Below are 60,948 nucleotides of genomic sequence, written 5' to 3' on the forward strand. Positions count from 1 at the left end.
GTACAGTTTTTATATACAACTTTAATTGAGTCCTTGAAATTTAACTAGAGCATTGAATTATCAAAAGAAACTCCGTTTAGATAAAGATCATTTTTTCTTCGAAAGTTTTCTCAGTGGACAAAGCAAACACAGGATTGGACCGAGCAGAATGCCTCTTGATTTGGGTTCTGCCTTTCTCCCCAGGGGTCTGGGATCGTGTGCTTTCTCTGCCTCTGGCTCTTTCCTCCAAAATGGTTAAGTTAGCAAACCTCACCCTCAGCTGTCTGATAACCTCTCAAGATGGGGAGCGAGTGTGTCGTTTGACCCCGGGTATTGTTCCCCTTGCGTTAGACCTTCCCTCGCGATGCTGGGACCCACCGCTGTCCCGCTTCTGTTGGCTTGTGCTCCCCATCTCACTACCCCGGGAAAATAACCTCACTGGGCCAGCTACTGTGCTGACACCAGTGCGCCCATTTATCAGAGGGCAAAGTTTAGGCTCCTGTAAGGTTACCAAAGCTTCCAACTGGTGATCTGTAACTGGCGGATTTAGGAGTCCAGTGGCCCCGGTAGAAGATTTCTCTAGTGCCACAGATCTGGGGGACAGTGTGCTTGGTCTACTCCAGCTGCCTTCTGGGGGGTCTGGTGCAAGGCAGTCCGGCTGTGTCCGTATTTGTCATGAACATATCTCTTGATATTTGACCCCAGGATAGGAGTATTTACATCTCAGGATTTGGCCAGGAAATGGCTCTTTTAGCCACTTTTCTTTGCTGATAGGAAACAGTCAAGATAGGGTATTCTTCTAGAGGCCTCCAGCGGGGGCGTATGGAGGAGGTCTTTGTGTCCTTGACAAAGAAACCACCACCTTTTCCTCAGAGGAGGACTTTATTGACACTGGGCTGTTGGTGGGCTCCTGTCACCAGCTCAGGAGCAAGCCACACTTTTAGAGTTGTGCTCCTATCAGCCAGGGGCTCTCTTGGCCACTGTTACAAGGCACCAGGGACAGGAATTGATCGCCCAGGCTTATATGAATTTATAGCTTCACACAGGAGTCTGGTTCTTGTCACAGTTGTAGGATCTCGAGCTAGAAGAGGTCTTCTCTAGACTTGACTGGGGGTCAACAATCTTTGACAATTCAGAACTCCACGCTTCTACTTGCTGATTGGGGATCTATATACTACATACACTGAATTTGCCTTGCGCTGTTTTTTATTCTTCTCCCCAAAAGTGGGCTTTTAAAGAAAAATCGTTTTAAAACTCATCATAGAGGGGTGCCTAGGTGGTACAGTGGGCTAAGCCTCTGCTTTCGGCTCAGGTCATGATCTTAGGGTCCTGGGATTGAGCCCCGCATCGGGCTCTCTGCTCAGCAGGGGACCTGCCTCCCCCTCTCTCTTTGCCTGCCTCTCTGACTACTTGTGATCTCTCTCTCTGCCAAATAAATAAATAAAATCTTAAAAAAAAAAAAAACCTCATCAGAATTTGGAAACTCAAAAAAAAAAAAAGTAAATACCCACCAGATCCTTTGAGAGTACAGCAAGGTAAGCAACAAAAATCTTTGCAGAAAAGGTGGCATGAAATGTAGTAGGCACCAATATATACAGTCGGACTTTGTTGGTATTTCCGTCAAACCAGTCTTTCTGCCCAAATGCTTTTCCCATTTCTGCAGCACCCAAGAGTCCAAGACTGTGTAAACAGAGAGAACATTGTTGTGAACTGTTTGCTCTGGCATGCAGCCTCTCCTGGCCTCCCAACCCCTCTACAGGTCAAAGGTCAAAAGTCAACAGCAGGCCCGGGCTTAAGGGTCCTCTTCAATTACTCCACAGTAATGGAGGATAAAGCCAAAGGACTGGCTTTCACTTACTGAGAAATCTGGTTACATCTATAAATGGGATCTTCTACACAGAAAGTTAATTTTTGGTGGAAAACTCTATTAAGGGTTATTGCATTCCAAAAATCCAAGGGCAAAAGTAACCAAGACAAAAAAAAAAAAAAAAAAAAGATGGCTAGAGTGTGAACATGATTCCTGAGTCTATCACGGAAGTTCCCCATCAGAGTTCGCTCAGCTCTCTTGCACAAAAGAACCCTTGATGATTTACGCACCTGAAGAGGTCTCTTAGCAACGGCTGGGAAGGAAATGTACTGAGAAACTTGCTCTAGGCTTTGTTTAGAGGGAATGCCAAACCGGAGGTTAAATGCAATTTAACACGTTCTCTAAAATGCAGTGGACATGTTATTGTATTAATTTTAAGGAGCAGAAAAAGGCAATTTGGCTTCCTACTTGATTGTAGGTTTGTTTGCTCTTAAAATACTCATTCCCACACCGTGGTAGGAATTATGAATAACATTTCTGGGAGTGTTTTTGGATTTGGCAAGCCGTGTCAGGATTCTTTAAAAGAACTTGTTTGGGATTTTTAAAATGTAAGAAAAAACTTCTGCTGCTCATATTTCTGCTTGTTCAAAGTAGTGCTTTCTGAACAATCTATTTTCAGCTTTTATTTCGAATTGACTTTAGATATATGGGAGATTGCAAAGAAATGTACAGGGATATCCCACGCATCCCTCCCACCAGACCTATGAAAAATCTGTTTTGACTATTTTTCCTATGAAAGGAGGAAATAAGCTTAAGAGTTGAGCTAAAAACTGGGCTGCTTCAGGTCTAGCCCAAAGGCACAGTGGAGACCTGAGTACTGGACCCATCCTCGGTGAAGCCTTCCTGTTTCATTTGCCCAAAAATGGGCGGCTACCGGCAGGGGGCGCGGCAGGCAGGGATGTCAGACGCTGACACTCTAGCCACTTCTCCCTTCCTTTAAATTCTTCCTCCCTACCCCATCGCAAAGTTCAAAGTGACTGCGTTTAGGGTAGGGGTGTATTGAGGTTGTGTAGTTGAACCACCGAAAACCTTTTTAGGTTTTGCCCTATGCTTCGCCGGGACTCTAACCCTTATCCCTCTAGGAGAGAACTTTCTCCACCCTCTTTGAGTTAAGGACTTTTCGTCCACTTGAAGGTGGGGGACGGAGAGGAGGTAATTCAAGATCACACAGAAGAAAAAAGTCACTTCTTAGATTGTTTTGGGAGACGAGGAAGAAGGTTATAAAAGTTTAAAGTCACTTATTTCAAATTAAGCACATAGAGTTATGTTAAAGAAGCATGGAAGTATTTGAAATTGTACTTTTTCTGGTTGAGGAGGGAGATGAAAGAGAAGAAAGTAAATCCCAGATGTGGATGGAAAAAAGAAAGGCAAAGAGGGGCGGAAGAGAGGCAGAGGCTTATTACCCTTAGCTTAGAGGTAGACTTTCTAGAAGGATTTTGAGGTTTAGCTCAGCTAATGTCTCACTTGGACACTAAGTTTTATAATCCCATCTCTCATCACTGCCCTTTGAAATACTGATTAGCCATTCAGCCTAGCTTCTCAGAATGCTGCAGGTATCCTGGTGTCCATCCAGTGGAATAGCCACAAGCACACAAGAGGAGATCCTAACCTCTGTGGCAGACAGCAGCTCTGGCCTGTGTTGTAACCTTCCAGCTCAGAGATGCCCCCGCCTGCCAGATACAGAAGCTTAAGCACACAGGGAAACAGACCAGTGTTATGTATAGCAAACTGCTTCTCAGTTTCCTTATGGAAGTCCTCTATCTTCATCTGATACAATAAATACTATGGGCCACTCACCAGCTCTGGCTACAACACTTCACACCTTGCCAGTCCTCACCACCTTCCTTCCCCCTCAACTAGTAAAATGTATTGGCTTTGCTGTCACTGGGCAAGTCACCTGCACAGTATAACCAAGTTTTCTCAATTCTTTGACTACCCTTTGGCTACTCTTGACTCCCCATGCAGCCCCAGGGCCATGTTTGTTTGTTGAATGGTTAGCTACTTTAACACTGTGATTATCAACACCCTCACCCTCTTACCATTCCCAAGAAGACCTCACCGGGGAAGTTGTTAGAAACACAGAATCATGGACCCTCCTTCGGACATTCTGAATCAGAATCCGCACATTAGCACTCCCTCCCCAACCCCACCCCAGTGACTCCCTTATCACATTAAAGTTTCAGAAGCACCTGGCCTTCCTGGCTCTCACCCTTTTCATTCCAGATTGTCACCTGCCACCAACCACACTCCACACTTCAATCATCTTTAGACTCAGGGCTCCTTCATAATCCTTGTATTCATATATATTTTTTGAAATTTAGTACACTCCAGGAATGGCTCTTCAACCCCCCTTTCCACTCTTCAGCTCCTCACTTCTGTTTTTTTTCTCCTCCCATTCCTATCCTCTCTCTCCCTGCCTTAACTTTGCAGAGATCGAGGACCTTGCTGTGCTCATGTGTATTTCTTTCTATGCTTCAGTGGATTCCTGGTCTTCTACCCTCCTCTACTCTTTTCTCAGGTCCAGGTGAATTCATATCTTCCTTCCTTCCTCCTTTTTTTTTTTTTTTTTAGATTTTATTTATTTATTTGACGGAGAGAGAGATCACAAGTAGGCAAAGAGGCAGGCAGGGGGAGAGGGGGGAAGAAGTCTCCTTGCTGAGCAGAGAGCTTGATGTGGGGCTCTATCCCAGGACCCTATGACTACGACCTGAGCCGAAGGCAGAGGCTCAACCCACTGAGCCACCCAGGTGCCCCATCTTCCTTATTTCTAAGGCAGTTCTTCTACCTGTGCCTTTTGCACATTTTCCTATTCCTTGTCCTACGGGATCTTGTTGTCTTACTGGTCTTCTCTCTCTCCCGGAAACAGGTACATTATTTCCTCGAAGCCTTTTCTTTTGGATGCAAATGTGCAGAGTTCTTCTTTTAAGAAAATCACAATGTACACACACGTTCACATTCACTTGTTCCTGCTCCCTTCTGGTTTGTGTTCTGTTTCTCCTCTTTCAGAATCCGATTTTTCCAACAAATGGTATAGAACAGTGGTTTATAGTTGGAGCAGTTTTGCCTCCATTCCCCCATCCCTTCTGGGGACGTTTGGCGATGTCTGGAAACTTGTTTGGTTGCTGCAACTGGGAGAGATGCTACCGGCATCTAGAAGTGGCAGAGACCAAGAACCCTACTAAACACGCTGCAATGCCCTCGACGGCTCTGCACAACAAAGAATTATCTGGCTCGGCAGACCGTCTTGGTTTTCCTTTGATTTTCTTGGTTATCACACGGAAAATCCTATGTCCCAGGGAACCCCTCAGTCCTGAGCATACTGAGATGACTGGTCACTTTATATCTGGCCCCCAATGTCAAAAGTGCCAAAGTTAAGAAGCCTTGCTCTGGAAGGAGGATCCATTAACATTACCTTTTCCCTCTCTTAACTCCCTTCCCTTCAGCCTGACATTTAGTTTCTGTGTTCTTTTCTATGAAAACAGTTCTCTTGAAAGACACCAGTGGTCACCTTTCAGTCAAGAAAGACAATGACTGGGGCGCCTGGGTGGCTCAGTGGGTTAAAGCCTCTGCCTTTGGCTCAGGTCATGATCCCAGGGTCCTGGGGTCGAGTCCCTATCAGGCTCCCTGCTCAGTAGGGAGCCTGCTTCTCCCTCTGTCTGTCACTCTCCCTGCTTGTGCTCTCTCTCTCTCTCTCTCTGACAAATAAAATCTTAGGAAAAAAAATAATAAAATGGCCCTTTTCCTCCTCCCTCCACCTTTCTGATCCCTTTTAAGCATTTTGACACTGTTGTTTTACTATCATTTCAGAGCCTCTTTTTCTCACACTTTTGGTTCTCTACCTCCTACACCCATTATTGGGCCTTCTTGCTTTTGTGGGTCCCTATTTCTACTGTTTCTTAACTGTAGGTAGCCTCGCAGTTTAGTGTTTCTTGGCTGTCTTCCTATATCTCCTACTGAAGAACTTATGCCCTCCTCAGCTTCAGATCTTCTCTGTTTTAGTTGATTCTCAAATCTCTTTCCTGAGTCCTAGTCTTTCATTTCCAAGTAATTGAGTGATTCCCTTGGATGCTCAGCAGAATCTTAAACTCTAACATGAGTAACAGCAGGTTAAGAACATTTATTTAAGATGTTGGCAAGGAGGAGGCACCTGGGGGGCTTAGTCCTTAAGCATCTGCCTTCCGCTCAAGTACAGATCCCAGAGTCCTGGGATCTAGTCTCATGTCAGGCTCCCTGCTCAGTGGGAAGCCTGCTTCTCCCTCTCCCACTCCCCCAGCTTGTGTTCCCTCTCTAGCTGTCACTCTGTCAAATAACTAAATAAAAATCTTAAAAAAAAAAAAAAAGACATTGGCAAGGAGGAAAGACAATACCGTCTAGCTTACATTTCTTTTCTTTTTTTTTTTTTTTAAGATTTTATTTATTTATTTGACAGAGATCACAAGTAGGCAGAGAGGCAGGCAGAGAGAGAGGGGGAAACAGGCTCCCCGCTGAGCAGAGAGCCCCATGTGGGGCTCTATCCCAGGACCCTGAGACCATGACCTGAGCTGAAGGCAGAAGCTTTAACCCACTGAGCCACCCAGGCGCCCCCTAGCTTACATTTCTGATCCGTCTTCAACTTTGGTGTGATAATAACTCTTAAACTCTATCCAACCAGGATAACTCTATTCGTGCTTTTATATACCTTGTGCTTTCCTCTTTCCATGGTTTTGCTCTGTCTTCGTGCTTTTGGAAAAATTTTTTGACCTTTCCTTCTTCAAATCTTCCTAATCATTCCAACCAGGAAAATGTGGAATGGGGCACCTGGGTGACTCAGTGGGTTAAGCCTCTGCCTTCAGCTCAGGTCATGATCTCAGGGTCCTGGGATTGAGCCCCTCATTGGGCTCTCTGCTCATCAGGGAGCCTGCTTCTCCCTCTCTCTCTCTCTGCCTGCCTCTCTGCCTGCTTGTGATCTCTGTCAAATAAATAAATAAAATCTTTTTTAAAATATGGAATGATGAAAATGCTGGATTAGGAGTCAGAAGACCTGTTTTTGTCACTTCACTTGCTTTCTGACCTTGGGACAATTACTTGAGCTTTCTATGGATTGTGTGTGTGTGTATGTATGTATATATATGTATATATGTATACATATGTGTGTGTGTGTGTGTCTTAAGATTTTATTTATTTGACAGAGAGAGACAGCAAGAGGGGGAAAACAAGCAGGGGGAGTAGGAGAGGGAGAGAGGGAGATGCAGGCTTTTTGCTGAGCAAGGAGCCCGATAAAGGGCTCCATCCTAGGACCCCGGGACCATGACCTGAGCCAAAGGCACCCACTTAACCGACTGAGTCACCCAGGCACCCGTATGGCTTTCTTTATGTTAAGTAAAGAAATGGGAATTCCATCCCTGCCTGCCTCAGAAATCTAATATGAGGGCGCCTGGGTGGCTCAGTGGGTTAAGCCGCTGCCTTCGGCTCAGGTCATGATCTCGGGGTCCTGGGATTGAGTCCCGCATCGGGCTCTCTGCTCAGCAGGGAGCCTGCTTCCTCCTCTCTCTCTCTGCCTGCCTCTCTGCCTACTTGTAATCTCTCTGTCAAATAAATAAAAAATCTTTAAAAAAAAAAAAGAAATCTAATATGATTTTTAAAAAGTGCTTCGAAATGTATGAATTACCATGTAAGCATTGTCTGACCTAAACTCTGATAGCACTTTGTGACTTTCATCCGGAAATTTACTACCTCTTGCATGTAAAGTACTGACAAATTCTACAAACTTCTTAAAAACTAGGGGGCCCGAATGTAAGTCTTTTTCTTTTGTGCTTTCTACCATTGTTCCTGTTATCAGATTGGGAGGAAGAACCGATGAGAAAAATAGTAATGCCACGTGCCATTCAGTTTTTATTGGGGCGCTGTGTAGCTCAGTGGTTAAATCCTCTCCCTTCGGCTGGGGTCATGGTCTCAGGGTCCTGGGATGGAGCCCCACATCAGGCTCTCTGCTCAGCGGGGAACCTGCTTCCTCCCCTCTCTCTGCCTGCATCTCTGCCTACTTGTGATCTCTGCCTGTCAAATAAATAAATTTTAAAATCTTTAAAAAAAAAAACAACAAAAAACTAGGGGGCCCGAATGTAAGCCTTTTTCTTCTATGCTTTCTACCATTGTTCCTGTTATCAGATTGGGAGGAAGAACCGATGAGAAAAATAGTAATGCCACGTGCCATTCAGTTTTTATTGTTGGTTCACTAATCCCAAATGGTTTTTACTATAAATGTTATCACCTTTCCTTTTTTTTTTTTTAACCTCCAATTTAGGTGATGTCTTCCCCGTACAAATGAATCCAATAGCTCAATCTCAGTTTGTACCTTTGGCTGAAGTTCTTTGCTGTGCTGTGTCTGATCTGAATGCTGCCCAGACCGTGGTGACCCAGGAATCCCTGTTGGAGCATTTGAAGCAACACTACCCAGGTAGCGTGACCAGTTTTCTCTATTAGTTCCTGGCCTGCTTTCTGTTTATAAATCCTCTTAAATAAACTGGGAGATAGCCACTTTTTTTTTTTTCTCTAGTGTAGAACCTTGTATTAGAGCCCTGCTGGGAGAAGGCCTGCATCAATGAATTTGATAAGGGCATTTCTTTTACTTTCCAGATGAACTTTTGCAAAAACAATGCCTATGGCCATAAGCAAATCATACCATAGAAAGGAATACAAAGCAAAAAAAGAAAAAAAATTCCTCTTCTTCCCCACCATCCCTTTCTTCCACTGCCACTTCCCAGAGGTGACAGCTTCTACTGTTTAGCTTTTCCTGCGTATACTTTCCTAAAAGGTATTTGAGCATATGTATTTTTTTTTTAAATAACATACATTGGATCCTTCTTTACATTCTGTCTGTACCTTGCCTAAGTTAAAAAAATATTTTGGTGGGGGCGCCTGGGTGCCTAGTTACTTAAGCGCCCAACTCTTGATTTTGGCTCAGGTCATGATCTCAGGGTTGCATGATGGAGCCCTGAGTTGAGCCCTGCATCAGGCTCCAAGCTCAGTGGGAGGTCTCCTTGAGATTCTCTCTCTCCCTCTGCTCCTCCCACCCACCTCGTGCACACGCACTCTCTCTCAAATAAATAAATCTTTTTTTAAATTAACATATAACATGTTATTTGCCCCAGGGGTACAGGACTGTGAATCATCAGGCTTACACAATTCACAGCACTCAGCATAACACATACCTTCCCCAATGTCCATAAACCAGCCATCCTATCCTTCCCACCCATCCCCCAGCAACCCTCAGTTTGTTTCCTGAGATTAAGAGTCTCTTAAGGTTTGTCTCCTTCCCCAGTTCTATCTTTTTTCATTTTTTCCCTCCCTATTCCCAGACCCAATAAATAAATCTTTATTATTTTTTTAAGATTTTATTTACTTATTTGACAGAGAGATCACAAGGCAGCGAGGCAGGCAGAGAGACAGGGGGAAGCAGGCTCCCAACCGAGCAGAGAGCCCAATGCAGGGCTCCATCCCAGGACCCTGAGATCAGGACCTGGGCCGAAGGCAGAGGCTCAACCCACTGAGCCACCCAGGTGTCCCCCAATAAATAAATCTTTTAAAAAATTTCGGAGATCTTTCTGTATTACATACTGATTTATTTCCATCTTCTCACAGCTGTGTGATATCCAAAATGCATGGATGTAGAAGAGTATTTTTAATGTTCCCATTATAAAATTGATATGCTTATTGTAGAAAAATCAAGAAAATGTAGAATAGTAACCACTTATAGTATCACAATCCAAAGGAGATGTTGATATATTGAGGTATTTTCTTCCGGTGTTATACAAACATGTTTCACAATATAAATACAATTTTGAAACCTGCTATTTGGGACTGATGCACTGCCTACTGCACTAAGGAGACATCTTTGAACCCTGCTATTTAGAAAAGGAAATTTCTTTTAAAATTGCTACCTTCCTACTTTTAAAAACTATCATAATACAGGTATTAGGTAGTTCGCCCCCATCCTGGCATAGACTGGTTTTCATTTTCTCTTTAGATTCTTAAGATTTAAGCAATGAAGCTGCGATTTTCAAAAACTCGTGTTTGCTTCCAAGAATGCTGTCTTGAAGTCAAAATTTAAATTCATGATGGGGTTGTGTAACTTGCTGTGTGTATTCGAGGGAACTCAGATTTTTTTTTCTCTACTTAACCATTAAGTTAGCCCTGTCTTTGTGTAGACCAAATTATATTCCTGTTACTCAGTTAAATTGTTACTATTATGAATGCTTCTTCGGCAATGCAGTTACATTTATTAATTGTGTTATAGTTAGCTGTGGGTTCATCAAGCACATGTGTGGTCATTTCTGCATTACTGATTTCACTCATTAAAATATTTTTTAATGCCAAACCTATCAGTATAACGAAATGCTTGTTTGTTTTAGGCATTGCAATTCCATCTCAGGATATTCTCTATACCACCCTGGGAACCCTGATTAAAGAAAGGAAAATTTATCACACTGGAGAGGGATACTTCATCGTCACTCCTCAGACTTACTTCATCACAAATACAACCCCCCACAAAAATCACAGAGACCTATCGGATGAAAGTCAGCGGCCGGCTTGCGTTACCTATCTGGTGGGCGTGGCCAGCTGTGCAGAATCAGCCAAAGAAAACGCTGCCCCCATTTCCCATTGTCAGTCTTGCAGGTGTTTCCCTGATCCCTGCGCTCAGGATGTAGAGGCAACACCGGAGGCTGCGGAAACGGCTAGAAAAGGCCAGAAAGGTCTTCAGGAATCCAGACCTTTGGTACGGAATCGAGCAGTTTCAGTGTCTGGGGATCATATCATCAGTGAAAGCGCCAAACCGTTACCAGACACAAAAGACAGAGAAAAAGGCAAGAAGTTTGGCTTCAGCCTCTTCTGGCGTAGTATATCCAGGAAGGAGAAGTCCAGAACAGAACACAGCAGTTTCTCTGCCCAGTTCCCACCAGAAGAATGGCCTGTTCGAGATGAAGATGACTTGGACAATATCCCTCGAGACGTCGAACATGAGATTATCAGAAGAATTAATCCCATTCTGACCGTTGACAACTTAATCAAACATACAGTCTTAATGGAAAAATACGAAGAACAGAAACAATATAATAGCCAGGGCACTTCCACTGATAGGTTGACCACGAGGCCTAAATATCCTTCAAAAGAGGGAGTTAGGAAAAGGCGGGGCCGGTGTGGGAAGCCTCGAAGGCGGGGCCATTCTCAGAGGAAGAGGCACAGAGTGGGGAGCCAGGGAAGCGAGCCTCAGCCAGGAAGCATCGAACAGGAGAAACATCCCAAGATCCCTGCTGCACAGCCCAGCCCCAAAATTAACAGCCCAAATGAAGCAGGAGTTCAAACACCACCTGCTGAGAATTTATCAGTGCTGGGTTCCCATTTGATTTACAAGAAGAGAATCAGTAATCCTTTCCAGGGCTTCTCTCACCGAGGGAGTCCCATGACCAAAGTGCACAACACCCAGACCAGTGATCTGAGACCCCGTCAGGCTGGACCAAAGGGAAAACCTTTCCAAAGGTCAAGGTCTTTGGATTCCTCAAGAATCTTGAAGAGTAAAGCCAAGCAGCGTCTTGCTGAACAATGTGAAGATAAACTGATGGCAGAGTCCATCTGTATGAGTAACCCGACCATCAAACCTCTCTGCGATGACTTCAGAGGTCCCCTCTTAAATTACACTCAGTGTAGTGTTTTGCAAAATGGCGGTGAATGTTGTTCCTTCCGGGAAAGCATGTTGAGATATGATGTAGACGGTGGAAAAAACGAGGTAATCCCTGAAGTCTGGAGGAAAAGTTATTCTCACTTCGACGCATTAGGTGAGGCCGAAGAAATACAGCATGTCCTGCCATCACGAGGTTCCTCTTTAGGCCATGCCTCCCCTGCTTGTAGATTGGTTGATAAAACAATACACCAGTTCCAAAATCTTGGTCTTTTGGATTACCCAGTTCATACGAACTCTTTGAGACAACCTGAGAGTCAAGACAGAGACTTAGAAGAAATAGCAATGAGAAAGACATTTGTCCAGGAAGCAGAGACTGTGGGTCTAGAAGATGAAGGGCTTTCTGATGAAAACCAGGCCTTGGATCAAAATGAACTAGAAGATGATGATGGTGCCTGTAGTTCATTATATCTAGATGAGGAGGACTTTTCTGAGAACGACGACTTAGGTCAAATGCTGCCTGGCCACATTCAGTGTTCCTTTGCAGGGAGAAGCAAGTGGAATCATTTGGGAAGACAAAAAGCGACTGAGAGATCTCTGACTGAGTACAGCAGCAAAATGCACAGGTCTGAGCCTCAGGTGCTTAAAGGAAATGAATGTTACAAACCCACCGGGTTTTTCACTAACTCAGGTGAAAGCCAAACACCTAATCTCCCTGCTGAAAGCAGTGGTCTCAGTTCGGGGACTCAGCCCAGTTTTAGCCACGAAGAGGAAAACAGCGTTGCTACCTGTGTACAAGTGTCGGCCTCTGCTGATGGAAGGATATTTGGTTACTATAGCACGAGGAAAGCCGATTCTGAGACTGAAACCCTGCAAGACCCTGTTAGTGACACAGGAAAGAAACCAGCGAGCTGGAGTCAGAGTGCTCTGAATCAGGGAATGAGAAAGCAGTTCACACAAAAGGTAGAACTTTTCAACACTTCCCATATGCCAGTGTTGGCTCAGGATATCCAACATGAACACAGTCATGTGGAAGGAACAGAAAATCATAGTATGGCTGGAGATAGTGGAATAGATTCCCCACGGTAAGTGTATGTAAATGTGTTTGATTAGCCACTATTCCTCAGGAATGATTAAAATCAATGGTGTATTGAATTACCTAGTGGGAGACTCCTGAATAAACTTTTTATAGCCATGTAATTCTGCCAGTCTCCACTGAATGAATGACATCAAATTACAATGAAATCTCTTCTATAATAGGAGAGAGTTCATTTTTAATGTGAACCAAAATTTACTCTCCTACTACCAAATCTTGAATTATTTCTAAAAATAGGAAGGAGGTGTTATAAATGAAACACTTGCTCAACTGAGGGTTGGAAGTTTTCACTTGTATTTTGGGTTCTACACCCATTGAGAAAGAGCTGCCACTACTTTCCAACAACTTTTTCCATCTGAATCTGTTTAACATTGTTCAGATTATGAAAGTAATATGGTCATAATGGAATATTTGAGAAGTACTGAAAATTGTTTTAAAAGATTTATCTATTTATTTGAGAGGGAGAGCGAGAGAGCATGCATGTGCAAGCACGGGTGAGGGGCAGAGGAAGAGAAATCCTTAAACAGATTTCCCACTGAGCTTGGAGCCCAACGTGGGGCTCAAGCCCAGGACCCTGAGATCATGACCTCATCTGAACTCAAGAGTCAGATGCTTAACCGACTGAGCTACCCACACGCCCCAGAACTGAACACCTATATAATCACCTTACCATTTATTTTATATTATTTTAAAAATATTTTATTTATTTGAGAGAGCACAAGCAGGAAGGAGGGGGAGAAGCAGACTCCCCGCTTAGCAGGCAGGGAGCCCGATGTGGAACTCAATCCCAGGACCCAGGGATTATGACCTGAGCTAAAGGCAGACACTTAATTGACTGAACCACTCAGGTGCTCCCATCCTACCATTTATATATTTTTAATTTTAATTTTAATTTTTAAATTTTTATTTATTTTTATTTTTCAAAAGATTTTATTTGTTTATTTATTTGACAGAGAGAGAGAGATCACAAGTAGGCAGGGAGGCAGGCAGAGAGAGAAGGGGAAGCATGCTCTCCGCTGAGCAGAGACCCCAATGCGGGGCTGGATCCCAGGACCCCGAGACCATGACCCGAGCCGAAGGCAGAGGCTTAACCCACTGAGCCACCCAGGTGCCCCCATTTACATATTTTTAAAAAATTATTTTATATTTGATATGTTTATCTCACTTCAGTCTGAATATATTGATCTATATATTTTGTCTAAATATTTTACCTGTACTATATTTCCTCTTTTGCATGGTGCTTTTTTCAAATAATAGTACATTGTGAACATTCCCCTCATATTCTTAGGTTTCAAAAAGTTTGTCTTAAAATTAGGGTGTATAACTTTACTCTTTAAAAAATAAAAGATTTATTTATTTGAGACAGAGAGTGAGAGAGAACACAAGCAGGGGAGAAGGAGAGGGAGAAGCAGACTCCCCACTGAGCAGGGAGCCCCATGTAGCTCCCTCCCAAGACCCTGGGATCATGACCCAAGCCGAAGGCAGAAGCTTAACCAACTTAGCTACCCAGGTGCCCCTACTAGTTTTTTATTATATAAAATTATCGTGTACTTTGTTTTGAAAAATTAAGTAATGCAGAAATGTAAAAGGTAAGGGAGCCTGGGTGTCTCAGTTAAGTGTCTGCCTTCAGCTTAAGTCGTGGTCCCAGGGTCCCGGGATCAAGGCCTGTGGCAGGCTCCCTGCTCAGTGGAGAGTCTGCTTCTCCTCCCTCTACCCCTCCCTCAGCTGGCACACTCCCACTCTCTCTCTCTGTCTCTCTAAAATAAATTAATTAATTAATCTGTGAAATTAAAAGTAAAATTGGAAGTCTTCATCCCTCAACCTTTGCCATTGCCATTCTGTTGAGGTGACCTACACATTGTTTACAGTTTGGTTTGCTTATCTATCTATCTATTTATTTATTTATTTTAAGATATTTTATTTGGGGTGCCTGGGTGGCTCAGTGGTTTAAGCCTCTGCCTTCATCTCAGGTCATGGTCTCAAGGTCCTGGGGTCGAGTCCCATATCGGGCTCTCTGCTCAGCAGGGAGACTGCTTCCTCCACCCCCTACCTGCCTCTCTGCCTACTTGTGATCTCTTTCTCTCTGTCAAATAAATACATAAAACCTTTAAAATAAAATAAGATATTTTATTTTATTTATTTGAAGAGAGACTGCAAGAGAGAGACCATGAGCAGGGGGTAGTGGTAGAGGGAGAGGAAGAAGCAGAGTTCCCACTGAAGAGGGAGCCTGACATGGGACTTTGTCCCAGGACCCTGGGATCATTACCTGAGTCAAAGGCAGATGCTTAACTGACTGAGCCACCCAGGTGTCCCTGGAGGTCTGCATTTTTTTTTTTTTTTTTTTCAGGCAGAGAGAGAGTGAGTATAAGCAGGGGAATGGCAGGCAGAGGGAGAAGCAGGTTCCCTGAGCTAGGAGCCCAATGTGGAGCAGCAGATCCTAGGACTTTAGGATCATGACCTGAGCCAAAGGCAGCCACTTACCCAGCTGAGCCACCCAGGTTTCTCTTGGAGGTCTGCATTTTAAAAACATATCTTCAATTCTTTATTAGGGAACAGATCTTTCCTGCTTGAGACAATTGTTTAATTCATATCAAAGCTTTAAAGTACCAAATTAAGACATATTGTCTCCAAAGTAAACAATGGTTGTGTAAATGAACAAGCTGTGGGTTCCCTTTCTCTCTGTCAACAGCAGAAATAAAAACCAAAGTCAAACCCAAAACAGATAAGGGAAATTACTCATTGACATGCACCTGAGAATTTAGATTTGTGAAATCTTAAGAAAAACTTTTTTTTTTTTTTTTTTTTAGAAAAGATTTTATTTGACAGAAAGAGAGAGGGAACACAAGCAGAGGGAGTGGGAGAGGGAGAAGCAGGCTTCCCGCTGAGCAGGGAGCCCAATTCAGGGCTCGATCCCAAGACTGGGATCATAACCTGACCGGAAGGCAGACACCCAACAACTGAGCCACCCAGGTGCCCCTAATTTCTTTTCTTTTCTTTTTTTTTTTAACATTTTATTTATTTTTTATTTATTTGAGAGAGAGACAGAGAGCACAAGTGGAGTGAGGGGCAGAGGGAAAAGCAGACTCCCCACTGAGTGAGAGCCTGATGTGGGGCTTGATCCCAGAACTCCAGGATCATGACCTGAGCTGACGACAGATGTCCAATCGACTGAGCCACCAGGCACCCCAAGAAATTTGATTTTTTTAAAAGAGTTTCAGTTTATTTATTTGACAGATGGAGATCACAAGTAGGCAGAGAGGCAGGCAGAGAGAGAGAGAGAGAGGAGGAAGCAGGCTCCCTGCTGAGCAGAGAGCCCAATGTGGGGCTCGATTCCAGGACCCTGGGATCATGACCTGAGCTGAGGGCAGAGGCTTTAACCCACTGAGCCACCCAGGTGCCCCGAAATTTGATTTCTTGAAAATTGCTTTTAATATGGTTCTCTTGAAAGACTTGTAAACATAATCATTAAAGACATGTAGGAGAGAAGGGAGGGAAGATAGCATTTGCACATCATCTATGTGCCCTGTTACAAGAATTAGGGAGAAAGAGATGAAAAAATGCTGTTGCTACTTATAGGAAGCTTATACCTTAGTTGAGTAGACCAACAAACCACAAATTGAACTCAAAACAAACAGAGATGTGTCTGGCAGGCTCAGTCGGTAGAGCACATGACTGGATCTCAGGGACGTGAGCTGCATCCTCAATTGGGAGTAGAGTTTAAGGACAGAGGCGCCTGGGTCGTTCAGTCGGTTAACCGATTGCCTTCAGCTCAGGTCGTGATCCCAGAGTGCCAGATCAACCCCCTACATTGGGCTCCTTTCTTGGCAGGGAAACTGCTTTTCCCTTCTCCTGCTTGTGCTCTCTCTCATGTGCATTCTTTCTCTCTTAAATAAAATCTTAAAAAAAAAAAAAAAAAAGGACAAAGCAGAAGGTCTTCACAGCTGCCAAAGAGATGTGGAATTAAGAGTGATGAGCTGTTTAGGGGAACACTTACTGGAGGACACATTTTTTTTAAAGATTTATTTGAGAGAGAGAGAGCACTGAGGGAGAGGAGAAGCAAACTCCCCACTGAGCAGAGAGGCTGATGCGGGGCTTGATCCCAGGACTCTGAAATCATGACCTGAGTCAAAGGCAGATGCTTAACCGACTGAGCCACCCAGGCGCCCCAGGAGGCCATATTTTTGAGGCATATCAATGTAACAAGCACATGATAGAGAGGAGACAAGGTGGAAAAAGGGGAATGTCAAAAGCAAAATGCCCAAACAGTAATGTACCTTGGCTGAAGCAAGGCAGGTGTGTTGGATAAGGGACTAACTTAGCCCACAGCTCCTTGGAAAGGAACATTGTCAATGTGAAAAACTTTATGGTTGGCTTCTCTCTCTTTCATAGGACTTCTCAAGAAAGAAACAAATTACACTTCAGTTGTATAGGAGAGGTTTTCAGGGAACATACTGTTTCTTTTTTGTCTTTTTAAAAAAAGTCTATTTATTTATTTGTTTATTTAAGTAATCTCTATACCCAAGTGGGGGTTGAACTCACAACCCTGAGATCAAGAGTTGCAGGCTCTTCCGACTGAGCCAGCTAGGCGCCCTGGGAACTTATTGTTTCTGACTAGAATATAATTGATACTGGATCTAAGGAAAGATGTTCTGAAAACATGAAACTTCTTGATAAGCAGGTGTTAAATAATTGAGGTGCTATTGTGAAGTCTTTAAAATGTAAGGAGCACTTTAGATTTTTAAAGGTTAACTTACCTAAATGTAGCTTAGTGTTAGTAAATGTTATACTGCTTCAAAGTAACAAAAGAAGGTGTAATGCTTTGGTGAGAAATCCAGGCCCTTTTGGAAGATAATTGTGTTATGTTTAATACCTTAGGACACAGAGTCTGGCATCTAATAATTCAGTCGTTTTGGATGAACTCAAAAGAAGACAGAATTTTCTGCAGAACTTTGAAGGCACAAAGAACGGTCAAACACGCACATCCAGTTCCTTACTACAACTAACTCCAGTCATAAATGTTTAATTCTTATTTTTCTTTTGGATGCTTTTTTAATAAAAATGTACAGATTAATATAGAATATTTTAATCTGCTGAGTATAGAAGAATTCTGTAAAGCGAAGCATAGGTGCTGTTAATCTCATTACACATTTTGTTATAGTTGCTGCCCCCCCCTTTTTATGTTTTAAAGCTTTTTTTTAAAGCTTATTTTATTTTGAATTTATTGGGAATATATAGAATTTTCCTCAATTAAAAAAACCATAAAATCCTTGGTCCTTTTCCAATTAAATGTAATTAATTCAAATTTTCAGACATTCATTAGTTTCTCAAATACATAGGGTGATAATTTACTATACTTTGTAGTGAATTTTTCTACCCATACTAATAGTGAGTTCTTAGGTTAAGGTTCTCACAAGATTTCAGCACAGAAGTCCAGAAAATAGTGTGTTAGGGTTATATAGATTCTTTGTTTATAACTAATGTCTTTTATTATCAGAAAGTATTTATATAGATGTTTTGGGTACTCTGCAACAAGAATATTTTCTATCCAATCATTGCCACCAAGGTTGCACCAAGGTGCAACCACCTTGAACATGAGCAGCTGGCCCCAAATTCTATTTACTGGCAGCATCTGGGTCTATTTTTCTGGTTCCTCCTCACATTTGAGGCACTCTCTATAGCACGGCGATGAGAAGTCAGGGTGTTCTCTGATTGGTGGAGATAGAAAGGAAGGAGAATGGTTGCAAAATGGTTTGTGAGAGGAGGTTCTAAATCAAAGATTTATAGAAAAGATGGAAGAGGATGATAGTTTATTTACACTTGATCTATTTCCACTAAGACTTAGATTTGCTAGAATTTTTTCTGGCTGGCCTTTTTAGACCAAGTAGTGGAATGGTCAGTTCTCTTGGGTCTGAGGAACAGAGAGCAGTCAAGACTGGTTTCAGCATATTGGATAGATGCTAATGCTGACTTACGGATGAGGGGGTTTCTTCTAAGAGGTTTCTAAGGATTGTCAGGGCCTTAGATCTCAAGCATGATTGAATAATTGGAGTGTGCCTCTTTTAATTCTCACCATCCTGGTAACAGTGAAGGCAAGTTGAAGCTCAGCACCATGAAGAGCTGCCTCCAGGGGTTGGGTGTTGGTGGGGAAGGGGGTGCAGGGGAGCGTGTTGCAGAGGATCAGATACACTGCTGGGTTTTGCAGTGGTTTGGCCCACTCGCTCCTGACTGTTGACTTTTAGTGGCTCTGCACAACCTACCATGGCATCCAAGAAGATCAGCTGTAGTCATAAGGACATTTGAAACCCTGGACAAAGTACCAAGAAGGGTGATCTGTATAGCAAAGGCTCATAGGGGAGATTTTGGTTTAGGGGGTCTCAGAGATCACAAGCAGGCAGAGAGGCAGGCAGAGAGAGAGAGGAGGAAGCAGGCTCCCCACCGAGCAGAGGGCCAGACCGGACATGGGTCTCGATCCCAGGACCCTGGGACCATGACCTGAGCTGAAGGCGGAGGCTTTAACCCACTGAGCCACCCAGGTGCCTCGGTTCAGGGGGTCTTATAGCTCAGAATCATCATCACTGAATGAAAGTTAAAAGATTTCAGCTCATTTAAAGAACTTTCCATTAGCCAAAACTATCCATAAATGAAACACTTTAAAAAATTTTTTTTGAGAGAGAAAGAGAGAGCAAGCACGCAAGAGCAAGAGAAGGGAGAAAGTCAGAGGGAGTAGCAGACTCCCCATGTAGCTGGGATCCCGATGCGGTACTTGACCCTGGGACTCCAGGATCATGACCCGAGCTGAAGGCAGTCGCCCAACCAACTGAGCCACCCAGGTGTCCTGAAATAGACACTTTTATAAATGAATGTACTTCCCGTTATTGGGGGCATTCGGGCCGAGGCCTGGTGATCCTTTGATTGGTGTGCTGCAGAGGTATTTCCAGTACCTTGGCCTGGTGATCCTTTGATTGGTGTGCTGCAGAGGTATTTCCAGTACCTTAACAGGATAGCTGAACTAGATGATTTTGAAGATTCCTTCCAATTGTAAGGTTTTATACTTATAAAATTCAGTGAGGGTTATATATCAAATATATTTCAAGGAAAAAAAAGATTAAGTGAGGATCCTGCAAAGTACTAAATTCATGCAAGAATCCTAACTTCTTCCAGTTTTCCATTCCTGTACCTATCCTTGTCAGTTCTTGCAAAAAAGATTAACAACTCTGTCCGTTCTTTAATTTTGAACCTCGACTTTTGTGGCTCTAGTCACATGTAGGGACCAATGAAATCCACCTAATTTTGCCACTAGATGCACTATGACACTCCCTAAATGTATGAAGCCTATTATGAAACCAATAAAACTTGCCTTCTACAAAACACAACATATGATTACAGATATTAAAGATGGGTATATGTGTGAATTACTTGGGAGATTACTCCTAAAATAAGTGACTTGTATTTTTACCCTCAATATTAATTTGTATGTGATAACATGAGTTCTTGATTTCTTATCCCCATTTTTCTATTCTCTAAGCAAAAAACTGTTTTCTTCAGGCAGAATGATGATCTGAATTTAGGAATCAAACAAGTTTGAATTCCAATTAAAATCATTGGGAGCTGGGTGATGGAGGAAATTTCCAAACTTCTTTCAGCTTTCTCATCTGTAAAAGGGAGATAAGTGATGATGTATCTACCTTACAGAACTGTTGTAAGATCTGAGGCTAATCTACTCAAGGTGCCCAATGCAAGAGGCACCTGATATTGTTATATATGTGTATATTTTTAATGTATTTATTCACAAAACTTGTCTGGTAGGTGAATACATGGCCTACTATACAGGTCCTGTTTTTGTTTTTGTTTTCCTGTTTTTGATTGTCTGTAATTCCTCCACTTAGAGATTCAAGTCCTTTAGGTTAAGATTATAAGAAGTTTCATTGATTCAAATCCAGATTTGTCTGGGGAGGTATTGTCCCTTGGCCAACAAGTTTTCAGTTAACATCTGATGCTATAATAGGAAAAAAATGTGTAAAGCATGGGCTTATTTTAGACATTTCATACATTCTGAGATTATCCTCTTTCATCTGGAATCCCAGACCCCTAGGAATACTCAGAGAGTAGCTGGGTATTTTCAATATTTCCATTTTCAATATTTCAAAAATTCCAATAGAAATTGTATATTTCCTTTTCTTAACTCCTTGCTAATTACAACATCGTTTCTTTGGCAGTAGCTGAAATTATACCAGCTCAGTAATACAACACCATCACAGGCTGGTGACATTGCTAAGCTACATTTGTATCTTATTTATAGATAAGGAGAATGATCACAAGTCAATTACTAAATGCAATTTAGCAGACAAAGGTTTACAAAATGTCAGATCTGTGAGGGAAAAAAACAATGGCGAGAACAGTAGTAATGTTGAAAGTTGGGGACCACTACATTTTGAGAACCCATCCTACAGCTACCTGAGGCTTTTGGGGTATACGGAAGAAAGACTACTGCCAAAATGGAGTGGGGGAGACACACACTGAGTCATGAAACAAGAAAGAGGGAAACAAACTCATGACTACTTTGTTGGCCTCTACAAATCCTTCTCGCTTTTGAAACCTTAAAAACATAGTCATTCCCTCTTTACGAGTAATAGCGTCCATTTCTTGGGTCATAGTGCCCTCTTTTGGGTAGCTGATGTGACTACTTTTCTAGCACTTGAAAACATGTACAAAGTAATTGGCTAAAAAAAGAGTAAGACCTCTCTGCAGAGGGTAAAGTTGAAAAGCTTTTTTTCCAGGGGCTCCTGGCCCACTGAATTGGTAGATTGTGGGACTCTTAATCTTGGTGGTGTGAGTTCAAATTCCATGTTGGGTAGAGAGATTATTTAAAAATAAAATCTTAAGAAAAAGTTTTTATAATTTTGAATTAGGAGCTACACATATACATAAATATACATTTGCTAAATGTGTTCAAAGCTGTGTCTTCTCCAAGGCTTTCAAAACTTGTCAAATCCTTGAGCTAAAGATAGAAATGTAAACTGTTCTGTATATCATCTTTGCAGTACTATAATATTAGCTGCTCCTCCCAATTTCCCTGTACTATCAGAGCAAGGAAGGCATGTTTGTCCCCACATTATTGACAAAAAAGACCAGGTTTTAGAGTTGAGTTGGCCATGATCACGTGGCTAACAATGACAAAATATCCCTCCTGTTGCCTCTTTCATTTTCTCCTTACTTCTTAGTACTCTTATTTCTTTTTTAAGATTTTATTTGACAGACAGAATGAGAGAGGGAATGAGAGAGTGGGAGAGGGAGAAGCAGGCTGCGGGGCTCAATCCCAGGATTTGGGATTAGGACCTGAGCAGAAGGCAGACACTTAACGACTGAGCCACGAGGGGCCCCAACTTCTTAGTACTCTAAACACTCATTCTATCCTCCAGTACCTTTTAAGCAATTTATAATTGCTCCTTAAACTATTTCCATGCCATGACATTTTAAAACAATAGTTTGATTCTTTTTGTCACATAAGATTGACATGCAGATGCAAAATGACTTTTTAAAAAAAGTCTGCTTTTCTATAGAACAAAATATCTAGCCCTGTAGGTTTGAGAATGACCAGAGAGAGGCAAGTGTGTAGTCCTCTTATTTTTATATCTTAAGGTCATAGAGTTTAAGGAGATAAAGCCAAAGGCAAGAGAAATCTTTATAGAATCTTGGAACAGAGCAATAGATAAGGCACACCAATTCTTAAATTTTAAGAAATAAATTTTATCAGTGCCTCTGGTAAGATATTTTGGGGGAATTAAGATTCTAATAAGATTATATTTTGTATTTTTGGTACATTGAAATTATACTACTCCTTCATGTTCTTTCCATAGATATTATCAGATACAAATCTCTTTGAGTGTTATAGAGGGAACAAATAGGAAGAAAAGTTCTACATTCCTTCATTACCATTCCCAAGTTTTCTAGTTGATACCCATGGAGAACAGGGAGTTACCCAAATTTGGTAGTACTCAAAATTTTTTCCACTAAGCCATAGCTTGAAGTAACTTATGGCTTGATTTAAGACAGCAGACAGACATTTGATTCAATGAGTTTGGGGCTTAGAAAGGCAGGGATTGTAGAGTGTACTAAATCACAGATCATTCTGAAAAACATTTAATATACTCGTTAGTATTTGCATAGGGAGAATTAAACAGTCTAGTTCCTTCTATTTACACACCTGCTGTTTGACCTCCAAATGAATACCAATGTTTTAAAGGGGCTAAAAACTTTACTTCATCTGTATTTGATTTTCAACCACAACATACTAAAATCTGTTCCTATTATCCCAGTTTCACAAGTGTGACATTCTTTGCCACATCCACTCCTTTTTCCTATGTACATCATACTCTCTTGAAGGGCTACAAAGACTTTACAATGGTAGAACTGGGGTGGGTGTGAGGGAATGGAAGAAAGGGATTTAGAAAAGCACAGATTGAGAGATGCATAGTGATTCTCATACTCTAGAGTTAATTTTTCCCACTATCATTAGCTAACACCCCCTTTGTTCACAGTATTGAATCCAGAAGGTAACTTTTAGAAAATCTATAGCCCTTTTGACTTCGGGCCAATCCATAATAGTGCAGAAGTCTTGTAGCGATCATTTGTAGTTTCTGCTATTTAGGACAAATCCCCAAACCCCGTGACAATAGCAGTTCGTAATTTTGCTAAGACACAAGTTTGATGCTCAGGTTACAAGACTGGTGTCTTAGAAATTGTCAAGTGCCCCTACATCTGAATTAGGTTCTTGTTCTCCCCTCAGGAGTAGCTGGGTTGAAGATAGCATGAAGAGATTAAAGCAATGGCTCTGAAAAGAAAGCCAACCAGCCGGGACCAGTGATGTAACAAAAGTGTAGACTAAGGAATCGCCCTTTTGCATTGTCAAAAAGATTTCCAGTTTCGTATAAGGTTGTAATTTAGGAGCAGTTAATCCCCATCAATAAAATCCTTTAATTCACTGCAAACACATCATCTGTCTTAGACATTTTGGCTTTTCTCGCTACATTTCTCCAGGATTTAACTACTCATCCTAAATTTCATGGGATCATCTGCCCCAAAACGCTTTTGGGAAAACAAAGCTTTCAGCTTGGTGTGGTAGTGAGAGCACCCAGTTTGGATTCAGAGGAGGAGGTCTCTGGTCCCGACTGTGCCTCTAACTGAAATGTGTGTCTTCAGACAAGTAAATCCTTTCCTAGGGGCTTAGTTTCCCCTCCGTTGGGGAGGGGGTGTACAAAGGACCTAAAATGAACCAAGGACTAACTTCACGACTAAAAGCTAAGACCTGAAGTACGATTGTCCAGTCCCATCCTTCCCTTCAAGGCCACCTACCCATTGGAGACCCCGCGAAGCCCCTTCCCACCAGCGCCCGGCCGCCGCCCTCGCGCTAAACCGTTAGACGTTAACGCCCCACCCCGCGATGGGCGGGCCGAGGCCTGCAGCTTCCGGCGGCGAATGGCGAGGCGGTGCGTGGCGGTCCCACCCGCCTCGCCTGGTCCCATCCACGCGCCAGCCCGCCGCGCACGAGCCCCTCTCCGCCTCTATTGAGGGCCTTCCGAGCTCCAGCAGTGCATGTTGGGAAGCCCCAAAGTGTCTCCACGGCACCCAGTATAAGCGTTCGGCGTGGGGGAGGGGGGAAAAAGGGGGGAGGTGAATCACTTTATGCTAATCAGTTCGCGCGTCCTTTATGGAGACTGGCCAGGGTTTTTGTCCTATCAGCCAATCACTTTAAGAACAAGGGTGGGGCCAGTCGAGGTCGCTCATGCTCATTGGGTGGGAGGTTGCAACGCTAAGGAAGAGTTTAAATCGTGAATATCCGGGATTATTTTTCCCCGCCGGGCGGTGCGTGTCCCGGAAGTGACGTAGGCCTTGGCCGGGCGGCTGCCCAGCCCCCGCTTCCTTTCACGCTGCTGCCGCCCGTAGGTGGTTGTGGCCACCGAGCCCAGAAGGAGGTGGCGGCGGCAGCGAATGATGCCTGGGAAACTCCTCTGGGGGGACATTATGGAGCTGGAGGCACCCTTGGAGGAGACCGAAAGCCAGAGGAAGGAGAGGCAAAAGGTGCGCTGAGGATGGGCCGCGCCTCTTTTTGGGCTGCGCCGGCTTGGGCGGGGAGGGGACCTGTCTCCGATCGGATGGCCTGTCACAACCCGGTCGGAGCATCTCAGGGCCTCCCCTCGCGCAGTTCTTGTCCCTTTTAGGTCGCTCCGGGCTCGTTCCCATCTCCACCGTAACCTGGAGTAGGGCTGCACTAGGCTTTGGCCCGGCCTCCCGTGCTCCCTCCGCCCTTCCCGTAGGAGCCTACGAGATGAGCCGACTCAAGATCCCATCTCCGCGGAATTTGTGCTTTCTTTACTCTTTTCCTTAAGCAGCGAGGCCTGTTTGGTTCTTATTGGCGGTCTTAGAAGACGATTAAGAAAGATGGTTGCCTTGAATATGTGTTACTTCTCCGTCATCCTGACCTGTGAGGAAATAGATCTGAGGTTTACAAACCTCGATAGCTAGTGTTTAGAGGCTTGAGGAAAAAGGTGTCACAGCCAGCGTTCCTAGGATTTGGCTGTGATGGAGTTCGTGTGGGTTGTTTCACAAGTAGGCTTTACTGTTAGATTTTAATTCAGTCCGCAGGTATTTAATGAGCTTAATTTGAGCCACACTCTTTGCTGGCACCAAGGAGTTCAAATAAGTCCCTGTCCTCAAGGACCCGGTAGAGGGGTTGCAGGGAATTCCCATCCCCACCCTCAAAGAGACCTAGAGAGAAGAAAACAGAGCTTAGGTGGGTGAGGAAGCTGTATTTGAAGGCTGACATTTGACCAAAAAAATGAAAATATTCTGTATAGTTCTAGAGAGCAGAACCTACTTTCTCCTACCTTATCATCAAGGTAAACTTTGGCATTCCAGCCAACCAGTTATTATTATTATTATTAAATTTTTTGTGGTGAAATATACATAACATAAAATTTACTATTCTAACTCTCTTAAAGTGCAAGTTTTGTAGCATTAAGTACATTCACACTGTTCTGCAGCTATCACCACCATTCATCTCTGGAACTTTTTCACCCTCCAAACTGAAACTCTGTTCCCATTAAACACCAGCGTCCCATTGCTGCTTCTCCTCAGTCCCTGGAAATCACAGTTCTACTTTGTGACTATGAATTTGACCTCTCTAAATACCTTATGTAAGTGGAATCACCAAGCAGTCATAATTTTGGCTCCTGAAATACCTATATCTTCTTCTGCATTCAAATCCTATCTATGAAGGTTTAGTTTATGTGTCTATTCGAAACACTCGGGTATATACATCCAGTAATCTCATTCCCCTTTGAAGTCTTGTTCCATTGCTAGCTTTACCATTTGATTGGCATCGGTTACGTGCTTCTTTGTAAAGTTAGCTCACTTTTCCCTTGTGTGTCTTCCCTAAAATGTTTCCAAAGATTCTTGAGGGAAATGGCCATGTATTTGTCCATCCTTACATATTAATACATTCTTGTAAGTTGGTGGCTTTCACGTTGTAGATATTCCAGAAGTACTTGTTGGATTTCCTCCAACTATGAAAGATAACTAAAGATTGGGAAGCAGATTGGAGTACCAGCTCGTAGAAACAGCATTCGGATAATGATCTGGCATTGAGTTGAAGATAACTTTGGTTTTGGATATGTAGAGCTATGGAGCTGGGCCTTAGATTCTCAAAACCAGAGTGCACATGAGGAAAGAAACATGGAACTGTTTGTTGAAGCCATGAAAATGGTATGAAAGTATACACAAAGAACAGAGGCTTAGGAGCATCCACAGAAGGAGGAGGGAGGGGAACTATTGGAGAGGGTAGGTGTAAGAGGATAAGGAAGGTATATAGAGTGTCATGGAAGCTGAGGAAGTGGACAGTGTCGGCACCCACGATGGATCTGATGTGGAATGATGTATTTCATCACCTTGGGATATTGGTGGACTTGGACTTGAGATCTCACTTTACTGTGTTTCATCTTACTGAAGTATGGGTCCCCAAAGTGATTCTAACCCCAAGGCTGGCTCTGTAAATAACCTTGTTTTTCTATAGAACTTCCTGGTTTGGGGAGATGTGGGCTAGTTCAGTTAATGAAAGATCAAATGTTGAACATGTAACTGTATAATTTATGTTAATGTAAAACTCTGCTGTTTACAAAGCATTTTCATATATGTTACTCTGTTTTCACAGCATCTCCTCCATTTTATGGATGAGAAAATTGTATGTGAAAGTATTCTGTAAAATTTATGTAAATTATGGTGAAAATTTTGATGGTGGTGGTTTTGTTGCTACCACTAATAACTACTTTGTAATTTATTTTGAACTTTTGACCAAGTAATTTTGAAGTGTTAAATGGCCAAATAATTTCTTGCTGTTTGCAAATATTAAAACATTGGTCACCAGTTTGGCATTTAAAACTAAAGTTGCAGAGTTGTCTTTTTTTCTTTTTCTAAAGTTCTATTAATTAAAAAAACTTTTAAAAAGTTTCAAGGATTACTAATATATTTGCCTTTTCGTGGAAGTGTAACAGTTGGAGCTTTACGTGAATTACATAGTTTTGTTTGTTTATTCTTTAACCTGTTAATTATCAAAATTCGAAGAGGAAGCCTGATGTGAAAAGAGCATTGTCTTTCAAATCAGACAGAGCTTGATTACTAGCACTTTCACTGGAAGGAAATCCTGCATGTGAGTCTTTGGCAAGTTACTTAACTCTAAGAACTTCTATTTCCTCATCAGTAAAATGGCAAAGGTAATACAGGTTCTCTATCCCTTATCCAAAATCCTTGGGGCTAATTCAGAGTTCTGGGAATTTTTAGAAGAGTAACACCCGGGTAGGGTTTGGGGCCCCCGGCTTATAATCAAACACCTTAATATCAAATATGAATATGCTTACTAAGTGGAATAAATAAAGGTTATAAATAGCCTCACATCAGTTTAAGTCGAATTTTTCCACCAAACGAGTTCAGGTTAGGTGAGGTTTTGTCTCCAAATAAGTTACCAAAAAACTTTCGGTTTTCAGAGCTTTATGGATATCGGAATTTCGGATAAGGGATTATGGACCTGTACTTCCCTTATAGGGTTGTTATGAAGATTTAAACAAGATAAGCAGAAAGCACATTACACAATGCTGGGTAGGTACTCAATAATATTAACTTTTTTTTCTTGGAGATATTAGAAGTTTTTGTTTGCTTGCTTTTTAATTTATAATTATAAATCTCAGGTTCTCATCTTTTTCTGAAAGGAGCTATTTTGATTTCCCTTAAATCACATAATGGGATCTGAGAGGGGCTAGAGGCCAAGTCTTGAGAATGCAAGAAATGGGATGAGAATGAAAGCAAGAGGTGAGGCTTAGGCTGGGCGTTAGCAACCAGTCTGGATTTCCACCAGGTAACTTTTCAAGGTGATGGTAGATTGAACTTTGCTGGTTGGGGAATCATGCTCTCAGTTCTCTAGAGCCTTAAGAGGAGAGCTTGTGACCCTCTTGACACTGATTCTTTGTTTTTCCACAGAGTGATAGAAGGAAGTCAAGGCACCATTATGACTCAGATGAGAAATCGGAAACAAGAGAAAATGGTGTTGCAGATAACTTGGATGGTCCCAAGCCCAAAAAAGCTAAACTGAAAGAGAAGCTAAATGGAGACACTGAAGAAGGATGTAATAATAGACTTTCAGATGAATTTTCTAAATCTCATAAGTCAAGAAGGAAAGATCTGTCAAATGGAGATATTGATGAATATGAAAAAAAATCAAAGCGAGTGTCATCCTTAGATAGTTCTCCTAAATCAAGCGATAATAAAGTAGAGGAGGTATGAATACTTTTTGTTATGCATTTGGCATTATCCCTGAAATATAGGCTAATTGGATTTTTAGGCTAATTATAATTGATTCCATAATGATTTCATAATGATTCCATAGTGTCTGGTGCCCTCAATTGGACAGTAAAGTCTATACAGCTAAAACCTGATGAGCCCTTTTTCCTTTGTCCCTTGTTTTTGTCATTGTGTTGCCTTTTTCTTTGAGTGGAGGTTGGGGGGATGGTCAAATATGAACCTTTCCTATACAGTTGGGTTCCTAAATAGTTTTTCCAAATTGCTTATTGATGGTCACCTACTTGGATTTCTTACGGTTATTTCAGTCCCTACCAGTCCTCATGAATTGACATCTAACTTCCTGAAAAAAGATACATAAAGCCTCTTGACTTTGTGTATTTTGCCTTCTGTTTTTTCAGCTTCTGTAACAATACCAACTCTAAATGTTATTTAGATTGTAATTCAGTCTTAAAGCTGTTTACATTTTTAAACAGAAATGAAACCTAAAAATGATCTGAAGAAGTCTGTTCTGGATAATAATTTTTTGGGAGGTGTAGAAAATATACTTCGTATAGAATTTGCATTGCTGTACCCATGGCTTTTGCCCATACCTGTTAGAGTAGATATTTTCTTGCACAGAATTTATTCAATTTGTTCTTGCGATTTTCCTCTAGCAGAGTTCATAGATTTGTCTAGGTATCATAAATTGTTAGTAACTCAGGTCCTCTGAAAAACAACACTGATAGTCTTAATAATTCTTGGTAATTAATAGTTCTTTATATTTTAAAAATCTGATGGTTGCCAATACATCAGAGCCTAATTTAATGTGTAATCTTCGCAGAGCTTTGGGAAAGCATGTTGAATTTTTGCTTTAAAATATGGTATTTTTTTATTTGTGAATTTGATATTTGTCAGGAAGCACATATGTTAGAAAGTTGACTGACCTAAATAAGGCCCTACAAATTTGTCTTGCTAGTAGCAGAAGTACAGTTGCTTTTTCTTTATTGGGATTTTACCCGGTACAGTGCTCTGTATTATAAGAGGCTTGGTTGTTTATTATTTTTTTAGATCGCAGTTGGGTTCAGTAATTCTATTTCTAGGCATTTATCCTCCTAAGAAGATACTCATGAGTTGTGCAGGGATGTATGAAACTCTTATTACAGTATTGTTGATGCTAGCAAAAAATATATGCATCCTAAATGTCTGATAGTAGACAGTTGGTTTTAGGAAATATGCTATATCTATGCAATAGATGACATCAATCCTAAAGGTTGTAGAAGAATGTTGAAAAGGTATTCAGGGGGTGCCTGGCTGGCTCAGTCAGAGCATGCAATTCTTGGTCTCAGGCTCATGAATTCAACCCCCACATTGGGCATGGAACAAAAAAATAAAAAATAAAAAGTTATTAAAAGGTATTCAATGTATCCTATTAAATGAAAAAAAATTACAAAACAGTATATACAGTATTTTTTTTTTTACAGTATTTTTATTTAAAAACATTTAGGGGTGCCTGACTGGCTCAGTTGATAGAGCATGTGACTTAATCTCAGGATTGTGAGTTTGAGCCCCACATTGGATGTAGAGTCTACTTAAAAATAAATAAATAAATAGATAAATAGATAGATAAAATTTATTTGTGCATAGATTGAGGTTTGGAGGAGTGTTTGTTTCAAATGTGGCTTTAGCTGACTGGATTATAGTTTTATTTCTGTTTATATGTGGCTTCTATAATGAAAATGTATTACTTTTGTAATAAAATTATTTTCTTTTAATCTTAAAAAGATAATAGCCTTGAAATTTGCTTAAATGGCTTACAATTTCAGTTGGATATTATGTCTTTTATCTAGTTCTCTGTTCGAAACCGCTATTGTGTATGGTTTTGGAACTACTTTCTTTAAACATAGCAATAATAAAGTTAACAGGTAGTTATATTGTCTTTGTTCTATATACACATTGATTAGTACATAAAGTTTTCAATAGATGTTAAATGATTATGTCATGTTAACCTGTATATGTGTTAAAGAAATTTTCAAGCTTACAGGAACTTTTCTTTGTTTTCGTGACCTAAAACATGCTTTTTAGAGCCATAGAACAACTTTTTTTTAAACACTTATTTTTAGAAACAATTTACTTTCCTCATTGTGTAATTTTTTTGGGGGGGTGGTTTATAGTCTTCTCTTAGACCTTGTAATTAATAGTCTCTATCTGTGAGTATGACTTAGATGATCAAATAGCTCTTCTGTAATGTCTGAATCAAATGGAAATATATTTTGGCTTATGTAGTAGATGTATTTCCAAAGGGAGTTTTATTTGTGAGTTAATCATTTTAAAATGTCCTGTGGGAGGGGCATCTCGGTGGCTCAGTTTGTTAAGCGTCCAACTCTTGATTTCCACTCAGGTTGTGATCTCATGGGTTATGAGATTAAGCCCAGTGGGTGGGCTTCACGCTGGTCATGGAGCCTGCTTAAGATTCTTTCTTATCCTCTGCCCCGTCCCTCCCACTCCTCCTCTCTAAAAAAAATGAAAAAAGAAAAAAAAATTAAATGTATTGTGGGAAAATGTATTGTGTAAACTTGTTAGTTGAAGGGATACTTTTGAAATTAAAAGGGTTTTCCACTAATTTTATCATGTAATTTAATCTATACAATTTTTGCAAATACTAACTAAAGTTGTTTTGTTAGCTCATTCAGTAAACCCAAAAACGATAAGTGAATAAGATTCTAAATACCTAGTTGAATATGAACTATATCAGTTAGTACTTTGGTTTCATTTTGGCAGACCCTAACACGTGAACAGAAAGAAGGAGCCTTCTCCAATTTCCCTATTTCTGAAGAGACAATAAAGCTTCTAAAAGGTACTATGAATTTTAATGGATATGTAACTGAAAAATCTACAACTAGATTTTATAAAAAATCTGCCTCTTCTGACCAAAAGGAGAATTTAGAAAGCATAAGAGAAATAGCTGTTCTTTAATTGCAGTTATTTCTATGTCATCCTTTTTGATATTCTAACTGGTTTTTAACTTTAAATAATTTTATGTATTTGTCAAAAGTGTCAGATCGATTTTTTAAAAATTCCTCTTTGCAGTAGGAATAACTGTAAATGTCAGTAGGTGGTGTATTTTTAGGCTGACATTGAGGAATATAGATTTTCATTTTCAAATAAAAATATTTTTTTCTTAAGCTAGTCTTAAATATATTTCAACGGAATCTCATTTTACAGGTCGAGGGGTATCCTATCTTTTTCCTATTCAAGTTAAGACCTTTGGTCCTGTTTATGAAGGAAAAGATTTAATTGCTCAAGCACGGACAGGAACAGGAAAGACATTTTCTTTTGCCATCCCCTTGATTGAAAGACTCCAAAGAAATCAAGAGACAATTAAAAAAAGCCGCTCACCAAAGGTAACCAGTGAAAGGTTTAAACATTACGCTAATGGAAAGGGAAGGAAAGAATATACTGCTCTTAAGTTCAAGTCCCGCCAAAATAGAAAAGTTAGCTCTGTGGCATAAAGTAAAAATTTAGATCCTAAAACAATAATTAATTGACTTTTAACATAAATCTCAAGTAAAGTTGAGTGAAGTAGTTATTGCATATGAATGTAATGTGTATGGATTCATAGATGTCTTTGACAAGTGTATGTTATGAAGCCAGCATGTCTAATTTTAGGTATATTTATAGTGAGTATATGTAGTGACCTTCTCTTCTTTTTTTTCAGTCTTGATCTTTGCTTTTAAACAATGAATTTGCTAAAGAGGTATTCATTTATTTAATTATTCAGTTAATATCTATTTCACTGGTAGGCTTTTTAAGAAGAGATTATAGAAATGATTTTTCTAGTCCCTATGTTATTGGCATATTGGAAGTCTGCCTTAATTGTAGTAGAGAAAAGAGAAGACCGTGAAATTTTAGCCTAAAATTTGATGTTTTCAGAACCTGTATTCTCTTTAGGGTTAATAAAAGTGAAGAAGGAAAAAATGAGTATCATAATTTGAATAGATATATAACAAAAACCTATTTGTTCTTTGAGACTTCTAAATAGTATTGCAATATTTAAGTAAATTCACATATATTAATATAATTAAGTCATGGTGGTCTTGGATCAGGTTGGCCAACAGGAAAAACCTTTTTTTAGAGAGCTTTGTTTCTTAGGTGAAATTAGGAAAGATTGCAAGTAATAGAAGAAGTAGGACAAGATTCCAACACTGCCTTAAAAAGCTTTTATTCTAGAAGGACATAATTGGAGATTTGAGCTCCACCGTTTCTAGCTGTTTGAACTTGGGCAAAACTCTTAACTTAGCTCTAAGACCTGGGTTCTTCATCTGTAAAATTAGGATAATAATGCCACTTCATAGGGTTTTTGTGAGGATTGAATTATGTAATTCATGTAAAGCACTGGTTGTGTGCCAGGCACTGTTTGAAGCATAAGGAATACAGTAACTTAAATTGACATAAATCCCTGCTACCCTGGAGCTAAATATTTTAGTGGGTGAGACAGACAATAAACATTTAAATAAGTAAAACATAAATATTTTACATGACTTAAGTGACTGAGGAGAAACAGTTAAGGGAGGAGTGAAGCATTGGAAAAGAGGGTTAAGAACCTCATTGAGAAAGTGAGTTTTGAAGAGAGACCTGAAGAGTATTATAAGTTACTATTCTTGTTATCATTTGTGCTGTCTTTATTTTTTAAATTAATTTATGTGTGTGTGTGCTCTGTCTTTAAATACTATGACTTAATGTTGAGATTCCTAGTTTTTAAATGTACCTTAAGAAAAAATATCCTCCGTTTGAATTTAGATGTCTTTAGAGAAGTTTCTTTTTATTTTTTAACCCTCTTGCTTAGGTTCTTGTTTTGGCTCCTACAAGGGAACTGGCAAACCAAGTAGCCAAAGACTTCAAAGATATCACTAGGAAACTCAGTGTGGCATGTTTTTATGGTGGGACATCCTATCAAAGCCAAAGTGAGTAGATATGTGTGGTAGTAGTGCAAAGATCTATTTGGTACTTAAATCTGAAGAAATGTGAGAACACATATTTGATTCTTACATATTACTGCAATTTCTCTCCTCTCACAGTTAATCATATTCGAAATGGTATTGACATCTTGGTCGGGACTCCTGGTCGTATCAAAGACCATCTGCAGAGCGGCCGGTTAGATCTTTCTAAACTGCGTCATGTTGTGCTTGACGAAGTGGATCAAATGTTAGATTTAGGTTTTGCTGAACAAGTCGAAGATATTATCCATGAATCCTACAAAACTGGTATATCCTAATTGAAAATAAACACATTAGCCATGCTTCTTATATTTAAAAGTTACGGATTTTTAATTTCATAATTATTATTACGTCATCCCTAGTGTTCTAACAAAACTTAAGTTACTTGGTATCTGCTCTCTTTCCACACAACAAAGTACAATGGCGTCCTTTAACTCTGTGTTACCTTCCTATGCTTTCTTTTATGTATTTTTTTTGTAGGCAGTAGTTAGATTTATGAACTCATTGTACTGATTTCTTTGCTCATTGTCCCTTCTTAAATTCTCACCTTTCCTCAGGGCTCAGTTTTCTTGATATTTTCCTCCAGTTTTGAAAGTTGACTCTTCTAATAATAGTAATGAAGTTTGTATATTTAAAATGTACCCAAATTTTGAATTTTTTATGATTTCTTTGAGATTTGTGGAGGGGGATTTTCAAGAGCTGACTACATCATGGATATTAAGAAAGCATTTGATTTCTTTTTGTTTATTTAAGATTCTGAAGACAATCCTCAGACTTTACTTTTTTCTGCAACTTGCCCACAGTGGGTGTACAAAGTTGCAAAAAAATACATGAAATCCAGATATGAACAAGTTGACCTTGTTGGAAAAATGACTCAAAAGGCTGCAACTACTGTGGAAGTAAGTAGCTTTCTGGCATGATAGATTGTAGCTTTTATTGGTATTTGAAATTTGTTGAAGCTAAACTTAAGTTTTGGGTACCAGTTCAGACCAAATCTATCTATTTTTCTTCTTTTCCTTTTCCTTCTATTCTTCCAGATTGATTAATTGATTAATTAAGTTATTTCTTAGAGAGAGTGTGTGCACAAGCAGGGGGAGTGGCAGGCAGAGTGGCAGTTAGGGAGCCTGATGCGGGACTTGATACCAGGATTCTTGGGATCATGACCTGAGCTGAAGACAAGACGCTTAACTGACTGAGATACCCAGGAATCCCCAAGTCTTTTCTTTTTTTGCCTTTAGTCAATGAGATACACAGGTATCTCATCTGTGGTCTGAGATTGAGGAGTAGAATAGAATAAATTGGAGGAGAAAAGTATGTTAGCAGACAAGTCCGAGCAAGTAATATACAAGCAGCTGTAGAGAGAAGCTTTTTTTTTTTTAAAGATTTTATTTATTTATTTGACAGACAGAGATCACAAGTAGGCAGAGAGGCAGGCAGAGAGAGAGGAGGAAGCAGACTCCCTGCTGAGCAGAGAGCTCGATGTGGGGCTCGATCCCAGGACTCCGGGATCATGACCTGAGCCGAAGGCAGAGGCTTTAACCCACTGAGCCACCCAGGTGCCCCTGTAGAGAGAAGCTTAAAGTGTGTAGAAAATGACAAAGGGGGCAGTTTAGATCAATTTGAAGAGAAGAGCACTGGGAGGTTTAATGTGTTAAAACTTAGATGAAGGGGTTCTTGGGTGGCTCCGTGGGTTAAGCCTCTGCCTTTGGCTCAGGTCGTGTTCCCAGGGTCCTGGGATCAAGCCCCGCATTGGGCTCTCTGCTCCGCAGGGAACCTGCTTCCCCCTCGCTCTGCCTGCCTCTCTGCCTGCTTGTGATCTCTGTCAAATACATAAATAAAATATTTTTTAAAAGTTAAAAAAAAAACTTAGGTGAAAAGGTTAGATCTCCATCCCATACCCTATACCAAAAAAATTCTCAAAAGAATTTATTTTGGGGCCACCTGGGTGCCTCAGTTGGTTAAGCGACTGCCTTTGGCTCAGGTCATGATCCCAGAGTCCCAGGATCAAGTCCTATATCGAGCTCCCAGCTCCACTGGGGAGTCTGCTTCTTCCTGTGACCTTCTCCTGTTTCATGCTATCTCCCACTGTCTCTCTCTTTAAAATAAATAAATAAAATCTTTTAAAAAGTTTGAATCTTTAAAAAAGTTTATTTTTTTAATGTAAGAAAATAAACTTTTTTAAAGATTTAAGAGACCGGGAGAAAGAGGGCATGGGATGGGGGGAAGGAGCAGAGGAAGAAAGAGTCACAAACTGACTCTGTGCTGAGCACCAAGCCTGAGGTGGGGCTTGATCCCAGGACTCTAAGATCGTGACCTGAGCCAAAACTAAGTTGGACACTTAACCAACTGCACCACCCAGGTGCCCCCTCAAAAGAATTTTAAAAAGTGAGCCATAGCGGTGCCTGGATGGCTCAGGCATTAACCATCTGCCTTCAGCTCAGGTCATGATCTTGTGTCCTGGAATTGAGCACCGCTTCGGGCTCCCTGCTCAGCGGAAGCCTGCTTCTCCCTTTCATTCTCCCCCTGCTTGTGTTCCCTCTCGCGTGCACACGCGCTCTCTCTCTGTGTCAATTAAATAAATAAATAAATTTTTAAAAAGTGAGCTATAAAATCATTTAAAGCAGATACAGATGAACAGTTATTTGATTTCAGGAAAGGGAAAGCTTTTCTAAACATAAAGTCAGAAGAAAATACCATAAAGGAAAAGGTGGATAATTTTCACTCTGTGAAAATTCAAACTAATAGTATATTTAAAAAAAAAATTAAGGAGGGGGCGGGGTGCCTGTCTGGCTCAGAGAGTGTGACTTGATCTCAGGGTCATGAGTACAAGTACTGTGTTGGGTATAGAACTTATTTAAAAAGAAAGAAAAGGGAAAAGGGAATGGAATGGAATGGAATATAAGTAATATGCATTTATGACAGGTACCGTATAGGTCACTTTCCATTTAATAGATATGCGTGTATGTGTTACGTGTATGTAAATAAAAATGGTCTAAATAAGCAATAGTATAATGTATAAATACAATGGAATTGTTAAAAAGAATGAATGTGGGAGTGCCTAGGTGGTGCAGTCAGTTAAACATCTGCCTTTAGCTCAGGTTACGATACTGGGTATCCTGGAATAGAGCCCTGCATTGGGCTCCCTGTTCAGTGGGGACCTTACTTCTGTCTCTCCCTCTACCACTCCCCCTGCTTAAGCTCGCTCTCTCTATGTCAAATAAATAAAATCTTAAAAAGAAAAGAGAATGAATTGAGTGGCAAAACCTAAATTACAAAATGATACGTATAGAATTATAATATATATATGTGTGTGTGTATATATATATAGAGAGAGAGATCGAGAGATCATGACCTGAGCCAAAGCTCAGATGCTTAATCAACTAAGCCACCCAGGTGCCCCTAGAATTATGTCATATTTTCCAAAAAATTTATTAATGCTAAATGGATTTTTCAGATATTTATGTTAAATGTATAAAGATAACATCAAACTGCTAATAATAATTAGTTCCTGGAAAAGAGGACTTTAACAGTATGGAATAGTCAAAGGAAGCTTTCTTTTGTATTTTATAATGGCTGAAAATTTTGTAAGGGTAGAATATATCAGTGAAAAAAATTTATTAAGGATGTTTTCAAACATACACAGAAATTGAATAGTATAAGGGACCTGATATACCCATCACCAGGCTTTAATGATCTTTTCTAACCCCCCATACCTTCATTCCTACCTTTGAAGCAATCCAGTCATCATTTCATTTTCACGTAATTATATATATTTTTTAAAGGATAAGTATTTTCTTGGGGCAACTGTGTGGCTCACTTAAGCCTCTGCCTTCGGCTTGGGTCATGATCCCAGTGTCCTGGGATTGAGCCCACATGGGGCTCCCTACTCAGCCGTGAATCTGCTTCTCCCTTCCCCTCTGCAATCTCTTTCACTTTCGCTCTCTCAAGTAAATAAATAAAATTTTTAAAAATTAAATAAAGGATAAGTATTCTTTAAAAAACAAAGCAAAGGGGCTCCTGGGTAGCTCAGTGGGTTAAGGCCTCTGCCTTCGGCTCAGGTTGTGATTCCAGGGTCCTGGGATTGAGCTCCGCATCAGGCTCTCTGCTCATCAGGGAGCCTGCTTCCCTCTCTGTCTCTGCCTGCCTCTCTGCCTACTTGTGATCTCTGTCCATCAAATAAATAAATAAAAAATCTTTAAAAAAACAGTAATTTGTTAAAAAAAAAAAAAAAAAAAAAAACCCAAAGCAAAAACCACAGTTATCACAGTAGGAAAAAACCCAGTGGTTCTTTAGTATTATGAAATACCTAGTATCCACATTACCCTAGTGGTTTGTTTGTTTTTTTAGTAGTTTCAATCTGGATCCAAATAAGATCTTTAAATTGCCACTGGTCTGGGGTGCTTGGGTGGTTCAGTTGGTTTAAGTGACCAACTCTTTTTTTTCTCTTTAAAGATTTTATTTTTTTATTTGACAGTAGGCAGAGCAGCAGGCAGGGAGAGAGGGGGAATCCCTGCTGAGCAGAAAACCCAATGCAGGGCTCAATCCCAGGACCCTGAGATCATGACCTTAGTGGCAGGCAGAGGCCTAACCCACTGAGCCACCCAGGCGCCCCACAAGTGACCAACTCTTGATTTCAACTGAGGTCTTGATCTCAGGGTTATGACTTCAAGCTGTGCCTGCTTAAAAAAAATAAATTGCCACTGGTTTATGTTTCTCTTAAATCTTTTTATTTAATTTTTTATTTTTTAAAGATTTATTTATTTATTTATTTTTATTTATTTGACAGAGATCACAAGTAGGCAGAGAGGCAGGCAGAGAGAGTGAGGAGAAAGCCGGCTCCCTGCGGAGTGGAGAGCCTGACATGGGGCTCTATCCTAGGACCTTGGGATCATGACCTGAGCTGAAGGCAGAGGCTTTAACCCACTGAGCCACCCAGGCACCCCTCTTTTTTTTTTTTTTTTTTAAAGATTTTATTTATTTGACAGAGACAGAGGTCACAAGTAGGTAGAGAGGCAGGCAGAGAGAGAGGAGGAAGCAGGCTTCCCTAATGTGGGGCTTGCTCCCAGGACCCTGAGACCATGACCTGAACTGAAGGCAGAGGCCTCAACCCACTGAGCCATGCAGGCTCCCCTCTTAAATCTTTTATATGTACATTTTCCTCTGTCTCTTTTTTCTTCTAATTATTTGGTTAAAAGGAAATGATTATTTTTCAAATGATGAATTTCCCACAGTCTCAATTTTGCTGATTTGTAGTCCTAAGGTGTTCTTTAATGTGTTTCTCCACCTTCATTTTCCTGTGAATTGATGATTAGATTGTAAGGCTTGCAGATTTAGATTCTTGGTTTCTTTTGAGAATGGGAAGAAGCAAAACGCTGTCATAGGCGGTACAAATGATTCTTTGTGTTCTTCTTTGTTCTTTTCTGTTTTCCAGGTGCTCTGTAATTAATATGTATTACATTTTAAAAACAATTTTTTGAGATATATGTTAAAATGCACAGATTTAGGATATACACCAGTTTTCCCCCTACATTATTAAGTTTTATTTATTATTATTTTAAAAATTTTTTATTTAAAATAAATTTAATTAACATATACTGTATTATTAGTTTTGGGGATAGAATTTAGAGATTCAGGAGTTGCATATCATACCCAGTGCTCATTATATCAAGTGCCCTCTTTAAAGCCCGATCTTTCTCCCCAACATTGTTTTAAAGATTTTATTATTTTTAAAATTTTTTTATTTTTATTTTATTTTATTATTTTTTAAAGATTTTATTTTGTTATTTGTCAGAGACAAAGAATCTAAGGAGTTGGGGAGCAGCAGGCAGAGGGAAGAGTAGGGAGTCCGATGTGGGATTCAGTCTCAGGACTCTGGGATCATGACGTGAGCTGAGGACAGATGCTTAACCGACTAAGCAACCCAGGTGTCCAAAGTCAGATTTTTACAGTGAACACTCATATAGCCATCAGCTAGCTCTACCATTAGTATTTTACTATATTTGTTTTATCATTTAGCTACTTATCCTTATATCCATCTTTTTTTAAATTCCTTTCATATTGCAGAAATGAGCATAGTTCCTCATAAGTACTTTAGCATGCATATTGTTAACTAGAGCTCAATATTTACAGATTTTTTAAGGCAAAATTAACATAAACTGTATAATATGTACAGTTGAGTGTCTGTACGTGCATGATATTGTGCAACCATAGCTTCTTTCCACTTCCAGAACACTTCATCACCCCAAAAGGAAACCCCGTATCCATGAAGCAGTTAGTTCTTCCATTCTCCCTTTTTCCTAGCCCCTGGCATCACCAGTCTGCTTTCTGTCCCTAGGGACTTAACTATTTTGGTTACTTCATATAAATGTAATCCTATAATATGTGACCTTTTTATGTTCGGCTTCTTTTAATTTGTATATTTTTGAGGTTCACATAATATTTACAGTTTTTAAAATACAAGATTTAGATACAAAAAACTCCAGAATTTTAAGTGCACTTGCTTTAGTTTTGACAGATTCATGACACATGTATCACCCAAACCCCTTACCATCATCCCAGAAATTTCCCTCATGCCCCTGCTCAGTCAAGTCCCCCATCCAGGGATAGCCACTGTTCTGACTTTTTTTCTCTTCTTTTTTTTTTAAGTGGGTGTGGAGCCTACTTAAAAACCTGGGGCTTAAACTCATGACCCTGAGATTGAGACCAGAGCTGAGATCAAGAGTCAGCTGCTTATCTGACTGAGCCACCCAAGTGACCTTGTTCCGAGTTTTTTCTGCCGTAGATTAGTTTTGCCTATTCTAGAACTTTTTTTTTAACTAAAGACTTTATTTATTTATTTGACAGACAGAGATCACTGGTGGGGCAGGGGGGAAGCAGGCTCCCCGCTGAGCAGAGAGCCGGATGCGGGGCTTGATCCCAGAACCCTGAGATCATGACCTGAGCTGAAGGCAGAGGCTTAACCCACTGAGCCGCCCAGGCAACCCACCTAGAACTTGATATAAATGGAATCCTGTGTGTATTCTCTTCCTGTAAGGCTTCATTTACCTAGCATATGTTTTGACATTAATCCATATTGTTGCATATATCAATAGTTGATTGTTTTCTCTTTTTTTAGTTTCTTTTAATTATTGAATAGTATTATATTATATTAATATACAACAGTTTGTTTATCCTTTCACTTATTGATGGCCATTTTTATATTGTTTTTAAGTTGGGGTTGAGGAGAATTGTATTACTCTATGCCAAAAAGGCCAATTCTTGAACAGATAGAAAAAATATTTACAAAATAAGTCTTTTTTCACTAATTTTTATGAAACAGATACTTGATATTTTCTTTCCTCAAAGCATTTGGCTATCCAGTGCCATTGGTCTCAAAGGCCAGCAGTTATTGGAGATGTCCTTCAAGTCTACAGTGGGTCTGAAGGGAGGGCTATTATTTTCTGTGAGACCAAAAAGAATGTAACTGAAATGGCCATGAATCCACATATAAAACAGGTAAGTATTTTATCATGCTTTCTCTAATTGAGTTTATAGGATGATTGTTTGAACAAAAATACTGTCCTTTGTGGACTAGTTTTGATAGTCTTTTTTTTTTTCTTGGAGAGAGAGATGGGCGGTGGGGAGAGAACATGGGTGTGGGGGCAGAGAGGGAGAGGGAGAAAGAGAATCCCAAGCACACTCTATGCCCAGAGTGAAGCCCTGAAAGGGGCTTGATCTCACAATCCTGAGATCATGACCTGAGCCAAATTCAAGAGTCACTTAACTGACTGAGCCACCCAGCACCCCAAGATTGTCATTTTTAGAATTGAGTCTACTTCAGAAGGAAGTTATAGCCAGCCTGTCATGGTCTTTAAGTCAGAATGGAAGTCTTGCTCGTTTTCATGAGAAGGCTTTTTTAAGACTTTGCATAATGAGATCTTGAAAACACAAAGGTTGAAACAAAATGAGTTTCTATGTGTAAGAGGGGGTAATATTCACAAATATTTATTGAATGAATGGATCAGAATACTAAGTCCATGTCTTTTCTTTTAACTTTTTTTTTTTTTAATATTTTATTTATTTATTTGACAGACAGCAAGAGAGGGAACACAAGCAGGGGGAATTGGAGAGGGAGAGGCTGGCTTCCGCTGAGGCTTGATCCCAGGTTCCTGAGATCATACCTGAGCCAAAGGCAGATGCCTAATGACTGAGCCACCCAGGCACCTCTTCTTTTAACTTTTTATAGTAGAAAATTTTAAACATACACAAAAGTTGACAGTCTAATGAACCTTGCATATTCATTCTCCAGCTGCAACAATTACCTTATTTTATTCACTGCCCACTGACTTCCTGCTCCTGAATTATTTTGATGCAAACCATAGATAACATATTATTACATCCCTAAATATTTGGGTATGTGTCCCTAAAAGAAAAGAATTGCTTGTTTGTTTTTTTTAACGCAATACTGTTACCACATTTAAAATGAACAGTAATTAGTATCTCCAAATGTCAGGTAGTGTTCAGATTGTCAGTTACCTCATGATTGCTTTGTTTTTTTCTTTTAGAGTTTTTGTCTTGAATCTGGATCCAAATATTTATAAATTGTGTGACTTCATTAAATCTCTTTAATATATGGCTTCCTTTCTCATCTATTTTTTTTTTAAAGATTTTATTTATTTATTTGACAGAGATCACAAGTATGCAGAGAGGCAGGCAGAGAGAGAGGGGGAAGCAGGGAGCCCGTTGTGGGACCCAATACTAGGACCCCGAGATCATGACCTGAGTTGAAGGCGGAGGCCCAACCCACTGAGCCACCCAGGCTCCCATCATCTGTTTTTTTCTTACAGCTTTTTTTGTTGTTTAAGAAACCAAGTTTCCATAATCTAGAGTATTGCTTCCTTGTGCAGTCATTTAACATGTACCTCTGTCTTCTGTATTTTCTGAAAATTCAGGTTTGTTTGTTTAATTAGGGCAAAACTATGTTATAGGAGTAATAATGTGTAGTTCTTTCTCTTTTTGTGATATTAACATCCACTGATAGTAAGGCTGTCAGTTCTTATGTCAGTGTCTGTCCAATCATTTTTGTTGTCTGTGACTTATTATCTAGTAGATTCCTGAAGAAGGGCTTATGGAAATAATACTGCCTTTTGATAATAGCATGTTTATAAATTTATACCTGGAAACCATTTGGCTGGATATTAAAATTCTTGGTTCATATTTTCTTTCTTCAGTATCTAGAATATGTTTTGCCATTGTTCTGGGGAGTGAAGCATGCTGGAAAAAACCTAATTCCAGCCTGATTTTTTTTCTCCTTATAAGATTTTGCCTTTAGGCAAAATTTAAAAATCTTTAAAAATCAGGGATTCCTGGGTGGCACAGGTTAGGCGTCCAGCTCTTAGTTTTGTATCAGGTTTTGATCTTATGGGTTGTGAGATTGAGCCCCACATCAGGCTCTGCACTCAGTGGGAAGTCTGCTTGAAAATTCTCTTCCTCTGCCCTTCCCCACACTCGCACAGGTACTCTCTTTCTCTAGAATACATAAATCTTTAATCAGTAGTGTTATTAGAATGTATTTTGTACTAAAAGAATGTATTTGGTATTGTTCTTGGTTATGTTTTGTGGGCACACTATAGCATCAAATATATTTAATATATTTAATATTTCAGCAGAATTTTCTTGAATTACAATTTTTTTGGTGTTTGGTTTGTCTGATTGCTTTTTTTTTTCTCCCTTTAGGGACTCTTTATGGATGTTGGTTTCTTTTTTTTCCCTCTTTGTCACTTGACCTCAAATCCTTTTCATCTCTATTTCACTTTTTCAGGATTTCCTTTTTTTTTTTTTTTAAAGATTTTATTTATTTGACAGACAGAGATCTCAAGTAGGCAGACAGGCAGGCAGAGGGAGAGAGGAGGAAGCAGTCTCCCTGCTGAGCAGAGAGCCCAATGTGGGGCTCTATCCCAGGACGCTGGGATCATGACCTGAGCCGAAAGCAGAGGCTTTAACCCACTGAGCCACCCAGGTGCCCCAGGATTTCCTATTTTTAAGGCATTAGCTCTTATGTTTGCTCAGTCTTGTATTCCTTCCAGTAAAGTCTTCGTTTGTGAAGTCTTTATTTCTGTTTCTTTGTTGAGTCATTTCACGTCATTTTTTTGTTTTTCTCATTTTGATTTTTCTTGTTCTTTCTTACATCATTTAAAAATTTCTCTCAGCTTATTCAGAAATATGCTATACTTTCCATTTGTTTTATGGGGGTGCCTTTCTAGAGCTCTTTCATGATTTGTGGGGATATTATTCGCTTATTCTTTTTCCCCTCTCCTGGTTACTTTTTGTGGGATTCAGCTGTCTTTTTTTAAATTACATTTTTAATTTTAATTCCAGTATAGTTAACATACAGTGTTAAATTATTTCCAGGTGTCCAGTGTAGTGATTCACCAGTTCTGTACATTAGTTAGGGCTCATGATGATGAGCATCTTTAATCCACATCATCTATTTCAGCTCTCCTCCAGTTCTGCTCCCCTCTAGTAACGAGACGTTTATTCTCTATAGTTAAGAGTCTCTTTCTTGGTTTATCTTTCTCCCTTTTTTCCCCTTTGTTCGTTTGTTTTGTTTCTTAAATTCCACATATGAGTAAAATCATATGGTATTTGCCTTCCCTGACTCATTTTGCTTAGCATCATACTCTCTCACTTCATCCGTGTTGCAAATGGCAAGAGTCCATCCATTCTTTTTTTATGGCTGGATAATATTCATTGTATGGCTGGATAATATTCATTGTATGTATAATATTCATCCGTGTTGCAAATGGCAAGAGTCCATCCATTCTTTTTTTATGGCTGGATAATATCCATTCCTCTGTCAGTGGACACTTGGGCTGCTTCCATAGTTTGGCTGTTGTAAATAATGCTGTAATAAACGTAGGGTGTATCCCTTTGAATACAGTGTTTTGTATTTTTGGGTAAATATTCAGTAGTGCAGTTTCTGGATCTTAGCGTAGCTTAGGTAGCCTCTATTTTTAACTTTTCAAAGAACCTCCATACTGTTTTCCACAATGGCTGCACCAGTTTGCATTCCTACCAATAGTGCACAACAGTTCCCTTTTGTCTACATCCTTGCCAGCACCTGATGTTTCTTGTGTTTTTGATTTTAGATATTCTGACAGTGTAAGGTGATATTTCATTGTAGTTTTGATTTGCATTTCCCTGGTGGTGAGTGATATTCAGCATCTTTTTATGTGTCTGTTGACCGTCTGTAATGTCTTTGGAAGAATGTCTGTTCATGTCTTCTGCCCATTTTTTAATCGGATTATTTGGGTTTATTTATTTATTTATTTATTTTGGTGTTAAGAACTTTATTCTTTTTTTTTTTTTTTTAAGAACTTTATTCTTTACTGTTGCTCATTTTAGGTGAAATTAATCTTTTTTTTTTTTTTTTTTTTAAGATTTTGTATTGTAATCTCTACACCCAGTGTGGGGCTCCACCTCACAACCCTAAGATGGAGTGTTGTGTGCTCTACTGACTCTTTATGAGCTTTAAATGGGCAGGCATGGGTCAGAATAGTTTTCAAGCTTCATAGCTCTAGAGCTGCTGCTTCTGTTACTGTTTGGTATGTAAATTATATCTCAATATAAAGCTGTTAAAAAAAAAAAAGATCTCCCACTTTCTGAGCTCTGGCTGTCTTTTCCCTCACTTTTATCTCGATCTTCTCTTCCTTTGCTTCTGTGATCCCTGGCTTCCTCAATTTGGATCCCAGATCCAACCCTTTCTCCTTATTATGGACCTTTGTCCTGGAAAGGAAGCTTTGGCGTGTAAATTTTGAAAGTTCATAAAGGGTCCAGGCTGCTCCAGCCTCTTTCAGACCTTACTTCTGGTTCCTTATAATCGCCCTTCAGTGTACAAAATCTTTTCTGCTTTCAGCTGCTATCCTTAAATTGGTCCATTGTGCTTTCTAGGGAGTATCTGTTCTTAGGACCAGCAGATCTCCCCCTTGCCCCATATATATAAGTCTTGTCTCTCTCTGTTCGTATTTTGGAAATCTTATGAAAATATTTGTTTCTTACTTTTGTCCTATATGTCTGTGGATTTTTAAGTTTGTTGTCCTAATTGCCCTGCTTGTTTTTATGTGGGAACTGGAGATTCAAAGACTATGCTGTTAATATCTTCCCCAGTATCATTTTAACTAATTGTCTAGTTTTAGCTTTATATATGGTATACATGGACGACCACTGGTAAATAGTGAAAGTGATCGAGGGTAGTTGATTTACTTTTTTTCCTTTTATACTTCTTTAGAACACTGAGCAGCAGTAGTGTTGCAGAAGTTATTGTTTTGTCCTGTAGGGAGGACCTGCCTTGCTGCAAAGGCTGGCTGAGAATTCCCTTCTTACTAATGAGCTTCTGTGGTTGAGAGCAATGCAGTTTCTCTTCTGCTGGTTTACTATTTAGGTAAAAAGTAGTAATATATCATTATAGGGGATACAGGATTTTAGGGACTAAGGGAGGAACTTTAGTGGTTTCTTTTTTTTTAATTTTTGATTTTTTTCTTAAAGTCAGTTTTTACCAGAACAATGCTTTCTTAATGCTGAACAGTCACATGCATACATACACACACCCACACATGCATGCCCACAAACTTTTGGAAAATGATTTACTCATAAGTTGGAGATCTGGAAACCGTCACCGGTATTACAAATGTATTATGTCACTTCTTAGGACTAGTTATCAAGTGAGAAATTCAGTGTTGTATCAAATTTTTAAAAAGTAAATTCGAAGGGGCTAGGGGGATGGGGTAACTGGATGATGGACATTGGGAAGGGCATGTGATGTAATAATGAGCCCAGGGTATTGTACAAGAATCACTGAACAATACCTCTGAATCTAGTAATACATTATATGTTAATTCATTGAATTTAATTTAAAAATTTTAAAAAGTGAATTTGAAAATTTCACAATGGAAAACCATCCAATTTATTTTAAAGTTTTTTTTTTTTTTTATGACTTAAAAACAGCAGTAAGGCAGTGTTTCCTTTCTTGAAAATTTCTCTTACATTGGGTTCTGCGATATCACAGAGGTTTTCTTCCCTCTCCAGCTAACATTTCTAAGTTTTGTTGAGGTCTTTTTGTATTCTTGTTCGTACTTCCAGTATTGGCATTCATACAGATCTCCTCCCCTTACCAGGCCTTGTGTCTTCTCACTATGTATTCTTCCTGAGCATAGTGACTAATATCACAGACTTCGGAGTCAGACATATTAGGGTTTAAATCCTAGTTATATTACTTACTAGCTATGTAACCTTGAGCAAGTCACTTTATGTTTCTTTGCCCATGTTTCCCTTTTAAAGAGTGATATCAATGGGGGACCTGGGTGGCTCAATCACTGAAGTATCTGGTTCTTGATTTCAGCTCAGGTCATGATCTCGGCAGTGGGATCAAGACCTCCCCGTCAGGCTCCACAGAATCCCCGTTTGGGATTCTGTCTCTGTCCCTCCCCACTCTGCTCACATGCGCATGTGCACGCTGTGCACACGCCCTCTCTCAAAATAAATAAATAAATAAATAAATAAAATTAATAATAAGCTTTTTCCACTTTTAAGGCTTAAGTGAAATCATTTATTTAAATTAACACAATGCATTTCTTATAGCAAGCAGACAGTAAGTATAGAAATAAAGAAGTATAGCTACATATATAGATGGGTATAACTAATCCCTCCTATGGCTCCTGTGCATGTGCTGATAATCTCTAAATCTTTCTTCAGGTTAGCTCTGTCTCCAGAATCTAGACCTGTGTTTATCTTCCTGGCCACAGACACCCCAACCCATTACTGGGCACCTAAAATTGAATTTATTCTTTTCTATTTTCTTGTACCCACTCTGTCTCCAATATTCCCTATTCTTAAATGGTATATCTAGCCATAGACTAAGTCAGAAATCTACACATCACTCTTGACTTTTCTTCCTTGCCCCCAAATAGGTCAGATTGTTCTCTTACAAATGTTCTTTGCCTTGGAGTACCTGGGTGGCTCAGTCTATTGAGCATCTGTTCAGTTAATTACGAAGTATTTATGGATTCTATCTCCCATGATTTAAAATGGTTTCTTTCCTTTTTTTTGGTAAGATTTATTTATTTTAGAGAAAGCAAGTACAAGTGAGAGTGAGGGTAGGGGCAGAGGCAAAGACTCTTCAAGCAAGCTCCCCATGACCCATGAGATCAAGACCTGAGCTGAAACAAAGAGACGCCTAACTGACTGAGCCACCCAGTTGCCATTAAAATGGTCCATTTCTTTCTTACTACTATTTCAGAAGCTTGAACTCTGGAAGTCATGTGTAATATTTCTTTCCTTTATATTTCATTTCTCCTCCCCTTACCAGGCCCCCCCGATTTCATCTACCAATAGTTCTTGAATTCTTTTATGGCCTAGCCCCTACTTACTTTCCAGCTTTGTCTTATTGTATCTTCTCCTCATTCTGCACGCTCTCCATACTTGCCATGTTTCCTGTCATCCCAGGGCTCTTAAACTTACAGTCTTCCTTGCCTAGCAACTCCTACTCATCTTTCAGATAGAAGTCCAGAGTACCACTTACAAGGAATTCTTCCTTGCCCCAAAATAGGTCAGATTGTTCTCTTACAAATGTTCTTTGCCTTGGAGTACCTGGGTGGCTCAGTCTATTGAGCATCTGACTTTTTTTTTTTTTTTAAGATTTTATTTATTTATTTGACAGAGAGAGCGAGCGCGCACAAGTAGGCAGAGCAGCAGGCAAAGAGAGAGGGAGAATCAGGCTCTCTGTTGAGCAGGGAGCCTGATGTGGGGCTTGATCCCCTTGATCCCAGGGGCTTGATCCTTCTAGGACCCTGGGATCATGACCTGAGCTGAAGGCAGAGGCTTAACCAGCTGAGCCACCCAGGCGCCCCTGAGCATCTAACTCTTGATTTCAGCTCAGGTCATCATCTCAGGGTTGTGAGATCAAACCCTGTTTTGGCTCCATGTGGAGCCTGTTTGGGATTCTCTCCCCCTCCCTCTGCCTCCCCACTTTTCCCTCTCTAAAAAAAAAAAACATAGATAAATGCTCTTTGCTTAGACTGGTGCAACATTGTTTAAACTTGTTGGCTAAATTTGTTTGCATGCCTCATTATTTGATTAATTTCCATCTCCCCTGCCAAAGTATAAAGAAGATGGGCAGGGGGGCAGTCTCGTTTTTTGTTTGCCATTTTATCCTTAGTGCTCAGCATGTTGTAGATCACTAAATATTTATTGAATGGGTAGATGGTCATTGCCACTGCCTTGGCGAGGCCACTGATACCTCTTTTGGATATCTGCCTGCTACCTGGGTCTCCCTAGCTTTTGCCTTGCCCTTTCCTAATACAGTCTTTACGTTATAATCAGAGTATTCCTTCAGTGATGCAAGTATGTTTAGGATACTCTCCTGCTTCCAATCATTCAGTTGTTTCGTGTTGTCCACAGGATAAAATCATATTCCTTTTCTTTTTTTTTTTTTTTAAAGATTTTATTTATTTACTTGAGAGAGAGACAGTGAGAGAGAGCATGAATGAGGAGAAGGTCAGAGAGAGAAGCAGACTCCCCATGGAGCTGGGAGTCCGATGCGGGACTCGATCCCGGGACTCCAGGATCATGACCCGAGCCGAAGGCAGTCGTCCAACCAACTGAGCCACCCAGGCGTCCCAATCATATTCCTTTTCAACCTCATCTCTTATCACTTTCCCCTTTCATACTGTGGTTCAGCAATACTTGTATATTTGTAGTTCCCAGACACAGTGTTTATGTATGAATTTTTTTCTGCCCAAAACTCCCTAGCCTCCTGCTCATCCTTCTGCCTACTAGTTCCTTATGATCTGTCCGGTCTCACCTTCAGTGCTGCCTTCCCCTTAAACAGAATTAAGTTAGGTTTCTTTTTTTAAAAAGATTTTATTATTATTTATTTATTTGACAGAGAGAGAGATCACAAGTAGGCAGAGAGGCAGGCAGAGAGAGAGGGGGAGGCAGGCCCCCTGCCAAGCAGAGAGCCAGATACGGAGCTCGATCCCAGGACCCTGAGATCATGACCTGAACCGAAGGCAGAGGCTTAACCCACTGAGCCACCCAGGTGCCCCTTAAGTTGGGTTTCTCTCTCAAATATTCTAGTAGTGCCCTGTACCTGCTTATCGTACATATCATACTGTATTGAAAATGCCTGTCAACTTGTCTGTCCTAGGGCTGTTTCTTTATGATTGTTCCAGAATCTGGTGCATAGCAAGTACCTGGTGAATTCACTCATGAATACATTAGGCTTAGTTACTAAGCTTTAGATATGGTTAGGGTTAAATCATTGTTATGAACCCTTTGAAACATTAAAAAAATTTTTTTTAGGAATTTTATTTATTTTAGAGAGAGCGAACAGAGGAAGAGGCAGAGTGAGAGGGAGGAAGAGTGTCAAGCAGAGTCTGCACCAAGCACAGAGCCTGACATGGGGTTCGATCCCAGGACCCTGAGATCACAACCTTAGTGGAAACCAAGAGTCAGCTGCTCAACCAGCTGCACCACCCAAGCACCCCTGAACTTTTAAATTTTAATAGCAGCTAGCATGCTAGGAAACTTGTTTGTAATAGAAAAATTATTTGCAGTACAAGTAGAAGATAATATATAAATTGTTTAAAAATAGGTTCAGTGTTATTAAATATTATGGAAATGTAAATTAAAACATTAGCAAATCATTTTTGCCTATTAGATTCACAAAAATTATAACAATTCATAATATAGAGGGTAGGTAGGGTATGATAAACCAAAGACTCATAAATGTTAGAGTAAATGGGCACAACTTTTTTTTCCCTTAAGTTTATGTATGTATTTATTTAAGTAATCTCTACACTTAACGTGGGGTTCGAGAGCCCTGCGATTGAGAGTTGCATGCTCTTCCCAGTGAGCCAGCCAGGCGCTCCCACTCCCAGAACCTCTTCTTACAACACGGTTTTGCAATAGCTATTAAAATGTTAAATGTCCATAATTTTTTATCTAGAAATTCACCTTCTAGATATGTGTCCTACTAAAATACACATATACTGGGGACGGGGAGGAGGTCCAGGGATATCAGTGCGATGTTGTTCATTGTAGTATTGTTTCTAAAGGTGAAAACTTGGATATGACCCAAATGGTCATAATAAGATATTGCTAAAATAAATGGTACTATATCATATGATGAAATTATATAGTTTTGAAAAAATGAAGTAGGGTTATATTTATAGATGTGGAAAATGGCTAAGATAATTTGTAAAGCAGGTTTCAAAACATTATGTAGTGTGATCCCGTTTTCTAAGTAAATACATAAAAGTGTATGCTGTTACAAGTGGGTTATGTGTGTATGTGTGTGTATGTGTATTTAAAGATTTATTTACTTATTTGAAAGAGAAAGAGCATGAACAGAGGAAGGGGCAGAGGGAGAGGGAGAAGCAGGTTCCCTGCTGAGCAGGGAGCCCCACATGAGCCTCTATCCCAGGATCCTGGGATCATGGCCTGAGCCAAAGGCAGACGCTTGCTTAGCCCACTGAGCCACCCAGGAGCCCCTGTTTGTGTGTTTTAAAAAAAATATATCTGGAGAAATATTCCCCAAACTGTTAGTGAATTATTAGGAGGCTGATATTAAGGAAAGCTTTTACATTTTATGTTAAATTTTTTTTTTAAGACATTATTTGACAGAGAGAGCACGCATGCACAAGCAGGGGCAGCAGCAGAGGGAGAGGGAAAAGCAGAGTACTTGCTGAGCAGAGCCTGACACAGGGCTCCATCCCAAGACCCTGAGATCATGACCTGAGCTTAACCGACTAAGCCATGCGGGCGCCCATGCTAAATATTTTCTATAATGTTTGGTCTTTTGGGACGATAAGTATGCATTACTCTAATTATCAGAAAATAAGAACATTGGGGCACCTGGCTGACTCAGTCAGTGGAGCATCTGATTCATGATCTTGGGGTCATGAGTTTGAGCCCCATGTTGGGTGCAGAGATTACTTAAGAAAAAAGATTGAAAAACAAGAAGGAGCACAGGCTCTGTGGTGTTAAGGTGCAATCAATTGCAAGTGTGAGCTGTACACTTAACTTTTTCCCTTTTTTCAAATAGAATGCCCAGTGCTTACATGGGGACATTGCACAGTCACAAAGAGAAATTACACTGAAAGGCTTCAGAGAAGGTAGTTTTAAAGTTTTGGTGGCAACCAACGTGGCTGCCCGTGGTTTGGACATTCCTGAGGTTGACCTGGTGATTCAAAGTTCTCCTCCCCAGGTAAGAAATGAGATTTTATTCAGAGACTATAAGAACAGCATGTAAATTGCCATTTTATTTATAAAGATACGTTTGGAATATGAAAAAGATGTTATCTGTTCTTGCTGTTAACCATTTTTTACTAATGCCATATTAAATTGGTCAGAATCTGATGTCTTAGCAGATGTTAACTTTTCTTTGGATTTGAAGCATGGAATCATGCAAAGGGATTATAAAAAGTTGTCATGTGAAGAGCCTTGGGATGCAGTGGATAAATATTTTAAATCCTGTTTCATCTAAATATTCAGCATAAAAGGGTGTTGAAAGAGCAGTAGGTTTGAAATAAAAATGTTATTGGTAGTAGCAGTTTTGTTATTGTTAGTGTTATTTCGTTGTTGGAATGATGGTACTGGCCAGATATATATATATATTTTTTTGGCCAGATTTTAAAACAGTATTGCTTCTTTTATTTTCAGGATGTTGAGTCCTATATTCATCGTTCTGGACGCACAGGTAGAGCTGGCCGGACAGGGATTTGCATATGTTTTTATCAACCCAGAGAAAGAGGTCAACTAAGATATGTGGAACAAAAAGCAGTAAGTAGAGTTAAATTATTTCAGGCTTATTATCTAAATGGTGCCTTAGAAAAGAGCTTTTTTTATATTTGTTCTCACAAATAGATGCTTATAACTTTTCTCAGTTTAAGCTGCATTTGGATGTGAAGCATGTGGAGAGCTAAATTTATATGAGCTGCAAGACTTTGTTTTGATACAGCTTTTATTGTGAAGACAGAAGAGCTGACTTTCTCATTTTTCCCTTGAATTTCTCCCTTGATTCTAAAATCAGAAGTGCATTGTGATTTCAGTAACTCATAGTCCAGTATTGTAAAGGGGTGACTGCCATAGTCTTGGTGTATTTTTTAAGATGATATTGAGTTAAGGTAAAAATGGCTGGTTTCTGTAAGAAATTGTATACATTTTTGTGGCCTGTATTTTTTTTGTGTGTGTGGTATTTGACATTTTCCCCTATTTTCATGATGTGTGTTTTTAAATGCTATTTCATCTACTTTGTAAAATGAGATAGGGTAATAAAAAAAGTTGATAGACGTGATCAGTATCTTTTTACCTTTTTTGGAATCAGCTTTATTTTGCTGTGAGATTTCATGACTGTAACTAAGGGCAATTAAATTTTTTTTTCTCTTCCTAGAATTTGTAATTGATGATTTATTAGAAAAAGCAGGTCTTTTGATCTACTGGGGCTTGAAATCTTTAAGTCCAAGAAATGGAAATTCAACAAACTATATGAATTTAGGAATTAATTGTAAAGACTTCCATTTTTCTTTAATGTAATTCTTTCATTTTCAGGGAATTACTTTTAAACGTGTAGGTGTACCTTCTACAATGGATTTAGTTAAATCTAAAAGCATGGATGCCATCAGGTATGCTTTCTGACCTTGCTGAATAAGTTTTTCTTTTGTATTAGGCTATTCATCTTTAAGCTCTCCTAGTTCAAATATCAGAAAACTTAATCACCAGTTTTACCAGCAGACTTTAAGTTATATTAAAGTACGAAAACGTTGCTCTTTTCTTTTCCCATTCATTCTCTTATATTTAGTTTTTTACCTTTGTTTTGACCAAGAAAATCTACTCTTTTTACACCATAGGTCTCTGGCTTCCGTTTCTTATGCTGCTGTTGATTTTTTCCGACCATCAGCTCAGAGATTAATAGAAGAGAAAGGGGCAGTGGATGCATTGGCTGCAGCATTAGCCCACATCTCCGGTGCATCAAGTTTTGAACCACGATCTTTGATCACCTCTGATAAGGTAGAAATCTATGAGAAAATCATGTATGGTTGAGAAAAGATTAAAATAAAACCATAGATAATCCATCTATCTGGAGAGAAGAACAAGAGACTTTCATTGTGCACAGTACTGTGTTAACTGAAACTTACACAGAAGACCCTATTCTTTATTTTATAAGTTGACATGGAACCATACAAATCAAAGCATAGATTCTGTGCATAGATAAACATAACCAAAGCATCGATTCAGTGCCATGCAAAGTTAGGATTACCTGTATATGTGGAGGGGCTATGAGTGTGGGGTGGGGTGTGTGTGTAGTGTGACACCATCTGACCTAGCCCCTTGTCAGTTAGTATCAGTTGTTAAACCACACCAGACCCATTAGTTGCAAGTAGTTCAAAGATTTACTACTCATCAGGGTGTAAGTGAGGAGAGTCCCTGGATGGCAGGCTCTCTCAGCAAGAAAGCGCTCTGATGTCTGGGTGGGGACGGAGATTGAGAGAAGGAGGGAGAGTTGGTGAAAGAGGAGAACAAAAAGGTCCGGGCAGGTAAACTTGCATGTGACAATTTGGTATAATATGAATGAGTACCTCAGGGGTGGCTGATGTTTTCCGTCTGGCAAGTGTTAATAGTTTAGTCAAATGTCATTTTGCTGGGAGTGACTTCATGTGTCCCAACTCTTCCCTCCCCCTCTCCATACACTGTGTATCTTCTTTTTTCTTTTCTTTTCTTTTCTTTTTTTTTTTTTTTTGAGAGAAAGAGGGAGACAGAGAGTCCCAAGCAGGCTCCATACCCAGAGCAGAACCTGATGCTCCATCCCATAACCCTAAGACCGAGGCCTGAGCCAAAACGAAGAGTCAGATGCCTTAACCTACTGAGCCACCTTGATGCCCTCCCCCCACAGTGTATCTTTATTTTTAAATTTATTTTATTTTTATTAAAGATTTTATTTATATGAGAGAGAGAGAGAGAGCATGGACTGGGAGAGGGAGAAACAGACTCCCTACTGAGCTGGGAGCTCAATGTGGGAGTCAATCCCAGGACCCTGAGATCATGACCTCTGAGCCGCAGGCAGACACTTAACAGACTAAGCCACCTGGGTGCTCCTCACACTGTGTATCTTTAAAAAACACCTGGATCTTCAGGATTGTGAGATTGAACCCTATGTTGGGCTGTGCATTCAGCATGGAGTCTGCCTGTCTTTCTTCATCTGCCCCCGGCCCCCTGTACGCCACCCCCATGCATGCACTTGTGCATGTACATGTGCTCGCTCGCTCTCTCTTTAAATAAAATCTACAAAAAAAAAAAAAAATCAGGATCAATTCAAGTTCATATGCTACATTTGGTGTTATGTTTCTCTTAATCTGGAACTGTTTGCCATCACTTTTATTAATTAATTTTTTGAAGAATATAGATTAGTTGTCTAGATCAGAGTCTAGAGTTTCTTATCTGGGTTTTTCTGGTTTTCTTTTCTTCATACATCATTTAACTTTTGCCTTTATTCAGCCTCCCTTGTAAACTGGAGGTAAAGTCAAAGCTTGATTTTATATTCAGGTTAAACAGTTTTGGCCAGAGTACCCTATGGGTGATAATGTACTTCATACTGTATAACATCAGGAGGTATATAATGTCAGATTGTTTTAGTACTAATAATGCTTAGTTTGATCACTTGTTTATAATGGAAAGTTATATTCCAATTGTAAAGGTATCTTTTACTCTGTGTAATTAGTAATTTGTGGGGTAATGCGTTAGCAGTGAGCAAGTGCGCTTTCCCTAATTACTCACCTAATATTTTCTTTCTTTTAAAGATTTTATTTATTTATTTGACAGACAGAGATCACAAGTAGGCAGAGAGGCAGGCAGAGAGAGGGAGGGAAGCAGGCTCCCTGCTGAGCAGAGAGCCCAATGTAGGGCTCAATCCCAGGACCCTGGTATCATGACCTGAGTGGAAGGCAGAGGCTTTAACCCACTGAGCCACCAAGGCACCCCTACTTTTTTTTTTTTTTAAGATTTTATTTATTTATTTGAGCGAGAGTGAGCAAGAGAGAAAATACAAGCCATGGGGAGAGGCAGAGGGAGAAGCAGATGCCCTGCTCAGCAGGGAGCCTGATGCGGGGCTTTATCCCAGGACTCTGAAATCATGACCTGAGCCAAGGCCAGATGCTTAACCAACTGAACCACCCAGGTGCCCCTATCACCAAATACTTCGTAAGAAAATATTTACGCCATACCTTTTAGGAAAATACAAGATAGCCTTTAGACCCAAGAAGTACCTAAGAGATCATTTGTTCCCAACCCTTATCTAATAGAAGAATCCCTCTTTGGCAGATGGTTCATCTAACTTCTGATTAAATATCTTAAAAATTCTATTAGTGGGTTCGAAATTTCTTTTATAGTCAAACCAAAATCTAAAGCCTTTACCACAGGGTCCTACAGGGTCATCCCCTTGGTACTTCTCTGATCTCATCTCATCACTCTGCCTGTGCTTGTTTTGGCTACCCTAACCTACTTGTTACTTGAATATAAATCTACTTCCTCACAAGACCTTTGCACTTGCACTGTTTCAGGAGTTCATTCTTTGTACATTCTTTGTACCTCCTTCACTTTATTTAGGTCTCTTCAAATACCACCATGTTACAGAGGTCTTTCCTGATGACCCTAACTAGCTTACCTTTCCCTTTACTCTCTATTCCCTTGCCCTGCTTTATTTTCCTTTAGGGTGCTTATTACTATTGGGCATTTTATTTTATTTTTATTTATAAAATATTTTACTTATATATTTGACGGAGATCACAAGTAGGCAGAGAGGCAGGCAGAGAGAGAGGAGGAAGCAGGCTCCCTGCAGAGCAAAGAGCCGGACGCGGGACTCGATCCCAGGACCCTGAGATCATGACCTGAGCCGAAGGCAGCGGCTTAACCCACTGAGCCACCCAGGCGCCCTTAAGTAAAATCTTTAAGAAAAGTTACTTTTTTTTTTTTTGGCAGCCACATTGTACTGATGGCTCATGAGAAATGTACAGTGAAGTCATGAAGGGCTGCAGAGTTGGAACTTCATTGTCATCTTGCTGCTGCTTTTTTCCCAAAGATAATGTGACTTTTATTTCTTAAGGGATTTGTCACCATGACTCTGGAAAGCCCAGAAGAAATAGAGGATATCAGCTGTGCATGGAAAGAACTTAACAGAAAGCTGAGTAGTAATGCTGTGTCCCAAATTACCCGAATGTGCCTCCTAAAAGGAAATATGGTAGGTTTTTCTAGACAAGTCAAAAGCTTCTCAGTCAGCTACTGTAAATGTCTCTAAAGACATTTATTCTTTGTTTAAAGAGTCTCTTCTTTCCTTCTTTCTTTCTTTCTTTTTTTTTTTTTAAGTCTAATAGAATGAATAGCGCAGTTTTCTCTGTGTGATAGTTTGTTTCCTGTTGTAAATTTGGCGGAGTTATATAAATTACCCCTTTGGGTAGAAAGCTGTAGATCATCCTGCTTAATTTGTGTAATAACGAAGTTATCTAAGTTTCTGCTCTTGGAGACATACTGTGTGATTGTGTGTGGTGTTTTATTCTATGACTAAGTAACTTATGATTTCAATAGCTAAACAGCTCTATTACTCAGAGAATACTCAATATTGACTTTTAAGTGGCCTGCTCTTGGTTATTAAAGAGGATAATTAAATAAATTAGTATTTTAATACATTTTGAAATAGCCAAGAAATCTAATCTTAGTGACTCTGTTTCTTTAATGGATTGAAAAAAGATATTATATTTATTCTTCTAAATTTACTACATAGGCTTATTCTAGCTTAGAGTTTGTTTATTAGAAAGAATCATTTCTCTCAAAGTTTACTATTACTACAAGAACATTTTGTGGCAAGTATGAGACAAATATATGCATGAAGAAAAAAATGTGGAGAGGAGGGAAAAATAAAACAAGAAACTTAGGCCAAACTAATTGCCATAGTTGAGAAGTAGATTAACTTTCAATTTATTGGCAGCCAGGACCAAAAAAGAAACATCTTGTTTTATACCATTCTTATCTGATAAACACTGCAGCTCTTTAGAATAGAAACTTTCCGGGACTAAATTTTTCAAGGAATTTATACTTTAAACATTATAGTGTCAACAAGAACTTTTATAGAGAACACTCTAGATTCTTGGTAGTAGTAGTAGTAGATTCCTGTTAGATACTGTGTTTACTTTTCAGATTTAGAAAATACAGTAAGCAGCTACTCTGTCATGCATTATTCTATGTTAGCTGTTTTAATCTTGTAAACATTCATGGGGCATGCCCTATATTTTCTTTTTTAGCTTCTATAAAATTACCACCAAGTATTAGCGTATCGGTAAATATCAACTCATCTGCATTTGAATAAAAATGTTTTCATTTTGCTTTTAGGGTGTTTGCTTTGACGTTCCCACAACTGAATCAGAAAGGTTACAGGTATTTTTAAAATTTTATGTTAAATTGAGTAGGTTTCTCTAAAAAACAGGAATTTTTAAAAAGTGACAATATCCTTATGATGTCTTAATCAACTAACATTTCTTAATGTAATATGTCCAGTCTATATCATAATTTAAAACATTTATTACAAATAATTTCAGATATAAAAAACAGAATTGCGTGATGAATATTCATGTACCCATCACTCAGCTTCAACAGTGATCAGCTCATGGCCAGTTTGTTTCGTGTTTTCATGTCACTTCCATCCATTTTCCCACTCTCCTATATGTATTTTTTTTCCCCCAAAACTCAGCTTTGGTTTTCTCTTCCATATTATACTAGGAGAAAAAGACAACAATATTTTACTTAATGCTTAAATAAACTTAAAAATTGCAGTATAGTTAACATGCAGTGTTTTTGTTTTTTTTTAAATATTTTATTTATTTATTTGACAGAGAGAGATCACAGTAGACAGAGAGGCAGGCAGAGAGAGAGGAGGAAGCAGGCTCCCCGCTGAGCAGAGAGCCCGATGTGGGACTCGATCCCAGGACCCTGAGATCATGACCTGAGCCGAAGGCAGCGGCTTAACCCATTGAGCCACCCAGGCGCCCCAACATGCAGTGTTATATTAGTTTCAGGTATACAACACAGTGATTCAGTACTTGCATACAATACCCACTGTGCTTAAATAAGTTTTTATAATTTTTTATTTTACACAAGGTAAGATTAAGACAAAAACAAATACCATATGACTTCACTCATACGTGGAATTTCAGAAACAAAACAAATGAACAAAGGAAAAAAGAGCCAGAAAAAAACAGATCTTTAAATATAGAGACAAACTATTGGTTGCCAGAGAGGAGGTGGGTGGCAGGTTGGGTGAAATAGACGCAGGGGTTTAAGAGTTGTATGTATTCTTTTGAAACAAATTGTAGGTATTTTATCATTTCAACCATGAATATTTCCATATACCTAACTATTAGGGACACTTTTTTTTTTAAGATTTATTTATTTATTAGAGTGTGCGAGCAGGGGGAGGGGCAGAGGAAGAGGGAGAGAGAGAAACCTCAAGCAGACTCCCCGTTGAGTGCGGAGCCCAGCTTGGGGCTTGATCTCACGACCCTGAGACCATGACCTGAGCTGAAATCAAGAGTCGGTAGCTTAACCAACTGAGCCACCCAGGCACCCCTCAACAGGGTATTTTAATATTCACTTTCCTTGGCAACTCATGATCACAATGAATAATAGTTCATTTAGCAGGACATAATATAGTGATGTGCTTATGAGGTGCTGATTCACATAATCTTGAGTTGTTTACTCTGATACCAAAGTATTTCCAGTGGTTACATATTTTCAACAGGTTTTTAGTCCCCATCATTAGCTCTCACTTCTTGATTCTGTCACTATAACCACTGAAAGCTGTGCACTAATTAATGGCCTGTTTCATGCCAAGCAAGCAGTGCTCTCTTTTATTTTTTTAATTTTAATTTTTTTTTTTAAGATTTTTATTTATTTATTTGACAGACAGAGATCACAATAGGCAGAGAGGCAGGCAGACATAGAGGAGCCCGATGCGGGGCTCGATTCCAGGACCCCGAGATCATGACCCAAGCCGTAGGCAGAGGCTTTAACCCACTGAGCCACCCAGATGCCCCTAATTTTAATTTTTAAAAATATTTATTTATTTGAGAGGGAGAGAGCATGTGAGAGTGGGGGTGGATCAGAGGAAGAGGGAGAGAGAATTTCAAACAGAACCCCCCTGAGGGTGGAGCCTGATGCAGGGCTTAATCTCATAATCCTGAATTGATGACCTGAGCCAAAATCAAAAGTTGGATGTTCAACCGACTAAGCCACCCAGGCACCCCAGTGTGCTCTCTCTTAAAATGTATAAATTAAGTATGAAATTATGAGCCTCAAACTGAGCCTGAGGGGTCCCTCGGTGGCTCAGTGAGTTAAGGCCTCTGCCTTCGGCTCAGGTCATGATCCCAGGGTCCTGGGATCGAGCCCCGCATCGGGCTCTCTGCTCAGTGGGGAGCCTGCTTCCCTCTCTCTCTCTGCCTGCCTCTCTGCCTACTTGTTCTCTCTCTCTCTCTCTGTCAAATAAATAAATAAAATCTTTAAAAAAAAAACAAAAAAAACTGAGCCTGAGAGTTTCTCCTAAGACTAAAATTTAGGAACTTTAATGAATGAGCTTCGAATATGTTTTTGTTTTTGTTTTCTGGTTTTCAGTTTTGTTTCAGATACTTTGAACTTAAATGGATAGGTAGCCTTTAGCTAATAGATGATGGATATTAAAAAAGAATCTTCTGTACTCATATGCTTGCTTATGGTTTCCATTTTGCATTTATATTAATCCTCTAAATTCCCCCAACAGGCAGAGTGGCATGATTCAGACTGGATACTTTCATTGCCAGCCAAGTTACCTGAAATTGAAGAATATTATGATGGAAACACATCCTCTAACTCCAGGCAGAGGAGTGGCTGGTCAAGTGGCCGGTCAGGCCGGTCTGGCCGGTCAGGTGGTCGATCTGGTGGCCGGTCAGGTAGACAGAGTCGACAGGGAAGTCGGTCAGGAAGTCGACAAGATGGTAGACGACGAAGTGGGAATAGAAATCGATCAAGAAGCGGGGGCCACAAACGGAGTTTTGACTGAGTATTTGATAGTTAATCTACCAGTGTGAGCTTGCCTATTTCTGCCTAATCATGTACATTATTCACCAAAATTAGGTCATCATAGTTGAGGTATGTGTCTGCTCTTTGCAAAGAAGTTGGTCATATTTTTTTAAAAAGTATTTCACAAGAATGGTTGTAAACAAATCTACTTATCCAGTTATACCTTTGAATAAAAAAAACTCCTTTTATTGTCTCTTTTCACTATGCGTTAAGAATTCTGTCAATGTAATCTTCTACAGGTTCTTCTAAGACATAACAGTTAAATTAGTCTTAAAGATTACTCGCATTTTGCAAAACGTAGTGTATTTGTATTCAGATCATTCCTTCCATAGGATGTGTAGTAGAAAATAAGAAATCTCTTCTACATTAAAGGGCTATAGAAACTGGTGACTTGATTGATTAGGTA

The 60,948-nt window shown here is 39.8% G+C and overlaps 2 protein-coding genes across 4 annotated transcripts in view; both read left to right on the forward strand.

The window, feature by feature from the left end:
• Positions 1–20,424, forward strand: part of STOX1 (storkhead box 1) — a 21,152-nt gene extending 728 nt beyond the window's left edge. The window contains exons 1-5 of one of the 2 annotated variants that reach the window (XM_082714740.1): positions 1–4,370; positions 8,127–8,279; positions 10,234–12,583; positions 17,470–19,522; positions 19,573–20,424. The exon at positions 1–4,370 is cut by the window's left edge and continues 584 nt beyond it. In XM_082714740.1, coding sequence (XP_082570866.1) covers positions 4,316–4,370; positions 8,127–8,279; positions 10,234–12,583; positions 17,470–17,617 — 2,706 coding nt within the window. In that variant the 5' untranslated portion in view covers positions 1–4,315 and the 3' untranslated portion in view covers positions 17,618–19,522; positions 19,573–20,424. The remainder of the gene's footprint in view (positions 4,371–8,126; positions 8,280–10,233; positions 12,584–17,469; positions 19,523–19,572) is intronic. The other variant, XM_082714741.1, reaches the window with a different exon arrangement.
• A 4,025-nt stretch (positions 20,425–24,449) lies between these two features.
• DDX50 (DExD-box helicase 50) lies at positions 24,450–60,743 on the forward strand. 2 transcript variants are annotated; one of them, XM_082714862.1, is made up of 16 exons: positions 24,472–24,672; positions 27,688–27,741; positions 28,120–28,416; positions 31,198–31,273; positions 31,642–31,820; positions 33,263–33,380; positions 33,495–33,680; positions 34,167–34,312; positions 40,758–40,907; positions 51,493–51,654; positions 52,110–52,229; positions 52,998–53,071; positions 53,297–53,456; positions 56,545–56,679; positions 57,825–57,869; positions 60,244–60,743. In XM_082714862.1, exons 1-16 carry the CDS (start codon positions 24,583–24,585, stop codon positions 60,520–60,522), a joined length of 2,271 nt encoding a protein of 756 aa, XP_082570988.1. In that variant the 5' UTR covers positions 24,472–24,582; the 3' UTR covers positions 60,523–60,743. The 2 variants fall into 2 exon arrangements, with proteins under 2 accessions (XP_082570987.1, XP_082570988.1); XM_082714861.1 differs by lacking the exon at positions 27,688–27,741 and having other exon boundaries at positions 24,450–24,672.
• The last annotated feature ends 205 nt before the right edge of the window (positions 60,744–60,948 follow it).

This window comes from Mustela nivalis (assembly GCF_964662115.1).
Source record: "Mustela nivalis genome assembly, chromosome: 2".
Lineage (NCBI taxonomy): Eukaryota > Metazoa > Chordata > Mammalia > Carnivora > Mustelidae > Mustela > Mustela nivalis.

Bases quoted from the DNA above. Each gene is read 5' to 3' on its own strand.
- DDX50 (XM_082714862.1), top strand. From the start codon at position 24,583: ATGATGCCTGGGAAACTCCTCTGGGGGGACATTATGGAGCTGGAGGCA. The intron at 51,655-52,109 runs GTAAGAAATGAG...TTTTATTTTCAG, and splicing joins TTCAAAGTTCTCCTCCCCAG to GATGTTGAGTCCTATATTCA. The intron at 52,230-52,997 runs GTAAGTAGAGTT...TTTCATTTTCAG, and splicing joins GATATGTGGAACAAAAAGCA to GGAATTACTTTTAAACGTGT.